The sequence below is a fragment of the Eurosta solidaginis genome, chromosome X (genome assembly GCF_040869045.1).
Source record: "Eurosta solidaginis isolate ZX-2024a chromosome X, ASM4086904v1, whole genome shotgun sequence".
Classification (NCBI taxonomy): Eukaryota; Metazoa; Arthropoda; class Insecta; order Diptera; family Tephritidae; genus Eurosta; species Eurosta solidaginis.
In genome coordinates this window covers 70,609,565-70,681,653 of record NC_090324.1, presented here as the reverse complement: position 1 = coordinate 70,681,653, position 72,089 = coordinate 70,609,565, and positions in this window count along the sequence as shown.

Below are 72,089 nucleotides of genomic sequence, written 5' to 3'. Positions count from 1 at the left end.
ATATATCCCCACAACCGATTGTTCAGATAAGAAACTTTTCGTAATTACTGCCCTATTTTAAGAGCTAGAGGCTTCAAATTTCAACGAATGCTTACGTATATAGCATATATTGTTGTCTGAAAAAATCATAAAGATCGGTGGTATATATACTATATATATGGTGGTATATATAGTATATATATATATTTTCGCAATTTTAGCCCCATTTTAACAGCTAGAAGCTTCAAATTTCACCGAATGCTTACGCATATGGCATATATTGTTGTCTGAGAAAATCATAGAGATCGGTTGTATATATAGTATATATCTCATTCAACCGATTGTTCAGATAAGAAACTTTTCGCAATTTCTACCCCATTTTAACAGCTATAAGCTTCAAATTTCACCGATTGCTTACGTATATAGTATATATTGCTGTGTCAAAAAATCATAGAGATCGGTGATATATATAATATATATATGATGGTATATATAGTATATATATATTTTTTTTGCGATTTCTGCCCCATTTTAACAGCTAGAAGCTTAAAATTTCACCAACTGCTTACGCATATAGCATATATTGTTGTCTGAAAAAATCATAGAGATCGGTGGCATATATATTATATATTTCATATAAACTGTCATTTTTGGCCCTTTTTTACGGCTAGAAGCTTCAAAATTCATCAAATTTCATCAAATAGTTACGTTTAGGTCATATATTTTTGAAATACGTGATTCGTAGTCATAGTTTTTACATACAGACCACAAAAAACGTGAAGCTTTGCATCCTCACACAAAGTACCTACCTATTTTTTATACTCAGAGCTCACAGAGTATATTAACTGTGATTGCATAACGGTTGGTTGTACAGGTATAAAGGAATCGAGATAGATATAGACTTCCATATATCAAAATCATCAGTATCGAAAAAAATTCGATTGAGCCATGTCCGTCCGTCCGTCTGTCCGTTAACACGATAACTTGAGTAAATTTTGAGGTATCTTGATGAAATTTGGTATGTAGGTTCCTTGGCACTCATCTCAGATCGCTATTTAAAATGAACGATATCGGACAATAACCACGCCCACTTTTTCGGTATCGAAAATTTCGAAAAATCGAAAAAGAGCGATAATTCATTACCAAATACGCATTAAGCGATGAAACTTGGTAGGTGAGTTGAGCTTATGACGCAGAATAGAAAACTAGTAAAATTTTGGACAATGGGCGTGGCATCGCCCACTTTTAAATGAAGGTAATTTAGAAGTTTTGCAAGCTGTAATTTAGCAGTCGTTGAAGATATCATGATGAAATTTGGCAGGAACGTTACTCTTATTACTATATGCCTGCTTAATAAAAATTAGCAAAATCGGAGAACGACCACGCCCACTTTTTAAATTTTTTTTTTTAAATTCAAATTTTAAAAGAAAAGTTAATATCTTTACAGCATATAAGTAAATTATGCCAACATTCAACTCCAGTAAGGATATAGTACAACAAAATACAAAAATAAAAGAAAATTTCAAAATGGGCGTGGCTCCGCCCTTTTTCATTTAATTTGTCTAGGATGATTAAAAGCCATAAGTCGAACAAAAACTAACCAATCCTTGTGAAATTTGGTAGAGGCTTAGCTCCTAGGACGATAACTGTTTTCTGTGAAAAAGGGCGAAATCGGTTGAAGCCACGCCCAGTTTTTATACACAGTCGACCGCCTGTCCTTCCGCTCGGCCGTTAACACGATAACTTGAGCAAAAATCGATATATCTTTACTAACCTCAGTTCACGTACTTATCTGAACTCACTTTGTATTGGTGTAAAAAATGGCCGAAATCCGACTATCACCACGCCCACTTTTTCGATATCGAAAATTACGAAAAATGAAAAAAATGCCATAATTATATACCAAATACGAAAAAAGGAATGAAACATGGTAATTGTATTGGTCTATTGACGCAAAATATAACTTTAGAAAAAAACTTGGTAAAATGGGTGTGACACCTACCATATTAAGTAGAAGAAAATGAAAAAGTTTTGCAGGGCGAAATCAAAAGCCCTTGGAATCTTGGAAGGAATACTGTACGTGATATTACACATATAAATGAATTAGCGGTACCCGACAGATGATGTTCTGGATCACCCTGGTCCACATTTTGGTAGATATCTCGAAAACGCCTTCACATATACAACTAAGGACCACTCCCTTTTAAAACCCTCATTAATACCCTCATTACGTACAAACACATTCTAGAGTCACCCCTGGTCCACTTTTATAACGATATTCCAAAATGCGTCCACCTATAGAACTTAGGCCCACTCCCTTTTAAAATACTCATTAACACCTTTCATTTGATACCCATATAGTACAAACAACTTCTAGAGTCACCCCTGGTCTACCTTTATGGAGATATCTCGAAAAGGCGTCCACCTATAGAACTAAGACCCACGCCCTTTTAAAATACTCATTAACACCTTTCATTTGATACCCATATCGTACAAACAAATTCTAGAGTAACCCCTGGTCCACCTTTATGGCGATATCTCGAAAAGGCGTCCGTCTATAGAACTAAGGCCCACACCCTTTTAAAATACTCATTAGCACCTTTCATTTGATACCCATATTGTACAAACGCATTCTAGAGTCACCCCTGGTCCACGTTTATGGCGATATCCCGAAAAGGCGTCCACCCATAGAACAAAGGCCCACTCCCTTTTAAAACACTTATTATACTTTTCGTTTGACGCCCATATTGTACAAACGCATTCTAGAGTCAACCCAGGTCCACTTTTATAACGATATTCCAAAATGCGTCCACCTATAGAACTTAGGCCCACTCCCTTTTAAAATACTCATTAACACCTTTCATTTGATACACATATAGTACAAACAAATTCTAGAGTCACCCCTGGTCAACGTTTATGGCGATATCTCGAAAAGGTGTCCACATATAGAACTAAGGCCCACGCCCTCTTAAAATACTCATTAACACCTTTCATTTGATACTCATATCGTACAAACAAATTCTAAAGTTACCCCTGGTCCATCTTTATGGCGATATCTCGAAAAGGCGTACATCTATAGAACTTAGGCCCACGCTCTTTTAAAATACTCATTAATACCTTTTATTTGATACCCATATCGTACAAAATAAATTCTAGAGTCACCCCTGGTCCACCTTTATGGCGATATCTCGAAAAGACGTTCACCTATAGAACTTAGGCCCACTCCCTTTTAAAATTATCATTAACACATTTCATTTGATACCCATATCGTACAAACAAATTCTCGAGTCAGGCCTGGTCCACCTTTATGGCGATATCCCTAAATGGCGTCCATCTATAGATCTATGGCCCACTTCCTCTTAAAATACTCTTTAATACCTTCCATTTGATACACATGTCATACAAACACATTCCAGGGTTACCCTAGGTTCCTTTTACAACATGGTAATTTCCCTTAGTTTGTCTCCACAGCTCTCAACTGAGTATGTAATGTTCGGTTACACCCGAACTTAGCCTTCCTTACTTGTTATTTTATATTTATCTTAAAAATTGTTTAGATATGTTCAAATTTCACCGAATGTTTACGTGTATAGCATATACTGTTGTCTGAAAAAATCATAGAGACCGGTGGTATATATAGTATATATCTCATAAAACCGATTGTTGAGATAAGAAACTTTGCGCAATTTCTTCCCCATTTTAACAGCTAAAAGCTTCAAATTTCACCAAATGCTTACGTCTATAGCATATATTGTTGTCTAAAAAAATCATTGAGATCGGTGGTATATATAGTATATATCTCATACAACCGATTGTTCAGATAAGAAACTTTGCGCAGTTTCTGCCCCGTTTTAGCAGCTAGAAGCTTCAAATTTCACCAAATGCTTACGTATATAGCATATATTGTTATCTGAAAAAATTATAGAGATCGGTTGTATATATATTATATACCCCATATAAACTGTATTTTTTTACCCCTTTTTTACGGTTAGAGGCTTCAAAATTCATCAAATTTCATCATATAGTTACGTTTACGTCATATATTGTTGAAATACGTAATTCGTAGTCATAGTTTTTACACGCAGACCACAAAAAACCTCAAACTTTGCATCCTCACACAAAGTACCTACCTATTTTTATAATTTTCATGAAAATGAAATGGTATATTAATTTCGTCACGAAACCCAAAATTGTAAGTCCTTAAAGGAAAATAGATAGACCTAACATTAAGTATACCGAAATAATCAGGTTGAAGAGCTGAGTTGATTTAGCCATGTCCGTCCCTCCGTCTGTCCGTCTGTCTGTTTGTATGCAAACTAGTCCCTCAATTTTTGAGATATCTTGATAAAATTTGGTGAGCGGGTGTATTTGGGTGTCCGATTAGACATTTGTCGGAACCGGCCGGATCGGACCACTATAGCATATATCCTCCATACAACCGATTTTTCCGAAAAAGAGGATTTTTGTCATATCTTACTCAATTTAACAGATTGAAGCTTCAAACTTCACCATATAATTTCGTATATTGCACATATTGTTGCCTGAAAAAATTGATGAGATCGGTCGTATATATAGTATATATCCCCCAAAACCGATTGTTCAGATAAGAAACTTTTCGTAATTACTGCCCTATTTTAAGAGCTAGAGGCTTCAACTTTCAACGAATGCTTACGTATATAGCATATATTGTTGTCTGAAAAAATCATAAAGATGGGTGGTATATATAGTAGATATATGGTGGTATATATATATATATATATAGTATATATTTTCGCAATTTTAGCCCCATTTTAACAGCTAGAAGCTTCAAATTTCACCGAATGCTTACGTATATGGCATATATTGTTGTCTGAAAAAATCATAGAGGTCGGTTGTATATATAGTATATATCTCATTCAACCGATTGTTCAGATAAGAAACTTTTCGCAATTTCTACCCCATTTTAACAGCTATAAGCTTCAAATTTCACCGATTGTTTACGTATATAGTATATATTGTTGTGTCAAAAAAAGAGTCAAAATAGAGATCGGTGATATATATAATATATATATGATGGTATATATATATATAATATGAAACTTTGCGCAATTTCCGCCCCATTTTTGCAGCTAGAAGCTTCAAATTTCACCAAATGCTTACGTATATAGCATATATTGTTGTCTGAAAAAATCATAAAGATCGGTGGTATATATAGTATATATATGGTGGTATTTATAGTATATATATATAGTATATATATATATTTTCGCAATTTTAGCCCCATTTTAACAGCTAGAAGCTTCAAATTTCACCGAATGCTTACGTATATGGCATATATTGTTGTCTTAAAAAATCATAGAGATCGGTTGTATATATAGTATATATCTCATTCAACCGATTGTTCAGATAAGAAACTTTTCGCAATTTCTACCCCATTTTAACAGCTATAAGCTTCAAATTTCACCGATTGCTTACGTATATAGTATATATTTCTGTGTCAAAAAAGCATAGAGATCGGTGATATATGTAATATATATATGATGGTATATATAGTATATATATAGTATATATAATTTTTTTTTTTGCGATTTCTGCCCCATTTTACCAGCTAGAAGCTTCAAATTTCATCAAATGCTTACGTGTATAGCATATATAGATGTCTGAAAAAATCATTGAGATCGGTGGTATACATAATATATATCTCATACAACCGATTGTTCAGATAAGAAACTTTGCGCAATTTCTGCCCCGTTTTAACAGCTAGAAGCTTCAAATTTCACCAAATTCTTACGCATATAGCATATATTGTTGTCTGAAAAAATCATAGAGATCGGTGGTATATATATTATATATTTCATATAAACTGTCATTTTTGGCCCTTTTTTACGGCTAGAAGCTTCAAAATTCATCAAATTTCATCAAATAGTTACGTTTAGGTCATATATTTTTGAAATACGTGATTCGTAGTCATAGTTTTTAAATGCAGACCACAAAAAAGTGAAGCTTTGCATCCTCATACAAAGTACCTACCTATTTTTATACCTTTCATGAAAATGAAATGGTATATTAATTTCGTCACGAAACCCAAAATTGTAAGTCCTTAAAGGAAAACAGATAGACCCACCATTAGGTATACCGAAATAATCAGGTTGAAGAGCTGAGTTGATTTAGCCATGTCCGTCTGTCCGTCTGTCTGTTTGTATGCAAACTAGTCCCTCAATTTTTGAGATATCTTGACAAAATTTGGTGAGCGGGTGTATTTGGGTGTCCGATTAGACATTTGTCTGAACCGGCTGGATCGGACCACTATAGCATATATCCTCCATACAACCGATTTTTCAGAAAAAGAGGATTTTTGTAATATCTTACTCAATTTAACAGATTGAAGCTTCAAACTTCACCCTATAGTTTCGTATATTGCACATATTGTTGCCTGAAAAAATTGATGAGATCGGTGGTATATATAATATATATCCCCCACAACCGATTGTTCAGATAAGAAACTTTTCGTAATTACTGCCCTATTTTAAGAGCTAGAGGCTTCAAATTTCAACGAATGCTTACGTATATAGCATATATTGTTGTCTGAAAAAATCATAAAGATCGGTGGTATATATAGTATATATATAGTGGTATATATAGTATATATATATAGTATATATATATATATATATATTCGCAATTTTAGCCCCATTTTAACAGATAGAAGCTTCAAATTTCACCGAATGCTTAGGTATATGGCATATATTGTTGTCTGAAAAAATCATAGAGATGGATTGTATATATAGTATATATCTCATTCAACCGATTGTTCAGATAAGAAACTTTTCGCAATTTTTACCCCATTTTAACAGCTATAAGCTTCAAATTTCACCGATTGCTTACGTATATAGTATATATTGCAGTGTCAAAAAATCATAGAGATCGGTGATATATATAATATATATATGATGGTATATATAGTATATATATAGTATATATATATTTTTTTTTGCGATTTTTGCCCCATTTTAACAGCTAGAAGCTTCAAATTTCATCAAATGCTTACGTGTATAGCATATATTGATGTCTGAAAAAATCATTGAGATCGGTGGTATACATAGTATATATCTCATACAACCGATTGTTCAGATAAGAAACTTTGCGCAATTTCTGCCCCGTTTTAACAGCTAGAAGCTTCAAATTTCACCAAATGCTTACGCATATAGCATATATTGTTGTCTGAAAAAATCATAGAGATCGGTGGTATATATATTATTTATTTCATATAAACTGTCATTTTTGGCCCTTTTTTACGGCTAGAAGCTTCAAAATTCATCAAATTTCATCAAATAGTTACGTTTAGGTCATATATTTTTGAAATACGTGATTCGTAGTCATAGTTTTTACATGCAGACCACAAAAAACTTGAAGCTTTGCATCCTCACACAAAGTACCTACCTATTTTTATACCTTTCATGAAAATGAAATGGTATATTAATTTCGTCACGAAACCCAAAATTGTAAGTCCTTAAAGGAAAACAGATAGACCCACCATTAAGTATACCGAAATAATCAGGTTGAAGAGCTGAGTTGATTTAGCCATGTCCGTCTGTCCGTCTGTCTGTTTGTATGCAAACTAGTCCCTCAATTTTTGAGATATCTTGACAAAATTTGGTGAGCGGGTGTATTTGGGTGTCCGATTAGACATTTGTCGGAACCGGCCGGATCGGACCACTATAGCATATATCCTCCATACCACCGATTTTTCAGAAAAAGAGGATTTTTGTAATATCTTACTCAATTTAACAGATTGAAGCTTCAAACTTCACCATATAATTTCGTATATTGCACATATTGTTGCCTGAAAAAATTGATGAGATCGGTCGTATATAATATATATCCCCCACAACCGATTGTTCAGATAAGAAACGTTTCGTAATTGCTGCCCTATTTTAAGAGCTAGAGGCTTCACATTTCAACGAATGCCTACGTATATAGCATATATTGTTGTCTGAAAAAATCATAGAGATCAGTTGTATATATAGTATATATCTCATACAACCGATTGTTCAGATAAGAGACTTTTCGCAATTTCTACCCCATTTTAACAGCTATAAGCTTCAAATTTCACCGATTGTTTACGTATATAGTATATATTGTTGTGTCATAAAAAGAGTCAAAATAGAGATCGGTGATATATATAATATATATATGATGGTATATATATATAATATATATATATTTTTTTTTGCGATTTCGGCCCCGTTTTAACAGCAAGAAGCTTCAAATTTCACCAAATGCTTACGTGTATAGCATATGTTGATGTCTGAAAAAATAATTGAGATCGGTGGTATACATAGTATATATCTCATACAACCGATTGTTCAGATAAGAAACTTTGCGCAATTTCTTCTCCATTTTAACAGCTAGAAGCTTCAAATTTAACCAAATGCTTATGTGTTTAGTATATATTCTTGTCTGAAAAAATCATAGAGATCTGTGGTATATATAGTATATATCTCATACAACCGATTGTTCAGATAAGAAACTTTGCGCAATTTCTGCCCCATTTTAACAGCTAGAAGCTTCAAATTTCACCAAATGCTTACGTATATAGCATATATTTTTGTCTGAAAAAATCATAGAGATCCGTGGTATATATATTATATACTTCATATAAACTGTCATTTTTGCCCCTTTTTTACGGATAGAAGCTTCAAAATTCATCAAATTTCATCAAATAGTTACGTTTACGTCATATATTTTTGAAACACGTGATTCGTAGTCATAGTTTTTACATTCAGACCACAAAAAACGTGAAGCTTTGCATCCTCACACAAAGTACCTACATATTTTTATAACTTTCATGAAAATTAAATGGTATATTAATTTCGTCACGAAACCCAAAATTGTAAGTCCTTAAAGGAAAATAGATAGACCCAACATTAAGTATACCGAAATAATCAGGTTGAAGAGCTGAGGTGATTTAGCCATGTCCGTCTGTCCGTCTGTCCGTCTGTCTGTTTGTATGCAAACTAGTCCCTCAATTTTTGAGATATCTTGATACAATTTGGTGAGCGGGTGTATTTGGGTGTCCGATTAGACATTTGTCGGAACCGGCCGGATCGGACCACTATAGCATATATCCTCCATACAACCGATTTTTCAGAAAAAGAGGATTTTTGTCATATCTTACTCAATTTAACAGATCGAAGCTTCAAACTTCACCATATAATTTGGTATATTGCACATATAAAAACGTGAAGCTTTGCATCCTCACACAAATTACCTACCTATTTTTTATACTCAGTTGAGCAGAGCTCACAGAGTATATTAACTTTGATTGCATAACGGTTGGTTGTACAGGTATAAAGGAATCGAGATAGATATAGACTTCCATATATCAAAATCATCAGTATCGAAAAAAAACTCGATTGAGCCATGTCCGTCCGTCCGTCTGTCCGTTAACACGATAACTTGAGTAAATTTTGAGGTATCTTGATGAAATTTGGTATGTAGGTTTCTGGGCACTCATCTCAGATTGCTATTTAAAATGAACGATATCGGTCAATAACCACGCCCACTTTTTCGGTATCGAAAATTTCGAAAAATCGAAAAAGTGCGATAATTCATTACCAAATACGCATTAAGCGATGAAACTTGGTAGGTGAGTTGAGCTTATGACGCAGAATAGAAAACTAGTAAAATTTTGGACAATAGGCGTGGCACCGCCCACTTTTAAATGAAGGTAATTTAGAAGTTTTGCAAGCTGTAATTTGGCAGTCGTTGAAGATATCGTGATGAAATTCGGCAGGAACGTTACTCTTATTACTTTATGTCTGCTTAATAAAAATTAGCAAAATCGGAGAACGACCACGCCCACTTTTTAAAAAATTTTTTTTTTTAATTTAAATTTTAAAAGAAAAGTTAATATCTTTACAGCATATAAGTAAATTATGCCAACATTCAACTCCAGTAAGGATATGGTGCAACAAAATACAAAAATAAAAGAACATTTCAAAATGGGCGTGGCTCCGCCCTTTTTCATTTAATTTGTCTAGGATGCTTTTAATGCCATAAGTCGAACAAAAATTAACCAATCCTTGTGAAATTTGGTAGAGGGTTAGCTCCTAGGACGGTAACTGTTTTCTGTGAAAAAGGGCGAAATCGGTTGAAGCCACGCCCAGTTTTTATACACAGTCGACCGCCTGTCCTTCCGCTTGGCCGTTAACACGATAACTTGAGCAAAAATCGATATATCTTTACTAAACTCAGTTCACGTACTTATCTGAACTCACTTTGTATTGGTGTAAAAAATGGCCGAAATCCGACTATGACCACGCCCACTTTTTCGATATCGAAAATTACGAAAAATGAAAAAAATGCCATAATTATATACCAAATACGAAAAAAGGAATGAAATATGGTAATTGTATTGGTCTATTGACGCAAAATATAACTTTAGAAAAAAACTTGGTAAAATGGGTGTGACACTCCTTTTTAAAATATTCATTAACACCTTTCATTTGATACCCATATCGTACAAAAAAATTCTAGAGTCACCCCTGGCCCACCTTTATGGCGATATCTCGAAAAGGCATCCACCTATAGAACTAAGGCCCACTCCCTTTTAAAATACTCATTAACACCTTTCATTTGATACCCATATAGTATAAACAAATTCTAGAGTCACCCCTGGTCCACCTTTATGTCGATATCTCGAAAAGGTGTCCACCTATAGAACTAAGGCCCACGCCCTTTTAAAATACTCATTAACACCTTTCATTTGATACCCATATCGTACAAACAAATTCTAGAGTCACCTCTGGTCCACCTTTATGGCGATATCTCTAAAAGGCGTCCACCTATAGAACTAAGGCCCACACCCTTTTAAAATACTCATCAACACGTTTCATTTGATACCCATATCGTACACAAAAATTCTAGAGTCACCCCTGGCCCACCTTTATGGCGATATCTCGAAAGGGCATCCACATATAGAACTAAGGCCCACTCCCTTTTAAAATACTCATTAACACCTTTCATTTGATACCCATATCGTACAAACAACTTCTAGAGTCACCCCTGGTCTACCTTTATGGAGATATCTCGAAAAGGCGTCGACCTATAGAACTAAGACCCACGCCGTTTTAAAATACTCATTACCACCTTTCATTTGATACCCATATCGTACAAACAAATTCTAGAGTAACCCCTGGTCCACCTTTATGGCGATATCTCGAAAAGGCGTCCACCTATAGAACTAAGGCCCACACCCTTTTAAAATACTCATTAGCACCTTTCATTTGATACCCATATTGTACAAACGCATTCTAGAGTCACCCCTGGTCCACGTTTATGGCGATATCCCGAAAAGGCGTCCACCCATAGAACAAAGGCCCACTCCCTTTTAAAACACTTATTACACTTTTCGTTTGACACCCATATTGTACAAACGCATTCTAGAGTCAACCCAGGTACACTTTTATAACGATATTCCGAAATGCGTCCACCTATAGAACTTAGGCCCACTTCCTTTTAAAATATTCATTAACACCTTTCATTTGATACACATATAGTACAAACAAATTCTAGAGTTACCCCTGGTCAACGTTTATGGCGATATCTCGAAAAGGCGTCAACATATAGAACTAAGGCCCACGCCCTCTTAAAATCCTCATTAACACCTTTCATTTGATACTCATATCGTACAAACAAATTCTAGAGTCACCCCTGGTCCATCTTTATGGCGATATCTCGAAAAGGCGTACATCTATAGAACTTAGCCCCACGCTCTTTTAAAATACCCATTAATACCATTTACTTGATACCCATATCGTACAAAATAAATTCTAGAGTCACCCCTGGTCCACCTTTATGGCGATATCTCGAAAAGACGTCCACCTATAGAACTTAGGCCCACTCCCTTTTAAAATTATCATTAACACATTTCATTTGATACCCATATCGTACAAACAAATTCTCGAGTCAGGCCTGGTCCACCTTTATGGCGATATCCCTAAATTGCGTCCATCTATAGATCTATGGCCCACTTCCTCTTAAAATACTCTTTACTACCTTCCATTTGATACACATGTCATACAAACACATTCCAGGGTTACCCTAGGTTCCTTTTACAACATGGTAATTTCCCTTACTTTGTCTCCACAGCTCTAAACTGAGTATGTAATGTTCGGTTACACCCGAACTTAGCCTTCCTTACTTGTTGTTTTATATTTATCTTAAGAATTGTTTAGATATGTTCAAATTTCACCAAATGTTTACGTGTATAGCATATACTGTTTGAAAAAATCATAGAGACCGGTGGTATATATAGTATATATCTCATACAACCGATTGTTGAGATAAGAAACTTTGCGCAATTTCTTCCCCATTTTAACAGCTAGAAGCTTCAAATTTCACCAAATGCTTACGTGTATAGCATATATTGTTGTCTAAAAAAATCATTGAGATCGGTGGTATATATAGTATATATCTCATACAACCGGTTGTTCAGATAAGAAACTTTGTGCAGTTTCTGCCCCATTTTAGCAGCTATAAGCTTCAAATTTCACCAAATGCTTACGTATATCGTATATATTGTTATCTGAAAAAATCATAGAGATCGGTTGTATATATATTATATACCCCATATAAACTGTATTTTTTTTTACCCCTTTTTTACGGCTAGAAGCTTCAAAATTCATCAAATTTCATCAAATAGTTACGTTTACGTCATATATTGTTGAAATACGTGATTCGTAGTCATAGTTTTTACACGCAGACCACAAAAAACTGAAACTTTGCATCCTCACACAAAGTACCTACCTATTTTTATACCTTTCATGAAAATGAAGTGGTATATTAATTTCGTCACGAAACCCAAAATTGTAAGTCCTTAAAGGAAAATAGATAGACCTAACATTAAGTATACCGAAATAATCAGGTTGAAGAGCTGAGTTGATTTAGCCATGTCCGTCTGTCTGTTTGTATGCAAACTAGTCCCTCAATTTTTGAGATATCTTGATAAAATTTGGTGAGCGGGTGTTTTTATTTATTATTTATTATTTATTTATTCATATTATAGTCTAGGACAATCAGAACCTCCTTACAGACTATTTACTAATATATCTTAACTAATAAATATATAATATTCAAATTATTTCATTCAATAGCAGTTTAAACCTAAATTTATTTAATGCAAAATTAATATCTATAGAATACAGCAAATTAAACTCCCTCATTGCCCTAGCAATTGGAGAATTGGAAGCATAAGTCGTTCTAAATCTATCTAACCAGAAAAAATCGTGACATCGAAGGGTTCGCGATGGTACATTGAACCGTATACGTTCTAAAAGATAGGGCGAGTCAACCGTCCTATTGATGATATCATATAAAAATGTCAATGAAAGCATTGATCTTCTACTCACTAAAGATTTAAGGTTAATTAAAAGACACCTAGAACTGTATGTTGGAACAGGGTCCTGAAAACGCAAAGACCGGAGGGCAAATCGCAAAAATATTTTTTGAATACGCTCAAGTCGGTCTATATGGCAGGCATGGTACGGCCTCCAAATTAAAACAGCATATTCTAGTTTAGACCGCACTAGGGTTGTAAATAAAAGTTTTAAAGTATAAGGATCACTAAAATCCATACTGAAAGGGCGAATGAACGCGAGTGTGGAATAAGACTTCGCAATGACATAATTAATCTGACTGTGAAATAGAAACTTCGCATCAAAGACCACACCAAGATCTGATATTTAATCAACAACCCTCAGCGTAGAGTCCCCAATATGATAAGAAACAGGAAGAACATTTCGAGTTTTAGCAAAGGTAATACTAAAACATTTACTTATATTTAAAAGCAGACGATTCCGTTTACACAAGTCCATTACGTTATCAAGATCAGCTTGGAGCATAGTGGACTCAGATTGAGTCGTGATTGATGCAAAAATTTTCAAGTCATCAGGAAACAATAAGAATTCAGCATAACGGAAACAATGACGTATGTCATTAATAAAGATAACAAATAATAAGGGACCCAACACACTCCCTTGGTGTACACCAGAAGTCGCAGTAAACGACCGCGAAGAAATAACATCTACCACAACAACACAGCTACGATCTGCCAAGTAAGATCTCACCCAAGATAGCATACTAGAATGGAAGCCTAAGCCAGCAAGCTTAGATATTAGTAATGAATGGTTGACTTTGTCAAAAGCCTTCGAAAAATCGGTATAGATAGTATCAACTTGTGCCCTCCTATTAAATGAAGAAATACAGTATTCAGAAAATACTGCTATATTAGTTACAGTTGATCTGGGTGTCCGATTTGACATTTGTCGGAACCGGCCGGATCGGACCACTATAGCATATATCCTCCATACAACCGATTTTTCAGAAAAAGAGGATTTTTGTCATATCTTACTCAATTTAACAGATTGAAGCTTCAAACTTCACCATATAATTTCGTATATTGCACATATTGTTGCCTGAAAAAATTGATGAGATCGGTCGTATATATAGTATATATCCCCCACAACCGATTGTTCAGATAAGAAACTTTTCGTAATTACTGCCCTATTTTAAGAGCTAGAGGCTTCAAACTTCAACGAATGCTTACGTATATAGCATATATTGTTGTCTGAAAAAATCATAAAGATCGGTGGTATATATAGTAGATATATGGTGGTATATATAATAAATATATATAGTATATATATATATATATTTTCGCAATTTGAGCCCCATTTTAACAGCTAGAAGCTTCAAATTTCACCGAATGCTTACGTATATGGCATATATTGTTGTCTGAAAAAATCATAGAGATCGGTTGTATATTTAGTATATATCTCATTCAACCGATTGTTCAGATAAGAAACTTTTCGCAATTCTACCCCATTTTAACAGCTATAAGCTTCAAATTTCACCGATTGCTTACGTATATAGTATATGTCAAAAAATCATAGAGATCGGTGATATATATAATATATATATGATGGTATATATAGTATATATATAGTATATATATATTTTTTTTTGCGATTTCTGCCCCATTTTAACAGCTAGAAGCTTCAAATTTCACCAAATGCTTACGCATATAGCATAATAGTTGTCTGAAAAAATCATAGAGATCGGTGGTATATATATTATATACTTCATATAAACTGTCATTTTTGGCCCTTTTTTACGGCTAGAAGCTTCAAAATTCATCAAATTTCATCAAATAGTTACGTTTAGGTCATATATTTTTGAAATACGTGATTCGTAGTCATAGTATTTACATGCAGACCACAAAAAACGTGAAGCTTTGCATCCTCACACAAAGTACCTACCTATTTTTATACCTTTCATGAAAATGAAATGGTAATTTAATTTCGTCACGAAACCCAAAATTGTAAGTCCTTAAAGGAAAATAGATAGACCCAACATTAAGTATACCGAAATAATCAGGTTAAAGAGCTGAGTTGATTTAGCCATGTCCGTCTGTCCGTCTTTCTGTTTGTATGCAAACTAGTCCCTCAATTTTTGAGATATCTTGATAAATAATAAGATCATCTTTTGTAACGAGAAATTCTCGTTTTCTCTTGTCTTTTTGCACATACTCCCGCTTATTGAGATCGACCCCGGTGCGCCCACCTACCTCCAGGAGCACACGCACCCCGGCCGAACATTTGGCCTGTCTCCCCGAGAGAGGAATATACAGCACCTAAATTATAGTCCACAAAATACGACCATAGCTGACCGCACAAATTTCAAATTCCTCACATAAAAAGGTACACGGAGAGTTTTTGCCACAATCAACAGCGATAACACAAACAATTTAAGAACGGCTATTATTTAACACCAGCGCCAAACACTGAGCAATCGACAGCGAGTGGAAGCCACTGCAACATCGAGTTATGTTGCCACATCATCACATCATCACCAGTATACAAGTCACCAAAAAATACCTGAGTAAGTGCAATATTTCTTGCCACATTTTTTTGGTTATTACAATAAAATAAAATCCTTGTAAAAACATAATCCATATACTGTGTGCCACACGCGTAGTGATTTCTAATTAACCGCGAAAAGTGTAAAAAATTTAGTGCCGAAAAGAAAAATAAGTGCAAACGCGTTGCATTAACGCCGTTTAACATTCCTTGTGACTATCTGGTCTGTCCCCCCACCAGCGGTAAGGCTCTCCGGACACAGCACAAGGAAGAGGCGCACATAACCTCACATTCACATTAAAATCTCACGCCATACGGCTGTGGCAATTTTCATTTTCTTTTCAAGCACTTTAATTTTCACTAATTCAATCGACACAGTTTTTACAACAGTTTTCACTGAGTTTTTACACTTTTCGTCGAGGTGTTATATCAGCGCGCGCACTTATTTATAACAAATTTGAACGTTGAAGTGGCGAGTGGCCCCCTTTAATTCTACAAAAGACGTTGTTGTTGCTCTCCCCTTCTCCCTGCTTTTCGGCACAAATAAGCTGCAAAGTCAGTGAAAAAATAAACAAATTGAAAGCGTTAAATAAAGAGTTTTTTCTATATTTTAATCATTGTTGGTTGGGTGATTCGCACAGGTTTTTTCAGTTTTACAACCCCTTTTTTAATTTGATCACAAATTTTAATCCATGAACATGGAATCATATATTAGATTGGCCAATCGAATAATCGAATTTGAGGCCGATTTTAATGACATAAATGCGGCTCTGCACACTATACACACTCTTGCAATACAGCAAAAAGAGTTGCAAGCTAAGTGGGAAAAAGCCGAGACCGCCCTCGAGGAATTGCTTGACTCTGACACGCTCGACGCTAAGAAAATTGCAGCGGTCAAGATCAAGCATAAAGCGGCATATGCCGTATTCCTGAGATGCATGTCGAACATGGCTGAAATTCAAACTAAATTGAAGGAGGAAAAAGATAGGGCAGTCAAACCTGAGGGAGAACGCGCGCGCGAACACAGTATCCGTCTGCCAGCCTGCGATACTGAGGTATTCAAGGGCGACTACCTATTTTGGCCAACGTTTCGTGACCTGTTCACGGCCATCTACAAAAACAACAGTCGCCTAAGCCCGGTAGAAAAGTTGTTCCACCTTAATCAAAAAACCCAAGGTGAAGCAAAGGACATTGTCAAGAAATGTCCTTTGACAAATGAAGGCTTCGAAACAGCCTGGAAAAAACTATGTGAGAGATACGAGAATAAGCGGATTCTCGTAAATTCACAACTACAAATTTTGTTTAATCTAAAAAGATAGATAGCGAGTGCGGCAGCTCGATAAAAACCTTACAGCGCGACATAAATAATTGTTTAGCATCCTTAAAAACACATCAGATTGATGTTTCAAATTGGGATGCGATTATTACTTATTTACGTTCGACAAAATTACCTGAGGATATGTTGGCTCTATGGGAGCAGAGCATTGACCACAAGACGGACATATCCAAGTGGGAGGATATGGACAAATTATTGTCAAATCGTTTCCAGACACTTGAAACCGTGTCTGGTTTTACAGGGAATGCCACTTCTAAAGTGCAAAAATCAAATGCGTCGCGCCAGTCGACAGAAGCCCCTACAAAAAGACTTGGTGCTTTTCAAACAAAAGTAACCAAGCAAACAACAAAATCAATATGTAAAATGTGCAAATCTACGGAGCACAGATTACGCAACTGTTCACGTTTTTGCGATTTAAACCCGGTAGAAAGAATTAAATTCGTCAAATCCACAAATGGCTGCCTGAATTGTTTATCCCCAGGACACACAGTGACGAGGTGCACCAGTTCATACACTGTTCCAAATGCCACTCTCGTCACCACACGCTCCTGCATGCGGACACACTTGAGCAACCGGCGGTGCGCAACCCTTTCAAAGATGCGGATAATACCCCATCAACTTCGGTACAGGCACGGAAAAGACAGGAATCGGGACAACCACCTTCCTCTACGTACCAGAATGTCAAATCCTGCCATGCCAATTCCAGCACAGGTGTGCTATTAGGAACTGCTCGCGTACACATTCACCATAATGGTACCGACTTCTCCGCGTGGGCATTAATTGATTCTGGGTCTGAATGTTCCTTTATAACTGAAATACTGAAACGCAGAATAAATTTGCCAGCGAGGAAAATGCATGTCCATGTTTCAGGCATCACAAATGCGGTGTCAGCTCAGGTCAAAGAAGCATCCAACATCGAATTACGTTCACCAGTGGATCCCTGCTTCAGCTTGACTACACCCGTTCTAGTTCTAGCGAAACTCACTGGGAATCTTCCATCCTGCCATATCAACGCAATGACTATGCAGGCATTCCCAGACTTGGTTTTGGCAGACAAGAGGTTCTACGTCAACGAAGATGTAGACCTTATACTTGGCTGAGACATATATCCCCAAATCATATTAAGTGGCCTTAAGAAAAACGTGCTTAACACACTTCTGGCCCAAGAGACAGTGTTCGGATGGATACTAACCGGTCGTATCGAAGCACCGAATCCAACGAAGAGCATTATGTCCTTCTACAACGAGGTTGCGTTAGACAATCAATTAACAGCTTTCTGGGAGGTAGAAAATCTACCCAAAAATAAAATATTGAATGAAGAGGAAAGGTACTGCGAACAATTATTTAAGGAAACAACGAAACGGAATGAAGATGGAAGATACACCGTATCATTACCATTCAGGCAGGATTACCCTAATAATATTAATTTAGGCCCGTCCCTGAAACGCGCATGCTCTCAATTCTTCCGGAATGAGGGGCGGCTAATAAAAAACCTAGGTTTAGGTAAAGAAGATGTTCGAGTGTTGTCAGAATATGAAACGCTCGGACATATGAAAAAATTAAAAAAGAATATCCCATCCGACGATTCGGATCATTACTTCCTGCCCCACCACGCCGTTATTAAAGCAGAAAGTACCACTACAAAGGTACGCGTAGTATTTAATGCCTCGAGCCCTACGGCCAACGGTAATAGCTTAAATGATATTCTCCTCCCAGGCCCAGTTCTACAAGCCGATTTACCCATACTAATCCTACGATGGAGACTATACCGTTTTGTCTTTAATAGCGACATCGAAAAGATGTATCGTCAAATCTGGGTGAACGAAAATCACACCAAATTTCAACGTATTGTGCATCGCACGTCCCCGAATGACCCTATTAGTCTTTATGAATTAAAGACGGTTAACTTCGGAGTGAATTGCGCTCCATATCTCGCGATAAGAACGCTCCTACAACTGGCAGACGACGTGTCAAATTCACACCCTACAGAGGCTAGCATACTGCGAGAATACATGTATGTAGATGACGTGTTAGCAGGTGGACATACGATCACATCGACCATTAAAGCCAGAGATGTAATTCGTCAAGTCCTACACTCCGCGGGCTTTCCACTTCGCAAATGGACATCCAATTCAGAGGACATTCTAAGGGACATCCCCAAAGCAGACCTGCTCAGTGAAAACTTCCAGGCCTTCGAAGATACCAGTTCAGTTAAAGCATTAGGAATTCGATGGAATGCCCTCTCCGATTTATTTTATTTTAAAGCAGGGACGCTGGACAACCCGGAAAACATTACCAGGAGAGCGATACTATCAGCAATCGCCAAACTTTTCGATCCATTAGGGTGGCTGGCACCAATGGTCATTGTGGCAAAAATACTCATGCAGAGTATTTGGTTGGAAGGCACCGCTTGGGACGAACCAGTATCTACCGGTACGCTGGAACGATGGAAAACCTTCACCGACCAATACCATGAGGTCGATAAAATAAGGATACCTAGATGGGTCAACTTTTCTCCAGGAACCGACATCGAGATCCATGGATTTTGTGACGCATCCGAGAAGGCTTACGCAGCAGCCGTTTACATGCGCGTGAAAACGTATAACGACATCTGGAAAAAACCTGCTGCTAGCAAAGACCCGAGTAGGCCCAGTGGAAACCCTGTCTCTTCCACGATTGGAACTTTGCGGAGCCGTGCTGTTAGCGGAAATCACCGAATCAATTTTCAGGAACCTTAAATTGGGACCAGTGAGAGTTCACCTTTGGACGGATTCAACGATCGTTGCCGCATGGATAAGGAAACCGCCTTGTTCCTGGTCAACCTTCGTCGCACATCGGATCACCAAGATCATCGACATGGTCGGAAATAAGGACTGCTTGCACGTAAATTCCGAATCAAACCCAGCAGATTTAGGTAGCAGAGGATTACCTGCGTCTGAATTGGTCAACAATTCGTTGTGGTGGCAGGGACCTTCTTGGCTGCAAGAAGACACTTCCCAATAACCAGCACAAGAAAGTGACTACATCACCTCCGTAGAGGAAAAGAGGGCGAAGACCTGCGCAACAACAACAATAAATACTACCGATGTTCTCCAACGCTTTTCAGACCTACCTAGGGCTTTACGGGTGCTCTCATACGTTATGAGGTTCTACCGAAGAACTTACCCCAAAACAAAAAAATCATTTCAGGTCAAGTCACCTTTAATCGCTCCTGATGAGATCAAATCAGTAACCCAACTCTTAATTAAAATCTATCAGAAACAACACTATAGTTCCGAATATAGTGATCTAAAGGCCAGAAAACCAATTGCAGGGAAAAGTGCAATACTCTCACTTAATCCCTATCTAGACCAACATGGCATCATTCGGGTAGGGGGGCGACTCGGGGCGTCAAAGGACTTAGGTTTTAATGAACGCCACCCAATCCTCCTCCCATACAACTGCCGGTTATTCCGTCTGACAGTCCTAATGTTTCATCAACAAAGTCTGCATGGGGAAAACCAACTCATGTTACGTCTGATACGCACCCAATACTGGATACCTAACATCAAAGCCATGATCAGGGCAACCATTCATAATTGCAAAGTTTGCACTATACACCGAAAGCGTGCTCAGACCCAACTTATGGGTATTCTCCCTCGCGAATGCACGACTTTCAGCCGTGCATTCCCGAATACTGGAGTCGACTTCGCCGGACCCTTCTACGTCAAAAGTTACCGCGGTAGAGTGTGTCGACTATCCAAAGGCTATGTCTGCCTTTTCGTGTGTTTTTCCACACGAGCGATTCATCTGGAGGCCACTACTGACCTCAGCACCCCATAATTTCTTGCGGCTTTTGCCCGTTTTATATCTAGACGCGGATGTCCCAAAAACGTCTACTCCGACAACGGGACAAACTTTGTCGGAGCTTCACGATCCCTACGATCGAAATTCAAAACTTTCATTTCACAAGCCCGAGACAACGCTGTCTCGAAGTACAGCCACCAATCACTCACTTGGCATTTCATCCCTGCGGGCGCTTCCCATATGGGAGGGCTGTGGGAGGCGGGAGAGAAAAGCTTCAAAAGCCATTTCAAAAAGATAGCCTAACCACAAAAATTCACCCTCGAGGAATTCCATACCCTCTTGTGCCGCATCGAGGCATGCCTGAACTCGCGGCCGCTCAGCCCGGCGTCCAATGACCCGACGGACCTAGAGCCGCTCACCCCAGGACATTTCCTCACTGGCAGCCATCTACTGGCTCCGTCAGAGCCGGATGCTAGTGAGAGCCCTGCCTCGATGATCAATCGGTGGCAGAAACTCAAAGCCCTCCATCACACTTTCTGCAAGCGATGGAAAACCGAATATCTCACCGAGATCCAGAAACGATACAAGTGGAAACATCCACAACCTAATCTAAAACCCGGAGAACTAGTTGTTATCAAAGAGGACAACCTCCAACCCAACGAGTGGAGAATGGGGAGAATCGTCAACACACGCCCAGTCTCTGATAACCGTGTGCGTGTTGTTGACGTTCATACAACCAGGGGACAAACCACTAGACCAATTACGAAATTGGTACTCCTTCCGTCCCACGACAAGGAGGACTAAATATAAGGGGCCAAAGTCCGCCTTACAAAACCCTAAAAAACAAAACTCTTTTTCCCCCAGCTACCTAAAATCAGAGGGCCACGGTTGGTGATGGCATAGAAGGCAAATTAAGGAACCCGCGTCTTCGTGTCTCTCTATCCCTAAGCCTGCGTTTCTCCCGAGCCATATATTATAATCAACCCCCCGGTCTCGTGATGGTGCGAGTCTACCGGAGGGGAATTCAAAACGTACGACGCGATGGCAATGGGGAAAGGGAGCGCGGGACATAAAGACGCATTCAACCACGCGCCGTGATGCCCCGCTATCCCTAAGCTTGTGTCTCTCCCGAGGCCCGAATTATAATCAACCCCCCGGTCTAGTGATGGTGCGAGCCTACACCTGACTACTGGTGGGCAATGGGGAAAGGGAGCGAGACGCACGAAGACGCGGGAATGCTTACCAAAAGCTCGCAAACAAAAAGCATTTTTTTTTTTCTAAGTTTTTCAACAAGACTAACCGGGGGCCCCCTGAACAGAAAACCCCAAAATTCACTCGCTCGCCCCGAACGAGGACACCAGAAACCATCCCATTCACTCATTATCCCATAACGAGGATATCATAAGAGCCTACCACAGAAGGGCAAACCGATCTGCCACAGAACCTAAAGGCTTTCAGCCCATTATCTTTCTTAATTCCCATCCAACAATTCCCACGCTCACCCCGAGCGAGGACACCAGAACCCTAACGCAGACTCACAGGCTGCCACAGAAAGCAGATGCACTCAGCCAAAGGCATGAGGCCAACAGAAGTTTTTGTTCAAGGAATAGTGACAGCCTAATGTAAATATGTATTCATATCCTTTTACAAAATCTGATAATAATAATAAACTTGTAAATGCCAACAGGTTTTGGAAGAAAGTCTTCATTTTCTGGTCAATATTTCATGAATCGATAAAGAGTCATGTGGGTTTGCACATTCTTTCCGAAGTTTTTGAAGAGTGCCGTACGTTGGAGTTATTCGCAAATACACTATTTCAAAATTTGCCTAAAATACTTCCTATCAGTGCATTTTGACAAAGGAGGGAATTAATGAGAAGCATTCTGAGATATTACGTTTTTTAGTGACTGAGATGCGGCATTCTTTGTGACAAATCCGGTACAGGCACGGAAAAGACAGGAATCGGGACAACCACCTTCCTCTACGAACCAGAATGTCAAATCCTGCCATGCCAATTCCAGCACAGGTGTGCTATTAGGAACTGCTCGCGTACACATTTACCATAATGGTACCGACTTCTCCGCGTGGGCATTAATTGATTCTGGGTCTGAATGTTCCTTTATAACTGAAATACTGAAACGCAGAATAAATTTGCCAGCGAGGAAAATGCATGTCCATGTTTCAGGCATCACAAATGCGGTGTCAGCTCAGGTCAAAGAAGCATCCAACATCGAATTACGTTCACCAGTGGATCCCTGCTTCAGCTTGACTACACCCGTTCTGGTTCTAGCGAAACTCACTGGGAATCTTCCATCCTGCCATATCAACGCAATGACTATGCAGGCATTCCCAGACTTGGTTTTGGCAGACAAGAGGTTCTACGTCAACGAAGATGTAGACCTTATACTTGGCTGAGACATATATCCCCAAATCATATTAAGTGGCCTTAAGAAAAACGTGCTTAACACACTTCTGGCCCAAGAGACAGTGTTCGGATGGATACTAACCGGTCGTATCGAAGCACCGAATCCAACGAAGAGCATCATGTCCTTCTACAACGAGGTTGCGTTAGACAATCAATTAGCAGCTTTCTGGGAGGTAGAAAATCTACCCAAAAATAAAATATTGAATGAAGAGGAAAGGTACTGCGAACAATTATTTAAGGAAACAACGAAACGGAATGAAGATGGAAGATACACCGTATCATTACCATTCAGGCAGGATTACCCTAATAATATTAATTTAGGCCCGTCTCTGAAACGCGCATGCTCTCAATTCTTCCGGAATGAGGGGCGGCTAATAAAAAACCTAGGTTTAGGTAAAGAAGATGTTCGAGTGTTGTCAGAATATGAAACGCTCGGACATATGAAAAAATTAAAAAAGAATATCCCATCCGACGATTCGGATCATTACTTCCTGCCCCACCACGCCGTTATTAAAGCAGAAAGTACCACTACAAAGGTACGCGTAGTATTTAATGCCTCGAGCCCTACGGCCAACGGTAATAGCTTAAATGATATTCTCCTCCCAGGCCCAGTTCTACAAGCTGATTTACCCATACTAATCCTACGATGGAGACTATACCGTTTTGTCTTTAATAGCGACATCGAAAAGATGTATCGTCAAATTTGGGTGAACGAAAATCACACCAAATTTCAACGTATTGTGCATCGCACGTCCCCGAATGACCCTATTAGTCTTTATGAATTAAAGACGGTTAACTTCGGAGTGAATTGCGCTCCATATCTCGCGATAAGAACGCTCCTACAACTGGCAGACGACGTGTCAAATTCACACCCTACAGAGGCTAGCATACTGCGAGAATACATGTATGTAGATGACGTGTTAGCAGGTGGACATACGATCACATCGACCATTAAAGCCAGAGATGTAATTCGTCAAGTCCTACACTCCGCGGGCTTTCCACTTCGCAAATGGACATCCAATTCAGAGGACATTCTAAGGGACATCCCCAAAGCAGACCTGCTCAGTGAAAACTTCCAGGCCTTCGAAGATACCAGTTCAGTTAAAGCATTAGGAATTCGATGGAATGCCCTCTCCGATTTATTTTGTTTTAAAGCAGGGACGCTGGACAACCCGGAAAACATTACCAGGAGAGCGATACTATCAGCAATCGCCAAACTTTTCGATCCATTAGGGTGGCTGGCATCAATGTTCATTGTGGCAAAAATACTCATGCAGAGTATTTGGTTGGAAGGCACCGCTTGGGACGAACCAGTATCTACCGGTACGCTGGAACGATGGAAAACCTTCACCGACCAATACCATGAGGTCGATAAAATAAGGATACCTAGATGGGTCAACTTTTCTCCAGGAACCGACATCGAGATCCATGGATTTTGTGACGCATCCGAGAAGGCTTACGCAGCAGCCGTTTACATGCGCGTGAAAACGTATAACGACATCTGGAAAAAACCTGCTGCTAGCAAAGACCCGAGTAGGCCCAGTGAAAACCCTGTCTCTTCCACGATTGGAACTTTGCGGAGCCGTGCTGTTAGCGGAAATCACCGAATCAATTTTCAGGAACCTTAAATTGGGACCAGTGAGAGTTCACCTTTGGACGGATTCAACGATCGTTCCCGCATGGATAAGGAAACCGCCTTGTTCCTGGTCAACCTTCGTCGCACATCGGATCACCAAGATCATCGAAATGGTCGGAAATAAGGACTGCTTGCACGTAAATTCCGAATCAAACCCAGCAGATTTAGGTAGCAGAGGATTACCTGCGTCTGAATTGGTCAACAATTCGTTGTGGTGGCAGGGACCTTCTTGGCTGCAAGAAGACACTTCCCAATAACCAGCACAAGAAAGTGACTACATGACCTCCGTAGAGGAAAAGAGGGCGAAGACCTGCGCAACAACAACAGTAAATACTACCGATGTTCTCCAACGCTTTTCAGACCTACCTAGGGCTTTACGGGTGCTCTCATACGTTATGAGGTTCTACCGAAGAACTTACCCCAAAACAAAAAAATCATTTCAGGTCAAGTCACTTTAATCGCTCCTGATGAGATCAAATCAGTAACCCAACTCTTAATTAAAATCTATCAGAAACAACACTATAGTTCCGAATATAGTGATCTAAAGGCCAGAAAACCAATTGCAGGGAAAAGTGCAATACTCTCACTTAATCCCTATCTAGACCAACATGGCATCATTCGGGTAGGGGGGCGACTCGGGGCGTCAAAGGACTTAGGTTTTAATGAACGCCAAACAAACCTCCTCCCATACAACTGCCGGTTATTCCGTCTGACAGTCCTAATGTTTCATCAACAAAGTCTGCATGGGGAAAACCAACTCATGTTACGTCTGATACGCACCCAATACTGGATACCTAACATCAAAACCATGATCAGGGCAACCATTCATAATTGCAAAGTTTGCACTATACACCGAAAGCGTGCTCAGACCGAACTTATGGGTATTCTCCCTCGCGAATGCACGACTTTCAGCCGTGCATTCCCGAATACTGGAGTCGACTTCGCCGGACCCTTCTACGTCAAAAGTTACCGCGGTAGAGTGTGTCGACTATCCAAAGGCTATGTCTGCCTTTTCGTGTGTTTTTCCACACGAGCGATTCATCTGGAGGCCACTACTGACCTCAGCATCCCATAATTTCTTGCGGCTTTTGCCCGTTTTATATCTAGACGCGGATGTCCCAAAAACGTCTACTCCGACAACGGGACAAACTTTGTCGGAGCTTCACGATCCCTACGATCGAAATTCAAAACTTTCATTTCACAAGCCCGAGACAACGCTGTCTCGAAGTACAGCCACCAATCACTCACTTGGCATTTCATCCCTGCGGGCGCTTCCCATATGGGAGGGCTGTGGGAGGCGGGAGTGAAAAGCTTCAAAAGCCATTTCAAAAAGATAGCCTCACCACACAAATTCACCCGCGAGGAATTCCATACCCTCTTGTGCCGCATCGAGGCATGCCTGAACTCGCGGCCGCTCAGCCCGGCGTCCAATGACCCGACGGACCTAGAGCCGCTCACCCCAGGACATTTCCTCACTGGCAGCCATCTACTGGCTCCGCCAGAGCCGGATGCGAGTGAGAGCCCTGCCTCGATGATCAATCGGTGGCAGAAACTCAAAGCCCTCCATCACACTTTCTGCAAGCGATGGAAAACCGAATATCTCACCGAGATCCAGAAACGATACAAGTGGAAACATCCACAACCTAATCTAAAACCCGGAGACCTAGTTGTTATCAAAGAGGACAACCTCCAACCCAACGAGTGGAGAATGGGGAGAATCGTCAACACACGCCCAGTCTCTGATAACCGTGTGCGTGTTGTTGACGTTCATACAACCAGGGGACAAACCACTAGACCAATTACGAAGTTGGTACTCCTTCCGTCCCACGACAAGGAGGACTAAATATAAGGGGCCAAAGTCCGCCTTACAAAACCCTAAAAAACAAAACTCTTTTTCCCCCAGCTACCAAAAATCAGAGGGCCACGGTTGGTGATGGCATAGAAGGCAAATTAAGGAACCCGCGTCTTCGTGTCTCTCTATCCCTAAGCCTGCGTTTCTCCCGAGCCATATATTATAATCAACCCCCCGGTCTCGTGATGGTGCGAGTCTACCGGAGGGGAATTCAAAACGTACGACGCGATGGCAATGGGGAAAGGGAGCGCGGGACATAAAGACGCGTTCAACCACGCGCCGTGATGCCCCGCTATCCCTAAGCTTGTGTCTCTCCCGAGGCCCGAATTATAATCAACCCCCCGGTCTAGTGATGGTGCGAGCCTACCGGAGGGCGATCCTACATCTTCTCTTTTTTTGTTCTCTACCCCCGGTCTCGTGATGGTGTCGAGTCTGCCGGAGGGAATCCTACACCTGACTACTGGTGGGCAATGGGGAAAGGGAGCGAGACGCACGAAGACGCGGGAATGCTTACCAAAAGCTCGCAAACAAAAAGCATTTTTTTTTCTAAGTTTTTCAACAAGACTAACCGGGGGCCCCCTGAACAGAAAACCCCAAAATTCACTCGCTCGCCCCGAACGAGGACACCAGAAACCATCCCATTCACTCATTATCCCATAACGAGGATATCATAAGAGCCTACCGCAGAAGGGCAAACCGATCTGCCACAGAACCTAAAGGCTTTCAGCCCATTATCTTTCTTAATTCCCATCCAACAATTCCCACGCTCACCCCGAGCGAGGACACCAGAACCCTAACGCAGACTCACAGGCTGCCACAGAAAGCAGATGCACTCAGCCAAAGGCATGAGGCCAACAGAAGTTTTTGTTCAAGGAATAGTGACAGCCTAATGTAAATATGTATTAATATCCTTTTACAAAATCTGATAATAATAATAAACTTGTAAATGCCAACAGGTTTTGGAAGAAAGTCTTCATTTTCTGGTCAATATTTCATGAATCGATAAAGAGTCATGTGGGTTTGCACATTCTTTCCGAAGTTTTTGAAGAGTGCCGTACGTTGGAGTTATTCGCAAATACACTATTTCAAAATTTGCCTAAAATACTTCCTATCAGTGCATTTTGACAAAGGAGGGAATTAATGAGAAGCATTCTGAGATACTACGTTTTTGAGTGACTGAGATGCGGCGTTCTTTGTGACAAATCCTGAAAGTGGAAATTCTTGAAAAATTCAAACCCAGAATCCACCCACGCCCGCAAATTAATTCACGAAAAAAAAAAAATTTCATTTTTGCACTAACTCTTTGATCACATGTTTAGTGAAGGTGTATTTTAATATGCTATACCGACATCTGGGGAAGATGCGGCTTCGAAAATGTGTTGATTAGTGCATTTGTGAATACGGTAGAGATACGTAACAATGTCATACATAAAAATTTCCTAGTTTTTACTTTGGAAAAAATTATTGAAAATATTAAATTGAATTAAACTCTTGTGCTTTGTTTACGTGGCCAGGAAGGTACCAAAGTTTTCAATGGTGCCTAAATAGGGGAACTGCATGTTTATACGATCAACAAAGCTTTATTCACGCATTATTTCTCAATATTGCATGTACTATTCAAATTTGCCTTCCACAAAATTTTAGTGTATTAACAATAATTTAATTAAAACCTAAACAAGTATCAAAAACTCGGTAGTGATCGCACTACCAGCGGGCTCGATCTTACACACCTGTTTAACAGAATTGGCAATTCCGACATCAGTTTGAATAATGTAGAAAAAGTCCGTAAACTTATCCAATATGTACGCAAACCCGTCGTTTAGTCAATACTGGGTGACATTTGCCCCGGTGTTAACTTGACGAAAACACGCTAGCAAACAAACAAGTCAATCCATACATACATATGTACGCTGCCCACTTGAAGGGGCAAATACCAAAGAAAAAGAATTGTACACATACCACATAAACGTAAACACGAATTGTCAGTACCTGAGTAATAGTAAACCGTACTGCAATTCTTAAAAAGTATGGCCGCAGGGACGCCCGAAAACTTCTTCCTTAAGAGCCTCTGCCTGTTAAATAGTGGCCAGATTAGCGCTTTTGTCGCGATGTTACAACAAACCGCAACAAATAACATCAAAAAATAAACAGTTTAGTATTCCATTGTTAAAAAACACAAAAAAAGGTCATGGTGGGTCAGAGCAATTACAATTCGCACACTGTAGACCTAAGAATCTCTTATCTGAGAGGGACGATATTCCCAGCTGTTTATTAACTGTGGTGCGCTACCAAATTACAAACTACTTACAGAATATGTGTTTTTTCTTACCCCACAATGCACTTGATCTCTTCTCTTTTCCTCTCGCGGGCGTAGAGGAGTTCTTAAAGCACGATAAGATGCAGCGAAGTACGTTGTTGCGTCGTCACAAATTCGTTTTTATACATGATCAGACACGAAATTATTGCGCACAGATATCAATGAACGATCTGGAAAAGTGGCCAAGGATTATTTAGCTGAATGTTCCTTAGACAGTTACTCGCTTACCCTTGAAACTGGAGCTGACAAGATCGAACCCAGGAAATTATTTATAGCCTCCAAATTGGTGATATTGTCGTTTAGTAGTGAGTTACAATGATTAGGCCCTGCTGTGCAAGAGTGCGCGCCTTGGAGAATCGTTCTGCATATGCATATCGACAAGGGAAGCGCACAGCGCCATTATAGAATTAAGCACAACTGGCAAAATTCGTAATATATTACGCAAACGTATTAAATCTGCGTCAACAGACTATAATGCCGGATATAGATTGGGGATATGTAGCACCGTGCTCTCGTGGCTTGTATTGCCTACCAAAGGTCCATAGCAGTATACCAAACCATTCAGTTCCTTTCGGTAAAGCGAAGCCGCAGAGAGAATTTGATTCATGTCACCTGAAACGAAAAAAAAAAAAGTACTGAGAAGAAAAGTACGGCGTCTTTTTCTTAATGAAAATTCAAATGCTTTCAAGCACCAATTTTATTATCCCTTCGCGGCAGCTAGCTTTCTTAGTGCCATTATTACCCGGCATTTCTTGTTCGGATATTTCGATTTCATGCCGACGAAATCAATTGTGTGCTCAATTAACGAGTTGGTTTTGGTTAACAAGACCACATTTTGCGTGCACGTACATCATAACCATACCCATTGTAGCGCATTGCAAAAAAAAAAAGGTATCCCCCAATGATGAATGACCAAAATCAACCAACACAACGTTATGCGGTTTTATTCTCATCTGGCAGGTCCTGCTTGTAGAAACCATGATAAAACCTGCAAAGAAAAAGAGAAAAGGAAGATCAAGCGTAATGGGCATTGCAATGGTGTGAGAACTGACAACGCTACCGACGCCGCAGTTGGAGCACCTCTTTGCGATGCCGGTTGACACAATAAAAAAAAAAAGTCGATACTCCATCCATATATATAGCTTCAACTCCCGGATCTCCATCACTAGTCACCTGAAAATAAAGAAAAATGAATTAATAATTTAAACTAAAAGAATATATCAAATGAACAAATCTTAAAACGAACTTACCATTTTCTTCCACAATTGTCCATGCGTCATGCTTCAATCGCCGTAGTAAAAAGAATTGAAAGAGCGAAAAAAAAAATCAAAAAAAAAAAAAAAACAAAAAAATTTCCTTTTGATTTTTTGATTTGTTTGCCTTCGGTACTGCTTGTTTTTTTTTGCTGGGGGGCAGGACTTGTTGTTTTTCAACAACAAACATCACAAACAGTCATTACAAGGGTCCTGTACAAAAACAATCCGGGTCCCAAAATAAAAGAATCCCGACACGACAAAATCCCGAAATGGGAAAAAGTCAACTGTTTCTACCGGCCTAGTGTGCTACTGCCCCAGTGACCTAGTTTTTTTCAAGGACAAGCAAATACATATATGTATATATATACTCGCACACCACAAATTCACCATACCAGCTGTCAGCTAACCAAGAAATACACGACAGAGTTGCATGGTATATTTAGCATAATGGTACGCGCATATAGAACGCGTCGCGGAGAACGCATCACCAATCTGCAAATTTATGTCAGGTGAACGTAAATAACGCATCTCTGCTTGGTAAAGATTGTATTTAATAATATGCTTCGCGTAAGCACTTAAGTTATCTAGCCTAACATACGCTTTGTAATAAAACACCTCCGCTTCACCCAACCAACCTCACGGCCGCTCGCCCCGGTACATCCATAAAATGCCACAGTTGCCTTGAGAGCGATACGACACGTTAGACGCTGGAACGGAGACCTCGGCCTCTTCGTCCAGCCCAGAAAAAACCTAAACAAAAAAATTCGAGTCTGGAACGGAGACCTCTGCCTCTTCGTCCAACCAAAAAAAAAAAAAATCGCAAATCTGGAACGGAGACCTCGGCCTCTCCATCCGGAACAAAAAAACAAAGAATAACAAAAAATGGCGCCATTCTGGAACGGAGACCTCGGCCTCTTCGTCCAGCCTTACTGGCCATCGAATATACATATATTACGTTCTGAATTCCTATATTTAAGAATCATGTATAATTCAATGGCAAGAAATATTCACTTATCTCTGTTCATAACCGTTACCGTTTCATCCTAGCTTAGGTGGCATGCTGAGCAAGTCGGGAAGGATTCCCGGCCACCCGCGAAGCTGGCGAACTCCTTATCTAGATTAAGTTTAGTGTGTAAGTCTTATATTCATTTTTTTCTCGTTTCAGCGGAAATCATTGGCGGAAAACGATGTTGCGTATCGCAAGGGGGGCCGTCATGGTTAGGCAGGATGCCTAACTTTTCCGTACCTGATTGCGATCCCCCCCAATACAACTCTGCAAATCGATACTCGATACTCGACTTAATTTATAACCACCCACACCATCACCCTCATGCATGTGCATGCATGGACATGCACGTGTATGTGTGCTTTTTGTCAGCACTCATGCATATACATGTCGGGGTTGATGTGTGGGTGCCTTTCCCCTCCATTTTGCGGGTCAACGGTTGTAGCTTGCTACACAACCGGCCTCTTGATTTTCAACAGCCGTACCAAACGCATCTGCCGCCAACGATCTCTGCCGTTTTATATTCAGGTAATATTGTACCCTAGCTATTTATCTTTACTGAATAAAGATCATCTTTTATAACGAGAAATTCTCGTCTTCTCTTGTCTTTTTGCACATACTCCCGCTCATTGAGGTCGACCCCGGTGCGCCCACCCCGGCCGAACACCGAATGCTTACGTATATGGCATATATTGTTGTCTGAAAAAATCATAGAGATCGGTTGTATATATAGTATATATCTCATACAACAGATTGTTCAGATAAGAAAATTTTCGCAATTTCTACCCCATTTTAACAGCTATAAGCTTCAAATTTCACCGATTGTTTACGTATATAGTATATATTGTTGTGTCAGAAAAAGAGTAAAAATAGAGATCGGTGATATATATAATATATATATGATGGTATATATATATAGTATATATATATTTTTTTTCGATTTCGGCCCAATTTAACAGCTAGAAGCTTCAAATTTCACTAAATGCTTACGTGTATAGCATATGTTGATGTCTGAAAAAATAATTGATATCGGTGGTATACATAGTATATATCTCATACAACCGATTGTTCAGATAAGAAACTTTGCGCAATTTCTTCCCCATTTTAACAGCTAGAAGCTTCAAAATTCACCAAATGCTTATGTGTATAGTATATATTATTGTCTGAAAAAATCATTGAGATCGGTGGTATATATAGTATATATCTCATACAACCGATTGTTCAGATAAGAAACTTTGCGCAATTTCTGCCCCATTTTAACAGCTAGAAGCTTCAAATTTCACCAAATGCTTACGTATATAGCATATATTTTTGTCTGAAAAAATCATAGAGATCCGTGGTATATATATTATATACTTCATATAAACTGTTATTTTTGCCCCTTTTTTACGGATAGAAGCTTCAAAATTCATCAAATTTCATCAAATAGTTACGTTTACGTCATATATTTTGAAATACGTGATTCGTAGTCATAGTTTTTACATTCACACCACAAAAAACGTGAAGCTTTGCATCCTCACACAAAGTACCTACCTATTTTTATAACTTCCATGAAAATGAAATGGTATATTAATTTCGTCACGAAACCCAAAATTGTAAGTCCTTAAAGGAAAATAGATAGACCCAACATTAAGTATACCGAAATAATCAGGTTGAAGAGCTGAGTTGATTTAGCCATGTCCGTCTGTCCGTATGTCCGTCTGTCTGTTTGTATGCAAACTAGTCCCTCAATTTTTGAGATATCTTGATACAATTTGGTGAGCGCGTGTATTTGGGTGTCCGATTAGAAATTTGTCGGAACCGACCGGATCGGACCACTATAGCATATATCCTCCATACAACCGATTTTTCAGAAAAAGAGGATTTTTGTCATATCATATTCAATTTAACAGATTGAAGCTTCAAACTTCACCATATAATTTCGTATATTGCACATATTGTTGCCTGAAAAAATTGATGAGATCGGTCGTATATATAATATATATCCCCCACAACCGATTGTTCAGATAAGAAACTTTTCGTAACTACTGCCCTATTTTAAGAGCTAGAGGCTTCAAATTTCAACGAATGCTTACGTATATAGCATATATTGTTGTCTGAAAAAATCATAAAGATCGGTGGTATATATAGTATATATATGGTGGTATATATAGTATATATATATAGTATATAAATATATTTTCGCAATTTTAGCCCCATTTTAACAGCTAGAAGCTTCAAATTTCACCGAATGCTTACGTATATGGCATATATTGTTGTCTGAAAAAATGATAGAGATCGGTTGTATATATAGTATATATCTCATTCAACCGATTGTTCAGATAAGAAACTTTTCGCAATTTCTACCCCATTTTAACAGCTATAAGCTTCAAATTTCACCGATTGCTTACGTATGTAGTATATATTGCTGTGTCAAAAAATCATAGAGATCGGTGATATATATAATATATATATGATGGTATATATAGTATATATATAGTATATTTATATTTTTTTTGTAATTTCTGCCCCATTTTAACAGCTAGAAGCTTCAAATTTCACCAAATGCTTACGCATATAGCATATATTTTTGTCTGAAAAAATCATAGAGATCCGTGGTATATATATTATATACTTCATATAAACTGTTATTTTTGCCCCTTTTTTACGGATAGAAGCTTCAAAATTCATCAAATTTCATCAAATAGTTACGTTTAGGTCATATATTTTTGAAATACGTGATTCGTAGTCATAGTTTTTACACGCAGACCACAAAAAACGTGAAGCTTTGCATCCTCACACAAAGTACCTACCTATTTTTATAACTTCCATGAAAATGAAATGGTATATTAATTTCGTCACGAAACCCAAAATTGTAAGTCCTTAAAGGAAAATAGATAGACCCAACATTAAGTATACCGAAATAATCAGGTTGAAGAGCTGAGTTGATTTAGCCATGTCCGTCTGTCCGTATGTCCGTCTGTCTGTTTGTATGCAAACTAGTCCCTCAATTTTTGAGATATCTTGATACAATTTGGTGAGCGGGTGTATTTGGGTGTCCGATTAGAAATTTGTCGGAACCGACCGGATCGGACCACTATAGCATATATCCTCCATACAACCGATTTTTCAGAAAAAGAGGATTTTTGTCATATCTTACTCAATTTAACAGATCGAAGCTTCAAACTTCACCATATAATTTGGTATATTGCACATATAAAAACGTGAAGCTTTGCATCCTCACACAAATTACCTACCTATTTTTTATACTCAGTTGAGCAGAGCTCACAGAGTATATTAACTTTGATTGCATAACGGTTGGTTGTACAGGTATAAAGGAATCGAGATAGATATAGACTTCCATATATCAAAATCATCAGTATCGAAAAAAAACTCGATTGAGCCATGTCCGTCCGTCCGTCTGTCCGTTAACACGATAACTTGAAAAAATTTTGAGGTATCTTGATGAAATTTGGTATGTAGGTTCCTGGGTACTCATCTCAGATCGCTATTTAAAATGAACGATATCGGACAATAACCACGCTCACTTTTTCGGTATCGAAAATTTCGAAAAATCGAAAAAGTGCGATGATTCATTACCAAATACGCATTAAGCGATGAAACTTGCTAGGTGAGTTGAGCTTATTACGCAGAATAGAAAACTAGTAAAATTTTGGACAATGGGCGTGGCACCGCCCACTTTTAAATGAAGCTAATTTAGAAGTTTTGCAAGCAGTAATTTGGCAGTCGTTGAAGATATCATGATGAAATTCGGCAGGAACGTTACTCTTATTACTTTATGTCTGCTTAATAAAAATTAGCAAAATCGCCCACTTTTTAAAATTTTTTTTTTAATTCAAATTTTAAAATAAAAGTAAATATCTTTACAGCATATAAGTAAATTATGCCAACATTCAACTCCAGTAAGGATATGGTGCAACAAAATACAAAAATAAAAGAACATTTCAAAATGGGCGTGGCTCCGCCCTTTTTCATTTAATTTGTCTAGGATGCTTTTAATGCCATAAGTCGAACAAAAATTAACCAATCCTTGTGAAATTTGGTAGAGGCTTAGCTCCTAGGACGATAACTGTTTTCTGTGAAAAAGGGCGAAATCGGTTGAAGCCACGCCCAGTTTTTATACACAGTCGACCGTCTGTCCTTCCGCTCGGCCGTTAATACGATAACTTGAGCAAAGATCGATATATCTTTACTAAACTCAGTTCACGTACTTATTTGAACTCACTTTGTATTGGTGTAAAAAATGGCCGAAATCCGACTATGACCACGCCCACTTTTTCGATATCGAAAATTACGAAAAATGAAAAAAATGCCATAATTATATACCAAATACGAAAAAAGGAATGAAACATGGTAATTGTATTGGTCTATTGACGCAAAATATAACTTTAGAAAAAAACTTGGTAAAATGGGTGTGACACCTACCATATTAAGTAGAAGAAAATGAAAAAGTTTTGCAAGGCGAAATGAAAAGCCTTTGGAATCTTGGAAGGAATGCTGTACGTGATATTACACATATAAATGAATTAGCGGTACGCGACAGATGATGTTCTGGATCACCCTGGTCCACATTTTGGTAGATATCTCGAAAACGCCTTCACATATACAACTAAGGGCCACTCCCTTTTAAAACCCTCATTAATACCTTTAATTTGATACCCATATCGTACAAACACATTCTAGAGTCACCCCTGGTCCACGTTTATGGCGATATCTTGAAAAGGCGTCCACATATAGAACTAAGGCCCACTCCTTTTTAAAATACTCATTAACACCTTTCATTTGATACCCATATCGTACAAACAAATTCTAGAGTCACCCCTGGTCCACCTTCATGTCGATATCTCGAAAAGGCGTCTACCTATAGAACTAAGGCCCACGCCTTTTTAAAATACTCATTAACACCATTCATTTGATACCCATATCGTACAAAAAAATTCTAGAGTCACCCCTGGCCCACCTTTATGGCGATATCTCGAAAAGGCATCCACCTATAGAACTAAGGCCCACTCCCTTTTAAAATACTCATTAACACCTTTCATTTGATACCCATATCGTATAAACAAATTCTAGAGTCACCCCTGGTCCACCTTTATGTCGATATCTCGAAAAGGCGTCCACCTATAGAACTAAGGCCCACGCCCTTTTAAAATACTCATTAACACCTTTCATTTGATAACCATATCGTACAAACAAATTCTAGAGTCACCTCTGGTCCACCTTTATGGCGATATCTCGAAAAGGCGTCCACCTATAGAACTAAGGCCCACGCCCTTTTAAAATACTCATTAACACCTTTCATTTGATACCCATATCGTACACAAAAATTCTAGAGTCACCCCTGGCCCACCTTTATAGCGATATCTCGAAAGGGCATCCACCTATAGAACTAAGGCCCACGCCCTTTTAAAATACTCATTAACACCTTTCATTTGATACCCATATCGTATAAACAAATTCTAGAGTCACCCCTGGTCCACCTTTATGTCGATATCTCGAAAAGGCGTCCACCTATAGAACTAAGGCCCACGCCCTTTTAAAATACTCATTAACACCTTTCATTTGATACCCATATCGTACAAACAAATTCTAGAGTCACCTCTGGTCCACCTTTATGGCGATATCTCGAAAAGGCGTCCACCTATAGAACTAAGGCCCACGCCCTTTTAAAATACTCATTAACACCTTTCATTTGATACCCATATCGTACACAAAAATTCTAGAGTCACCCCTGGCCCACCTTTATGGCGATATCTCGAAAGGGCATCCACCTATAGGACTAAGGCCCACTCCCTTTTAAAATACTCATTAACACCTTTCAATTGATACCCATATCGTACAAACAATTTCTAGAGTCACCCCTGGTCTACCTTTATGGAAATATCTCGAAAAGGCGTCCACCTATAGAACTAAGACCCACACCCTTTTAAAATACTCATTAACACCTTTCATTTGATACCCATATCGTACAAACAAATTCTAGAGTAACCCCTGGTCCACCTTTATGGCGATATCTCGAAAAGGCGTCCACCTACAGAACTAAGGCCCACACCCTTTTAAAATACTCATTAGCACCTTTCATTTGATACCCATATTGTACAAACGCATTCTAGAGTCACCCCTGGTCCACGTTTATGGCGATATCCCGAAAAGGCGTCCACCCATAGAACAAAGGCCCACTCTCTTTTAAAACACTTATTACACTTTTCGTTTGACACCCATATTGTACAAACGCATTCTAGAGTCAACCCAGGTCCACTTTTATAACGATATTCCGAAATGCGTCCACCTATAGAACTTAGGCCCACTCCCTTTTAAAATACTCATTAACCCCTTTCATTTGATACCCATATAGTACAAACAAATTCTAGTCACCCCTGGTCAACGTTAATGGCGATATCTCGGAAAGGCGTCCACATATAGAACGAAGGCCCACGCCCTCTTAAAATACTCATTAACACCTTTCATTTTATACTCATATCGTACAAACAAATTCTAGAGTCACCCCTGGTCCATGTTTATGGCGATATCTCGAAAAGGCGTACATCTATATAACTTAGGCCCACGCTCTTTTGAAATACTCATTAATACCTTTTATTTGATACCCATATCGTACAAAATAAATTCTAGAGTCACCCCTGGTCCACCTTTATGGCGATATCTCGAAAAGACGTCCACCTATAGAACTTAGGCCCACTCCCTTTGAAAATTATCATTAACACATTTCATTTGATACCCATATCGTACAAACAAATTCTCGAGTCAGGCCTGGTCCACCTTTATGGCGATATCCCTAAATGGCGTCCATCTATAGATCTATGGCCCACTTCCTCTTAAAATACCCTTTAATACCTTTCATTTGATACACATGTCATACAAACACTTTCCAGGTTCCTTTTACAACATGGTAATTTCCCTTACTTTGTCTCCACAGCTCTCAACTGAGTATGTAATGTTCGGTTACACCCGAACTTAGCCTTCCTTACTTGTTATTTTATATTTATCTTAAAATTTTTTTAGATATGTTCAAATTTCACCAAATGTTTACGTGTATAGCATATACTGTTGTTTGAAAAATCATAGAAACCGGTGGTATATATAGTATATATCTCATACAACCGATTGTTGAGATAAGAAACTTTGCGCAATTTCTTCCCCATTTTAACAGCTAGAAGCTTCAAATTTCACCAAATGCTTACGGGTATAGCATATATTGTTGTCTAAAAAAATCATTGAGATCGGTGGTATATATAGTATATATCTCATACAACCGATTGTTCAGATAAGAAACTTTGCGCAGTTTCTGCCCTATTTTAGCAGCTAGAAGCTTCAAATTTCACCAAATGCTTACGTATATAGCATATATTGTTATCTGAAAAAATCATAGAGATCGGTTGTATATATATTATATACCCCATATAAACTGTATTTTTTTACCCCTTTTTTACGGCTAGAAGCTTCAAAATTCATCAAATTTCATCAAATAGTTACGTTTACGTCATATATTGTTGAAATACGTGATTCGTAGTCATAGTTTTTACACGCAGACCACAAAAAAACTGAAACTTTGCATCCTCACACAAAGTACCTACCTATTTTTATACCTTTCATGAAAATGAAATGGTATATTAATTTCGTCACGAAACCCAAAATTGTAAGTCCTTAAAGGAAAATAGATAGATCCAACATTAAGTATACCGAAATAATCAGGTTGAAGAGCTGAGTTGATTTGCCATGTCCGTCTGTCCGTCTGACCGTCTGTCTGTTTGTATGCAAACTAGTCCCTCAATTTTTGAGATATCTTGATAAAATTTGGTGAGTTGGTGTATTTGGGTGTCCGATTAGACATTTGTCGGAACCGGCCAGATCGGACCACTATAGCATATATCCTCCATACAACCAATTTTTCAGAAAAAGAGGATTTTTGTCATATCTTACTCAATTTAACAGATTGAAGCTTCAAACTTCACCATATAATTTCGTATATTGCACATATTGTTGCCTGAAAAAATTGATGAGATCGGTCGTATATATAGTATATATCCCCCACAACCGATTGTTCAGATAAGAAACTTTGCGCAATTTCTGCCCCGTTTGAACAGCTTCAAATTTCACCAAATGCTTATGCATATAGCGTATATTGTTGTCTGAAAAAATCATAGAGATCGCTGGTATATATATTATATATTTCATATAAACTGTTATTTTTGGCCCTTTTTTACGGCTAGAAGCTTCAAAGTTCATCAAATTTCATCAAATAGTTACGTTTAGGTCATATATTTTTGAAATACGTGATTCGTAGTCATAGTTTTTACATGCAGACCACAAAAAACGTGAAGCTTTGCATCCTCACACAAAGTACCTACCTATTTTTATACCTTTCATGAAAATGAAATGGTATATTAATTTCGTCACGAAACCCAAAATTGTAAGTCCTTAAAGGAAAACAGATAGACCCACCATTAAGTATACCGAAATAATCAGGTTGAAGAGCTGAGTTGATTTAGCCATGTCCGTCTGTCCGTCTGTCCGTCTGTCTGTTTGTATGCAAACTAGTGCCTCAATTTTTGAGATATCTTGATAAAATTTGGTGAGCGGGTGTATTTGGGTGTCCGATTAGCCATTTGTAGGACCCGGCCGGATCGGACCACTATAGCATATATCCTCCATATAACCGATTTTTCAGAAAAAGAGGATTTTTGTCATATCTTACTCAGTTTAACAGATTGAAGGTTCAAACTTCACCATATAATTTCGTATATCGCACATATTGTTGCCTGAAAAAATTGATGAGATCGGTCGTATATATAGTATATATCCCCCACAACCGATTGTTCAGATAAGAAACTTTTCGTAATTGCTGCCCTATTTTAAAATCTAGAGGCTTCACATTTCAACGAATGCTTACGTATATAGCATATATTGTTGTCTGAAAAAATCATAGAGATCGGTGATATATATAATATATATATGATGGTATATATAGTATATATATATTTTTTTTTGCGACTTCTGCCCCATTTTAACAGCTAGAAGCTTCAAATTTCACCAAATGTTTACGTGTATAGCATATATTGATGTCTGAAAAAATCATTGAGATCGGTGGTATACATAGTATATATCTCATACAACCGATTGTTCAGATAAGAATCTTTACGCAATTTCTGCCCCGTTTTAACAGCTAGAAGCTTCAAATTTCACCAAATGCTTACGCATATAGCATATATTGTTGTCTGAAAAAATCATAGAGATCGGTGGTATATATATTATATATTTCATATATACTGTCATTTTTGGCCCTTTTTTACGGCTAGAAGCTTCAAAATTCATCAAATTTCATCAAATAGTTACGTTTAGGTCATATATTTTTGAAATACGTGATTCGTAGTCATAGTTTTTACATGCAGACCACAAAAAACGTGAAGCTTTGCATCCTCACACAAAGTACCTACCTATTTTTATACCTTTCATGAAAATGAAATGGTATATTAATTTCGTCACGAAACCCAAAATTGTAAGTCCTTAAAGGAAAACAGATAGACCCACCATTAAGTATACCGAAATAATCAGGTTGAAGAGCTGAGTTGATTTAGCCATGTCCGTCTGTCCGTCTGTCCGTCTGTCTGTTTGTATGCAAACTAGTCCCTCAATTTTTCAGATATCTTGACAAAATTTGGTGAGCGGGTGTATTTGGGTGTCCGATTAGACATTTGTCGGAACCGGCCGGATCGGACCACTATAGCATATATCCTCCATACAACCGATTTTTCAGAAAAAGAGGATTTTTGTAATATCTTACTCAATTTAACAGATTGAATCTTCAAACTTCACCATATAATTTCGTATATTGCACATATTGTTGCCTGAAAAAATTGATGAGATCGGTCGTATATATAGTATATACCCCCACAACCGATTGTTCAGATAAGAAACTTTTCGTAATTGCTGCCCTATTTTAAGATCTAGAGGCTTCACATTTCAACGAATGCTTACGTATATAGCATATATTGTTGTCTGAAAAAATCATACAGATCGGTGGTATATATAGTATATATATGGTGGTATATATAGTATATATATATAATATATATATATATTTTCCAATTTTAGCCCCATTTTAACTGCTAGGAGCTTCAAATTTCACCGAATGCTTACGTATATGGCATATATTGTTGTCTGAAAAAATCATAGAGATCGTTTGTATATATAGTATATATCTCATACAACCGATTGTTCAGATAAGAAACTTTTCGCAATTTCTACCCCATTTTAACAGCTATAAGCTTCAAATTTCACCGATTGTTTACGTATATAGTATATATTGTTGTGTCAAAAAAAGAGTCAAAATAGAGATCGGTGAAATATATAATATATATATGATTGTATATATATATAGTATATATATATATTTTTTTTGCGATTTCGGCCCCATTTTAACAGCTAGAAGCTTCAAATTTCACCAACTGCTTACGTTTATAGCATATGTTGATGTCTGAAAAAATAATTGAGATCGGTGGTATACATAGTATATATCTCATGCAACCGATTGTTCAGATAAGAAACTTTGCGCAATTTCTTCCCCATTTTAACAGCTAGAAGCTTCAAATTTCACCAAATGCTTATGTGTATAGTATATATTCTTGTCTTAAGAAATCATTGAGATCGGTGGTATATATAGTATATATCTCATACAACCGATTGTTCAGATAAGAAATTTTGCGCAATTTCTGCCCCATTTTAACAGCTAGAAGCTTCAAATTTCACCAAATGCTTACGTATATAGCATATATTTTTGTCTGAAAAAATCATAGAGATCCGTGGTATATATATTAAATACTTCATATAAACTGTCATTTTTGCCCCTTTTTTACAGATAGAAGCTTCAAAATTCATCAAATTTCATCAAATAGTTACGTTTACGTCATATATTTTTGAAATACGTGATTCGTAGTCATAGTTTTTACATTCAGACCACAAAAAACGTGAAGCTTTGCATCCTCACACAAAGTACCTACTTATTTTTATACCTTTCATGAAAATGAAATGGTATATTAATTTCGTCACGAAACCCAAAATTGTAAGTCCTTAAAGGAAAATAGATAGACCCAACATTAAGTTTACCGAAATAATCAGGCTGAAGAGCTGAGTTGATTTAGCCATGTCCGTCTGTCCGTCTGTCTGTTTGTATGCAAACTAGTCCCTCAATTTTTGAGATATCTTGATAAAATTTGGTGAGCAGGTGTATTTGGGTGTCCGATTAGACATTTGTCGGAACCGGCCGGATCGGACCACTATAGCATATATCCTCCATACAACCGATTTTTCAGAAAAAGAGGATTTTTGTCATATCTTACTCAATTTAACAGATTGAAGCTTCAAACTTCACCATATAATTTCGTATATTGCACATATTGTTGCCTGAAAAAATTGATGAGATCGGTCATATATATAGTATATATCCCCCACAACCGATTGTTCAGATAAGAAACTTTTCGTAATTACTGCCCTATTTTAAGAGCTAGAGGCTTCAAATTTCAACGAATGCTTACGTATGTAGCACATATTGTTGTCTGAAAAAATCATAAAGATCGGTGGTATATATAGTATATATATGGTGGTATATATAGTATATATATATAGTATATATATATATATATTTTCGCAATTTTAGCCCCATTTTAACAGCTAGAAGCTTCAAATTTCACCGAATGCTTACGCATATAGCATATATTGTTGTCTGAAAAAATCATAGAGATCGGTGGTATATATATTATATATTTCATATAAACTGTCATTTTTGGCCCTTTCTTACGGCTAGAAGCTTCAAAATTCATCAAATTTCATCAAATAGTTACGTTTAGATCATATATTTTTGAAATACGTGATTCGTAGTCATAGTTTTTACATGCAGACTACAAAAAACGTGAAGCTTTGCATCCACACACAAAGTACCATAGAGATCGGTGATATATATAATATATATATGATGGTATATATAGTATATATATAGTATATATATATTTTTTTGCGATTTCTGCCCCATTTTAACAGCTAGAAGCTTCAACTTTCACCAAATGCTTACGTGTAATAGCATATATTGATGTCTGAAAAAATCATTGAGATCGGTGGTATACATAGTATATATCTTATACAGCCGATTGTTCAGATAAGAAACTTTGCGCAATTTCTGCCCCATTTTAACAGCTAGAAGCTTCAAATTTCACCAAATGCTTACGCATATAGCATATATTGTTGTCTGAAAAAATCATAGAGATCGGTGGTATATATATTATATATTTCATATAAACTGTCATTTTTGGCCCTTTTTTACGGCTAGAAGCTTCAAAATTCATCAAATTTCATCAAATAGTTACGTTTAGGTCATATATTTTTGAAATACGTGATTCGTAGTCATAGTTTTTACATGCAGACCACAAAAAACGTGAAGCTTTGCATCCTCACACAAAGTACCTACCTATTTTTATAACTTTCATGAAAATGAAATGGTATATTAATTTCGTCACGAAACCCAAAATTGTAAGTCCTTAAAGAAAAATAGATAGACCCAACATTAAGTATACCGAAATAATCAGGTTGAAGAGCTGAGTTGATTTAGCCATGTCCGTCTGTCCGTCTGTCTGTTTGTATGCGAACTAGTCCCTCAATTTTTGAGATATCTTGATATAATTTGGTGAGCGGGTGTATTTGGGTGTCCGATTAGACATTTGTCGGAACCGGCCGGATCGGACCACTATAGCATATATCCTCCATACAATCGATTTTTCAGAAAAAGAGGATTTTTGTCATATCTTACTCAATTTAACAGATTGAAGCTTCAAACTTCACCATATAATTTCGTATATTGCACATATTGTTGCCTGAAAAAATTGATCACATCGGTCATATATATAGTATATATCCCCCACAACCGATTGTTCAGATAAGAAACTTTTCGTAATTACTGCCCTATTTTTAGAGCTAGAGGCTTCAAATTTCAACGAATACTTACATATATATCATATATTGTTGTCTGAAAAAATCATAAAGATCGGTGGTATATATAGTATATATATGGTGGTATATATTGTATATATATATAGTATATATATATATATATATATATTTTCGCAATTTTAGCCCCATTTTAACAGCTAGAAGCTTCAAATTTCACCGAATGCTTACGTATATGGCATATATTTTTGTCTGAAAAAATCATAGAGATCGGTTGTATATATAGTGTTATAAAGCTTTCTTTTTTGTTTATTTAATATTTTATTTTATTATTTGAAAGTTGTTTTACTTATTACCAAATATTTTCAATGAATATTTTTATACATCAAAAATGAATATTAGAGAAGAGTATATAAAAAATATTTCACATAAATTACAAACATAGTTTTTTAAAAGTTGATAATGCTCAAGTGTATATTATGGTTTACAGTATATATCTCATTCAACCGATTGTTCAGATAAGAAACTTTTCGCAATTTCTACCCCATTTTAACAGCTGTAAGCTTCAAATTTCACCGATTGCTTACGTATATAGTATATATTGCTGTGTCAAAATATCTTAGAGATCGGTGATATATATAATATATATATGATGGTATATATAGTATATATATATTTTTTTTTGCGATTTCTGCCCCATTTTAACAGCTAGAAGCTTCAAGTTTCACCAAATGCTTACGTGTATAGCATATATTGATGTCTGAAAAAATCATTCAGATCGGTGGTATACATAGTATATATCTCATACAGCCGATTGTTCAGATAAGAAACTTTGCGCAATTTCTGCCCCGTTTTAACAGCTAGAAGCTTCAAATTTCACCAAATGCTTACGCATATAGTATATATTGTTGTCTGAAAAAATCATTGAGATCGGTGGTATATATATTATATATTTCATATAAACTGTCATTTTTGGCCCTTTTTTACGGCTAGAAGCTTCAAAATTCATCAAATTTCATCAAATAGTTACGTTTAGGTCATATATTTTTGAAATACGTGATTCGTAGTCATAGTTTTTACATGCAGACCACAAAAACGTGAAGCTTTGCATCCTCACACAAAGTACCTACCTATTATTATACCTTTCATGAAAATGAAATGGTATATTAATTTCGTCACGAAACCCAAAATTGTAAGTCCTTTAAGAAAAATAGGTAGACCCAGCATTAAGTATACCGAAATAATCAGGTTGAAGAGCTGAGTTGATTTAGCCATGTCCGTCTGTCCGTCTGGTCTGTTTGTATGCAAACTAGTCCCTCAATTTTTGAGATATCTTGATAAAATTTGGTGAGCGGGTGTATCTGGGTGTCCGATTAGACATTTGTCGGAACCGGCCGGATCGGACCACTATAGCATATATCCTCCATACAACCGATTTTTCAGAAAAAGAGGATTTTTGTCATATCTTACTCAATTTAACAGATTGAAGCTTCAAACTTCACCATATAATTTCGTATATTGCACACATTGTTGCCTGAAAAAATTGATGAGATCGGTCGTATATATAGTATATATCCCCCACAACCGATTTTTCAGATAAGAAACTTTTCGTAATTACTGCCCTATTTGAAGAGCTAGAGGCTTCAAATTTCAATGAATGCTTACGTATATAGCATATATTGTTGTCTGAAAAATCAATAAGATCGGTGGTATATATAGTATATATATGGTGGTATATATAGTATATATATAGTATATATATATATATTTTCGCAATTTTAGCTAGCATTTTAACAGCTAGAAGCTTCAAATTTCACAGAATGCTTACGTATATGGCATATATTGTTGTCTGAAAAAATAATAGAGATCGGTTGTATATAGTATATATCTCATTCAACCGATTGTTCAGATAAGAAACTTTTCGTAATTACTGCCCTATTTTAAGAGCTAGAGGCTTCAAATTTCAACGAATGCTTACGTATATAGCATATATTGTTGTCTGAAAAATCATAAAGATCGGTGGTATATATAATATATATATGATGGTATATATAGTATATATATATATTTTGTTTGCGATTTCTGCCCCATTTTAACAGCTAGAAGCTTCAAATTTCACCAAATGTTTACGTGTATAGCATATATTGATGACTGAAAAAATCATTGAGATCGGTGGTATACATAGTATATATCTCATACAACCGATTGTTCAGATAAGAAACTTTACGCAATTTCTGCCCCGTTTTAACAGCTAGAAGCTTCAAATTTCACCAAATGCTTACGCATATAGCATATATTGTTGTCTGAAAAATCATAGAGATCGGTGGTATATATATTATATATTTCATATAAACTGTCATTTTTGGCCCTTTTTTACGGCTAGAAGCTTCAAAATTCATCAACTTTCATCAAATAGTTACGTTTAGGTCATATATTTTTGAAATACGTGATTCGTAGTCATAGTTTTTACATGCAGACCACAAAAAACGTGAAGCTTTGCATCCTCACACAAAGTACCTACCTATTTTTATACCTTTCATGAAAATGAAATGGTATATTAATTTCTTCACGAAACCCAAAATTGCAAGTCCTTAAAGGAAAACAGATAGACCCACCATTAAGTATACCGAAATAATCAGGTTGAAGAGCTGAGTTGATTTAGCCATATCCGTCTGTCCGTCTGTCCGTCTGTCTGTTTGTATGCAAACTAGTCCCTCAATTTTTGAGATATCTTGACGAAATTTGGTGAGCGGGTGTATTTGGGTGTCCGATTAGACATTTGTCGGAACCGGCCGGATCGGATCACTATAGCATATATCCTCCATACAACCGATTTTTCAGAAAAAGAGGATTTTTGTCATATCTTACTCAATTTAACAGATTGAAGCTTCAAACTTCACCATATAATTTCGTATATTGCACATATTGTTGCCTGAAAAAATTGATGAGATCGGTCGTATATATAGTATATATATGGTGGTATATATAATATATATATATAGTATATATATTTTTTCGCAATTTTAGCCCCATTTTAACAGCTAGAAGCTTCAAATTTCACCGAATGCTTACGTATATGGCATATATTGTTGTCTGAAAAAATCATAGAGATCGGTTGTATATATAGTATATATCTCATACAACCGATTGTTCAGATAAGAAACTTTGCGCAATTTCTGCCCCGTTTTAACAGCTAGAAGCTTCAAATTTCTCCAAATGCTTACGCATATAGCATATATTGTTGTCTGAAAAAATCATAGAGATCGGTGGTATATATATTATATATTTCATATAAACTGTCATTTTTGGCCCTTTTTTACGGCTAGAAGCTTCAAAATTCATTAAATTTCATCAAATAGTTACGTTTAGGTCATATATTTTTGAAATACGTGATTCGTAGTCATAGTTTTTACATGCAGACCACAAAAACGTGAAGCTTTGCATCCTCACACAAAGTACCTACCTATTTTTATACCTTTCATGAAAATGAAATAGTATATTAATTTCGTCACGAAACCCAAAATTGTAAGTCCTTAAAGGAAAACAGATAGACCCACCATTAAGTATACCGAAATAATCAGGTTGAAGAGCTGAGTTGATTTAGCCATGTCCGTCTGTCCGTCTGTCTGTTTGTATGCGAACTAGTCCCTCAATTTTTGAGATATCTTGATATAATTTGGTGAGCGGGTGTATTTGGGTGTCCGATTAGACATTTGTCGGAACCGGCCGGATCGGACCACTATAGCATATATCCTCCATACAATCGATTTTTCAGAAAAAGAGGATTTTTGTCATATCTTACTCAATTTAACAGATTGAAGCTTCAAACTTCACCATATAATTTCGTATATTGCACACATTGTTGCCTGAAAAAATTGATGAGATCGGTCGTATATATAGTATATATACCCCACAACCGATTGTTCAGATAAGAAACTTTTCGTAATTACTGCCCTATTTTAAGAGCTAGATGCTTCAAATTTCAACGAATGCTTACGTATGTAGCACATATTGTTGTCTGAAAAAATCATAAAGATCGGTGGTATATATAGTGTATATATGGTGGTCTATATAGTATATATATATATATATATTTTCGCAATTTTAGCCCCATTTTAACAGCTAGAAGCTTCAAATTTCACCGAATGCTTACGTATATGGCATATATTGTTGTCTGAAAAAATCATAGAGATCGGTTGTATATATAGTATATATCTCATTCAACCGATATTTCAGATAAGAAACTTTTCGCAATTTCTACCGCATTTTAACAGCTATAAGCTTCAAATTTCACCGATTGCTTACGTATATAGTATATATTGCTGTGTCAAAAAATTATAGAGATCGGTGATATATATAATATATATATGATGGTATATATAGTATATATATATATATTTTTTTTTTGCGATTTCTGCCCCATTTTAACAGCTAGAAGCTTCAAATTTCACCAAATGCTTACGTTTAATAGCATATATTGATGTCTGAAAAAATCATTGAGATCGGTGGTATACATAGTATATATCTCATACAACCGATTGTTCAGATAAGAAACTTTGCGCAATTTCTGCTCCATTTTAACAGCTAGAAGCTCCAAATTTCACCAAATGCTTACGCATATAGCATATATTGTTGTCTGAAAAAATCATTGAGATCGGTGGTATATATATTATATATTTCATATAAACTGTCATTTTTGGCCCTTTTTTACGGCTAGAAGCTTCAAAATTCATCAAATTTCATCAAATAGTTACGTTTAGGTCATATATTTTTGAAATACGTGATTCGTAGTCATAGTTTTTACATGCAGACCACAAAAACGTGAAGCTTTGCATCCTCACACAAAGTACCTACCTATTTTTATACCTTTCGTGAAAATGAAATGGTATATTAATTTCGTCACGAAACCCAAAATTGTAAGTCCTTTAAGAAAAATAGATAGACCCAACATTAAGTATACCGAAATAATCAAGTTGAAGAGCTGAGTTGATTTAGCCATGTCCGTCTGTCCGTCTGTCTGTTCGTATGCAAACTAGTCCCTCAATTTTTGAGATATCCTGATAAAATTTGGTGAGCGGGTGTATTTGGGTGTCCGATTAGACATTTGTCGGAACCGGCCGGATCGGACCACTATAGCATATATCCTCCATACAACCGATTTTTCAGAAAAAGAGGATTTTTGTCATATCTTACTCAATTTAACAGATTGAAGCTTCAAACTTCACCATATAATTTCGTATATTGCACATATTGTTGCCTGAAAAAATTGATGAGATCGGTCGTATATATAGTATATATCCCCCACAACCGATTTTTCAGATAAGAAACTTTTCGTAATTACTGCCCTATTTTAAGAGCTAGAGGCTTCAAATTTCAACGAATGCTTACGTATATAGCATATATTGTTGTCTGAAAAATCATAAAGATCGGTGGTATATATAGTATATATATGGTGGTATATATAGTATATATATATAGTATATATATATATATTTTCGCAATTTTAGCTCCATTTTAACAGCTAGAAGCTTCAAATTTCACAAAATGCTTACGTATATGGCATATATTGTTGTCTGAAAAAATAATAGAGATCGGTTGTATATATAGTATATATCTCATTCAACCGATTGTTCAGATAAGAAACTTTTCGCAATTTCTACCCCATTTTAACAGCTGTAAGCTTCAAATTTCACCGATTGCTTACGTATATAGTATATATTGCTGTGTCAAAAAATCATAGAGATCGGTGATATATATAATATATATATGATGGTATATGTAGTATATATATAGTATATATATATTTTTTTTGCGATTTCTGCCCCATTTTAACAGCTAGAAGCTTCAAATTTCACCAAATGCTTACGTGTATAGCATATATAAATCATTGAGATCGGTGGTATACATAGTATATATCTCATACAACCGATTGTTCAGATATTTGCGCAATTTCTGCCCCGTTTTAACAGCTAGAAGGTTCAAATTTCACCAAATGCTTACGCATATAGAACATATTGTTGTCTGAAAAAATCATAGAGATCGGTGGTATATATATTATATATTTCATATAAACTGTCATTTTTGGCCCTTTTTTACGGCTAGAAGCTTCAAAATTCATCAAATTTCATCAAATAGTTACGCTTAGGTCATATATTTTTGAAATACGTGATTCGTAGTCATAGTTTTTACATGCAGATCACAAAAAACGTGAAGCTTTGCATCCTCACACAAAGTACCTACCTATTTTTATACCTTTCATGAAAATGAAATAGTATATTAATTTCGTCACGAAACCCAAAATTGTAAGTCCTTAAAGGAAAACAGATAGACCCACCATTAAGTATACCGAAATAATCAGGTTGAAGAGCTGAGTTGATTTAGCCATATCCGTCTGTCCGTCTGTCTGTTTGTATGCAAACTAGTCCCTCAATTTTTGAGATATCTTGACAAAATTTGTTGAGCGGGTGTATTTGGGTGTCCGATTAGACATTTGTCGGAACCGGCCGGATCGGACCACTATAGCATATATCCTCCATACAACCGATTTTTCAGAAAAAGAGGATTTTTGTCATATCTTACTCAATTTAACAGATTGAAGCTTCAAACTTCACCATATAATTTCGTATATTGCACATATTGTTGCCTGACAAAATTGATGAGATCAGTCGGATATATAGCATATATCCCCCACAACCGATTGTTCAGATAAGAAACTTGTCGTAATTACTGCCCTATTTTAAGAGCTAGAGGCTTCAAATTTCAACGAATACTTACGTATATAGCATATATTGTTGTCTGAAAAAATCATAAAGATCGGTGGTATATATAGTATATATATGGTGGTATATATAATATATATATATATATATATATACAGCTAGAAGCTTCAAGTTTCACCAAATGCTTACGTGTATAGCATATATTGATGTCTGAAAAAATCATTGAGATCGGTGGTATACATAGTATATATCTCATACAACCGATTGTTCAGATAAGAAACTTTGCGCAATTTCTGCCCCGTTTTAACAGCTAGAAGCTTCAAATTTCACCAAATGCTTACGCATATAGCATATATTGTTGTCTGAAAAAATCATAGAGATCGGTGGTATAAATATTATATATTTCATATAAACTGTCATTTTTGGCCCTTTTTTACGGCTAGAAGCTTCAAAATTCATCAAATTTCATCAAATAGTTACGTTTAGGTCATATATTTTTGAAATACGTGATTCGTAGTCATAGTTTTTACATGCAGACCAGAAAAAACGTGAAGCTTTGCATCCTCACACAAAGTACCTACCTATTTTTATACCTTTCATGAAAATGAAATGGTATATTAATTTCGTCACGAAACCCAAAATTGTAAGTCCTTAAAGAAAAATAGATAGACCCAACATTAAGTATACCGAAATAATCAGGTTGAAGAGCTGAGTTGATTTAGCCGTGTCCGTCTGTCCGTCTGTCTGTTTGTATGCAAACTAGTCCCTCAATTTTTGAGATATCTTGATATAATTTGGTGAGCGGGTGTATTTGGGTGTCCGATTAAACATTTGTCGGAACCGGCCGGATCGGACCACTATAGCATATATCCTCCATACAACCGATTTTTCAGAAAAAGAGGATTTTTGTCATATTACTCAATTTAACAGATTGAAGCTTCAAACTTCACCATATAATTTCGTATATTGCACATATTGTTGCCTGAAAAAATTGATGACATCGGTCATATATATAGTATATATCCCCCACAACCGATTGTTCAGATAAGAAACTTTTCGTAATTACTGCCCTATTTTAAGAGCTAGAGGCTTCAAATTTCAAGGAATGCTTACTTATATAACATATATTGTTGTCTGAAAAAATCATAAAGATCGGTGGTATATATAGTATATTAATAGTGGTATATATAGTATATATATATAGTATATATATATATATATATATTTTCGCAATTTTAGCCCCATTTTAACAGCTAGAAGGTTCAAATTTCACCGAATGCTTACGTATATGGCATATATTGTTGTCTGAAAAAATCATAGAGATCGGTTGTATATATAGTATATATCTCATTCAACCGATTGTTCAGATAAGAAACTTTTCGCAATTTCTACCGCATTTTAACAGCTATAAGCTTCAAATTTCACCGATTGCTTACGTATATAGTATATATTGCTGTGTCAAAAACTCATAGAGATCGGTGATATATATAATATATATATGATGGTATATATAGTATATATATAGTATATATATATTTTTTTTTGCGATTTCTTTCCCATTTTAACAGCTAGAAGCTTCAAATTTCACCAAATGCTTACGTGTAATAGCATATATTGATGTCTGAAAAAATCATTGATATCGGTGGTATACATAGTATATATCTCATACAACCGATTGTTCAGATAAGAAACTTTGCGCAATTTCTGCCCCATTTTAACAGCTAGAAGCTTCAAATTTCACCAAATGCTTACGCACATAGCATATATTGTTGTCTAAAAAAATCAATGAGATCGGTGGTATACATAGTATATATCTCATACAGCCGATTGTTCAGATAAGAAACTTTTCGTAAATACTGCCCTATTTTAAGAGCTAGAGACTTCAAATTTCAACGAATACTTACGTATATAGCATATATTGTTGTCTGAAAAAATCATAAAGATCGGTGGTATATGTAGTATATATATGGTGGTATATATAATATATATATATAGTATATATATTTTTTCGCAATTTTAGCCCCATTTTAACAGGTAGAAGCTTCAAATTTCACCGAATGCTTACGTATATGGCATATATTGTTGTCTGAAAAAATCATTGAGATCGGTGGCATACATAGTATATATCTCATTCAACCGATTGTTCAGATAAGAAACTTTTCGCAATTTCTACCCCATTTTAACAGCTGTAAGCTTCAAATTTCACCGATTGCTTAGGTATATAGTATATATTGCTGTGCCAAAAAATCATAGAGATCGGTGATATATATAATATATATATGATGGTATATATAGTATATATATAGTATATATATATTTTTTTTTGCGATTTCTGCCCCATTTTAACAGCTAGAAGCTTCAAGTTTCACCAAATGCTTACGTGTATAGCATATATTGATGTCTGAAAAAAATCATTGAGATCGGTGGTATACATAGTATATATCTCATACAGCCGATTGTTCAGATAAGAAACTTTGCCCATTTTAGGCCCGTTTTAACAGTTAGAAGCTTCAAATTTCACCAAATGCTTACGCATATAGCATATATTGTTGTCTGAAAAAGTCATAGAGATCGGTGGTATATATATTATATATTTCATATGAACTGTCATTTTTGGTCCTTTTTTACGGCTAGAAGCTTCAAAATTCATCAAATTTCATCAAATAGTTACGTTTAGGTCATATATTTTTGAAATACGTGATTCGTAGTCATAGTTTTTACATGCAGACCACAAAAAACGTGAAGCTTTGCATCCTCACACAAAGTACCTACCTATTTTTATACCTTTAATGAAAATGAAATGGTATATTAATTTCGTCACGAAACCCAAAATTGTAAGTCCTTTAAGAAAAATAGATAGACCCAACATTAAGTATACCGAAATAATCAGGTTGAAGAGCTGAGTTGATTTAGCCATGTCCGTCTGTCCGTCTGTCTGTTTGTATGCAAACTAGTCCCTCAATTTATGAGATATCTTGATAAAATTTGGTGAGCGGGTGTATTTGGGTGTCCGATTAAACATTTTTCGGAACCGGCCGGATCGGACCACTATAGCATATATCCTCCATACAACCGATTTTTCAGAAAAAGAGGATTTTTGTCATATCTTACTCAATTTAACAGATTGAAGCTTCAAACTTCACCATATAATTTCGTATATTGCACATATTGTTGCCTGAAAAAATTGATGAGATCGGTCGTATATATAGTATATATCCCCCACAACCGATTTTTCAGATAAGAAACTTTTCGTAATTACTGCCCTATTTTAAGAGCTAGAGGCTTCAAATTTCAACGAATGCTTACGTATATAGCATATATTGTTGTCTGAAAAATCATGAAGATCGGTGGTATATATAGTACATATATGGTGGTATATATAGTATATATATATAGTATATATATATATTTTCGCAATTTTAGCTCCATTTTAACAGCTAGAAGCTTCAAATTTCACAGAATGCTTACGTATATGGCATATATTGTTGTCTGAAAAAATAATAGAGATCGGTTGTATATATAGTATATATCTCATTCAACCGATTGTTCAGATAAGAAACTTTTCGCAATTTCTACCCCATTTTAACAGCTATAAGCTTCAAATTTCACCGATTGCTTACGAATATAGTATATATTGCTGTGTCAAAAAATCATAAAGATCGGTGATATATATATTATATATTTCATATAAACTGTCATTTGTGGCCCTTTTTTACGGCTAGAAGCTTCAAAATTCATCAAATTTCATCAAATAGTTACGTATAGGTCATATATTTTTGAAATACGTGATCCGTAGTCATAGTGTTTACATGCAGACCACAAAAAACGTGAAGCTTTGCATCCTCACACAAAGTACCTACCTATTATTATACATTTCATGAAAATGAAATGGTATATTAATTTCGTCACGAAACCCAAAATTGTAAGTCCTTAAAGGAAAACAGATAGACCCACCATTAAGTATACCGAAATAATCAGATTGAAGAGCTGAGTTGATTTAGCCATGTCCGTCTGTCGGTTTGTATGCAAACTTGTCCCTCAATTTTTGAGATATCTTGACAAAATTTGGTGAGCGGGTGTATTTGGGTGTCCGATTAGACATTTGTCGGAACCGGCCGGATGGGACCACTATAGCATATATCCTCCATACAACCGATTTTTCAGAAAAAGAGGATTTTTGTCATATCTTACTCAATTTAACAGATTGAAGCTTCAAACTTCACCATATAATTTCGTATATTGCACATATTGTTGTCTGAAAAAATCACAGAGATCGGTTGTATATATAGTATATATCTCATACAACCGATTGTTCAGATAAGAAACCTTTCGAAATTTCTACCCCATTTTAACAGCTATAAGCTTCAAATTTCACCGATTGTTTACGTATATAGTATATATTGTTGTGTCAAAAAAAGAGTAAAAATAGAGATCGGTGATATATATAATATATAAAATATATATATATTTTTTTGCGATTTCTGCCCCATTTTAACAGCTAGAGGCTTCAAATTTCAACAAATGCTTACGTATATAGCATATATTGTTGTCTGAAAAAATCATAAAGATCGGTGGTATATATAGTATATATATGGTGGTATATATAGTATATATATATAGTATATATATATTTTTTCGCAATTTTAGCCCCATTTTAACAGCTAGAAGCTTCAAATTTCACCGAATGCTTACGTATATGGCATATATTGTTTTCTGAAAAAATCATAGAGATCGGTTTTATATATAGTATATATCTAATTCAACCGATTGTTCAGATAAGAAACTTTTCGCAATTTCTACCCCATTTTAACAGCTATAAGCTTCAAATTTCACCGATTGCTTACGTATATAGTACATATTGCTGTGTCAAAAAATCATAGAGATCGGTGATATATATAATATATATATGGTGGTATATATAGTATATATATTTTTTTTTTTTGCGATTTCTGTCCCATTTTAACAGCTAGAAGCTTCAAATTTCACCAAATGCTTACGTGTATAGCATATATTGATGTCTAAAAAAATCATTGAGATCGGTGGTATACATAGTATATATCTCATACAACCGATTGTTCAGATAAGAAACTTTGCTCAATCTCTGCCCCGTTTTAACAGCTAGAAGCTTCAAATTTCACCAAATGCTTACGCATATAGCATATATTGTTGTCTGAAAAAATCATAGAGATAGGTGGTATATATATTATATACTTCATATAAACTCTCATTTTTGGCCCTTTTTTACGGCTAGAAGCTTCAAAATTCATCAAATTTCATCAACTAGTTACGTTTAGGTCATATATTTTTGAAATAGGTGATTCGTAGTCATAGTTTTTACATGCAGACCACAAAAAACGTGAAGTTTTGCATCCTCACACAAAGTACGTACCTATTTTATAAGCTTTTATTTAGTTTCACTTTTGTTGTCTGTAATGGAATCTTTCAAGTTAAATTTGATACACTTCCCGATGTCCGATTGAGCTGAAATTTTGCACACATGTATAACTCCGATGACAATGCAATATTACTTTGTTAGAATTCGATAAATTAATCGATAACACAGTTATCGGTAAAGATTTGTATTTACTTTGGCATAACAGCCTAAGTCCCATACAAACTCGCCGGTACCTATCCGTGGATTGTGATATTTGGACGTGATGAATCACGCGTGTCACGCGTGGTGAATCTCAACGCTTGCGAAAAGCGGAGACACAACCCTCTGTTGTATTTCTGTGTATAACAAACATAGCTAAATTTTTAAGGCTGTTTAACTCTGTAATCTTTTCTGTAATTTATTTTGCTTTTGGAAAAATTACCTATTTGAAAAAGCTGGCTGAAAAATATTGGCATAACAGCTTAAGTTAAATCAAGAATGGAAAATCTTGGAAAATTTGAGCAGATGTGGTAATTTCACGTGTCCGTTGAACGAAATATTGACAATCTGCTGATCATCGCTAGGAAATTAGCGACATTCCATCAACTAAGCAGCACTTTAGCAATACTACTGTTATTATTTGGCCGCTCAAACACACACATATTAATTGTGCATTAAATCTAAAATATACAAATACACCATAATAATTTACACGGCCAAAGCCATAATAATTTACACGGGTCATCAATTCTTTCTCTGATTCAAAATCTGAACTACCAGCCCTACCGTCAACAGCTCAGTGTCATCATTGCCAGTAGCGCCAATAACACCAAACTCGTGCCTGACACACAAAAGTCGTTTCACTCAATAGCGCAAGTAAAATGTACTACGCACTCACTACTAAGTAGCGTCAACAATTTGCTTGGAGTCATTTCGTCAATGAGCTACCATTGAGCTGGCACCGCATTGGCGCTGGCGCCATGCAATTTACATCACTAAAATTGCGCGAATGCCCAGGCTCATGACTTTGTTAATCCAGATGGTGAAAACGAACACTCAAAGGAATGCAACCTTGCAAACAACAGCCGTCATTTTCAAAGTGTAAAAATTCTGTGATACAACGAACGCTAACGCGGTTAGGCTCTTATCGGTAAGTGTTGCATACTTTTCTGCGCACTTGATTTTGTTTTACAGATTTTTGGCGATGGAATTTTAGCTAAGCGAAAGTTGGAATATTAGCCGTGTTTTTTTATACACGCGTATAGGTTTACGTTAACGCGTGAACAAAACGCCTATCCTCGCTTACATAATGCTTAGGAGACCCATCTAGCGGCAGTGGTTAAACAACTAGTTACAGCTACAGCGTGTACTGAAAAGCGGAGACACGCCCCTCTGTTGTATGCCTGTGTATAACATATAGCCAAATCAGTTGCGATGAATTGTGGACACACATAGAATACATAGAATTAGTGTAGGGAGTGAAACAAAAACACATATTTCAGTTACATCTGCGTATAATGCGTATTGGAATTTATTAGTACACATTTTATGCGCAGCAACTTCAGAGGTGTATTTAAAGTTTGGCGCTTAGCAGTCCATATAAATTATGAGCGTATAGACGTTTACGTGTAAAAAAAAAATACGGCTATTATTTTAAAACAGATCTAACACACAGAGCAGAGATCTGCAATGAGTAGTTGTAAACTGAACACCACATAGGCCAAGTCACAATAAAATATGATTTTAAGTTAGTTAACACTGTTTGACACAATTTTATATGTGCTCTCTGTCAAAAGCCGAGTTAGGTCTTTAGCAGGTATTCGAATCGAAGAACTTGACTGTTCAGAGTTGACATCGAATAAACCCTGTAATGTTGATGCATTAAAAGAAATGGATAGAATGAGAAACGTTACAAATAACTAAGTAAAGTTTACGTAACTAATTTAAACAATATTTTACCCTACTAAAAATTAAAAAAAAAATTCATATTTAAATTAAATTTAAGAAAAAGGCTTTTCTAAGAACAAGCTTCTATTACTTGTTAATAAAACGAACTAAAAGGTAAAAAATTAAATTAAAGAAAAAAAAACTTTTTTAAAAATAAGCTTTTATTATTTTGGTTAATAAAATTAACTAAAAAGTAAACAATAAATTGACTCTAAAGAAATATAACACTTCATAAGTTCATTGTAAACTTAAACGATAATTAGGCTTTTTCGTCTGCGACAAAAAAATTCTATATCGTACATAATTATATATTTTTAACATTAAAACTTTACACCTAAATTATTAAAGCTTACAGTTTATATCACAGTCCTAATTGTTCTAATAAAAGCGTGTTACATTGCGACAGCAAGAAAATGAGATCAAATGTTCTTAATTATACCATCAAAATTTAACACGTTTTTTATTAGAAGAATTTCGACTGTGATATAAACTGTAAGATTTAATAATTTAGGTGTAAAGTTTTAATGTTAAAAATATATAATTATGTACGATATAGAATTTTTTTGTCGCAGACGAAAAAGCCTAATTATCGTTTAAGCTTACAATGAACTCATGAAGTGTTATATTTCTTTAGAGTCAATTTATTGTTTACTTTTTAGTTAATTTTATTAACCAAAATAATAAAAGCTTATTTTTAAAAAAGTTTTTTTTTCTTTAATTTTATTTATACTCAGTTGAGCAGAGTTCACAGAGTATATTAACTTTGATTGGATAACGGTTGGTTGTACAGGTATAAAGGAATCGAGATAGATATAGACTTCCATATATCAAAATCATCAGTATCGAAAAAAAATTTGATTGAGCAATGTCCGTCCGTCCGTCCGTCCATCCGTCTGCCCGTTAACACGATAACTTGAGTAAATTTTGAGGTATCTTGATTAAATTTGGTATGTAGATTCCTGGGCACTCATCTCAGATCGCTATTTAAAATGAACGATATCGGACTATAACCACGCCCACTTTTTCGATATCGAAAATTTCGAAAAACCGAAAAAATGTGATAATTCATTGCCAAAGGCGGTTAAAGCGATGAGACTTGTTAGATGGGTTGACGTTATGACGCAGACCAGAAAATTAGTAAGAATTTGGACAATGGGCGTGGCACCGCCCACTTTTACAAGAAGGTAATTTAAAAGTTTTGCAAGCTGTAATTTGGCAGTCGTTGAAGATATCATGATGAAATTTGGCAGGAACGTTACTACTATTACTATATATGTGTTAAATAAAAATTAGCAAAATTGGATGAAGAACACGCCCACTTTTTAAAAAAATTTTTTTTTAAATTCAAATTTTAACAAAGTTCAACTCCAGTAATGATATGATGCAACAAAATACAAAAATAAAAGAAAATTTCAAAATGGGCGTGGCTCCGCCCATTTTCATTTAGTTTGTCTAGAATACTTTTAATGCCATAGGATAGGATAGGATAGGTTAGGTGGTAGCTGCCCTGATAAGGATAGCTCACTTGGACAACACGAAGGTCCGTTGTGATACCACATACACCAAAAATAACGGTGACCTAGATCCAGCTACTTAGAGAATCGTTGGGTAGCAACGATAAAGCTCCGAATGATACCGATCTCAACTTTGGATATATCCTCGGGAGATCCAAGTGAGTCGCGACCGAAGTACTTTCGCCTAATTCTGGCAAAAGCTGGACAATCAAGCATAAAGTGATTTGGTGATTCCACCTCATCATCCTCCATACAGCTGCAGCAGGATGGAGTTTCCAGTATATTGAGACGTACCGCATGGATACCCATGGGACAGTGCCCTGTCAAAACCCCAATGACCATTGATAGGTGAGCCTTAGTGAACCCAATTATTTCAGCAGACCTCCTGCCATCCACTTTCGGCCAGAAAGATCTTGCTACCCTGCAAGACGTGGTATAATAAGTCAAAAAAAAATTTACCAATCCTTCTCAACTTTGGTAGGGGCATAGATTCTATGACGGTAACTGTTCTGTGTGAAAATGGGCGAAATCGGTGGAAGCCATGCCCAGTTTTTATACACAGTCCACCGTCTGTCCTTCCGCTCGGCCGTTAACACAATAACTTGAGCAAAAACCGATATATCTTTACTAAACTTAGCCCACGTACTTATATGAACTCACTTTATTTTGGTACAAAAAATGGCAGAAATCCGACCATAACCACGCCCACTTTATCGATATCGAAAATTACGAAAAATGAAAAAAATTCCATAATTCTATACCAAATACGAAAAAAGGGATGAAACATTGTAACTGGATTGGTTTATTGACGCAAAATATAACTTTGGAAAAAACTTTGTAAAATGGGTGTGACACCTACCATATTAAGTAGAAGAAAATGAAAAAGTTCTACAAGGCGAAATCAACAGCCCTTGGAATCTTGGCAGGAATACTGTTAGTGGTATTGCATATATAAATAAATTAGCAGTACCCGACAGATGATTTTCTGGATCACCTGGTCCACATTTTGGTCGATATCGCGAGAACGCCTTCACATATACATCTAAGGGCCACTCGCTTTTAAAACCCTCATTAATACCTTTAACTTGATATCCATATCGTACAAACACATTCTAGAGTCACCGCTGGCCCACCCTAATGGCGATATCTCGAAAAGGCGTCCACCTATAGACCTAATGCCCACTCCCTCTTAAAATGCTCAGTAACACCTTTCGTTTGATACCCATATCGTACAAACACATTCTAGAGTCACCCCCGGCCCACCCTAATGACGATATATCGAAAAGGCGTCCACCTATAGACCTCATGCCAACTCCCTCTTAAAATGCTCAGTAACACCTTTCGTTTGATACCCATATCGTACAAACATTCTAGAGTCACCCTTGGTCCACCTTTATGGCGATATCTCGAAAAGGCGTCCACCTATAGAACTAAGGATTACTCCCTTTTAAAATACTCATTACCACCTTTCATTTGATACCCATATCGTACAAACACATTCTAGAGTCACCCCTGGCCCACCCTAATGGCGATATTTTGAAAAGGCGTCCACCTATAGACCTAATGCCCACTCCCTCTTAAAATGCTCAGTAACACCTTTCGTTTGATACCCATATCGTACAAACATTCTAGAGTCACCCCTGGCCCACCCTAATGGCGATATCTCGAAAAGGCGTCCACCTATAGACCTAATGCCCACTCCCTCTTAAAATGCCCAGTAACACCTTTCGTTTGATACCCATATCGTACAAACACATTCTAGAGTCACCCCTGGCCCACCCTAATGACGATATCTCGAAAAGGCGTCCACCTATAGACCTCATGCCCACTCCCTCTTAAAATGCTCAGTAACACCTTTCGTTTGATACCCATATCGTACAAACATTCTAGAGTCACCCTTGGTCCACCTTTATGGCGATATCTCGAAAAGGCGTCCACCCATAGAACTAAGGATTACTCCCTTTTAAAATACTCATTACCACCTTTCATTTGATACCCATATCGTACAAACACATTCTAGAGTCACCCTGGCCCACCCTGATGGCGATATCTCGAAAAGGCGTCCACCTATAGACCTATTGCCCACTCCCTCTTAAAATGCTCAGTAACACCTTTCGTTTCATACCCATATCGTACAAACATTCTAGAGTCACCCCTGGCCCACCCTAATGGCGATATCTCGAAAAGGCGTCCACCTATAGACCTAATGCCCACTCCCTCTTAAAATGCTCAGTAACACCTTTCGTTTGATACCCATATCGTACAAACATTCTAGAGTTACCCTTGGTCCACCTTTATGGCGATATCTCGAAAAGGCGTCCACCTATAGAACTAAGGGTTACTCCCTTTTAAAATACTCATTACCACCTTTCATTTCATACCCATATCGTACAAACACATTCTAGAGTCACCCTGGCCCACCCTAATGGCGATATCTCGAAAAGGCGTTCACCTATAGACCTAATGCCCACTCCCTCTTAAAATGCTCAGTAACACCTTTCGTTTGACACCCATATCGTACAAACATTCTAGAGTCACCCTTAGTCCACCTTTATGGCGATATCTCGAAAAGGTGTCCACCTATAGAACTAAGGATTACTTCCTTTTAAAATACTCATTACCACCTTTCATTTGATACCCATATCATACAGACACATTCTAGAGTCACCCCTGGCCCATCCTAATGGCGGTATCTCGAAAAGGCGTCCACCTAAAGACCTAATGCCCACTCCCTCTTAAAATGCTCAGTAACACCTTTCGTTTGATACCCATATCGTACAAACATTCTGGAGTCACCCTTGGTCCACCTTTATGGCGATATCTCGAAAAGGCGTCCACCTATAGAACTAAGGATTACTCCCTTTTAAAATACTCATTACCACCTTTCATTTGATACCCATATCGTACAAACACATTCTAGAGTCACCCTGGCCCACCCTAATGGCGATATCTCGAAAAGGCGTCCACCTATAGACCTAATGGCCACTCCCTCTTAAAATGCTCAGTAACACCTTTCATTTGATACCCATATCGTACAAACACATTCTAGAGTAACCCTGGCCCACTCTAATGTCGATATCTCGAAAAGGCGTCCACCTATAGACCTAATGTCCACTCCCTCTTAAAATGCTCAGTAACACCTTTCGTTTGATACCCATATCGTACAAACATTCTAGAGTCACCCTTGGTCCACCTTTATGGCGACATCTCGAAAAGGCGTCCACCTATAGAACTAAGGATTACTCCCTTTTAAAATACTTATTACCACCTTTCATTTGATACCCATATCATACAGACACATTCTAGAGTCACCCCTGGCCCACCCTAATGGCGATATCTCGAAAAGGCTTCCACCTATAGACCTAATGCCCACTCCCTCTTAAAATGCTCAGTAACACCTTTCGTTTGATACCCATATCGTACAAATTTTCTAGAGTCACCCCTGGCCCACCCTAATGGCGATATCTCGAAAAGGCGTCCACCTATAGACCTAATGCCCACTCCCTCTTAAAATGCTCAGTAACACCTTTCGTTTGATACCCATATCGTACAAACATTCTAGAGTCACCCTTGGTCCACCTTTATGGCGATATCTCGAGACGGCGTCCACCTATGGAACTAAGGATCACTCCTTTTCAAAATACTCATTAACAGCTTTCATTTGATACCCATATCGTACAAACATATTCTAGAGTCACCCCTGGTCCACCTTTATGGCGATTTCTCGAAAAGGCGTTCACCTATAGAACTAAAGCCCATTCCCTTTTAAAATACTCATTACCACCTTTCATTTGATACCCATATCGTACAAACACATTCTAGAGTCACCCCTGGTCCACCTTAATGGCGATATCTCGAAAAGGCGTCCACCGATAGACCTAAGGCCCACTCCCTCTTAAAATGCTCAGTAACACCTTTCATTTGATACCCATATCGTACAAACAAATTCTATAGTCAGCCCTGGTCCACCTTTATGGCGATATCCCTAAATGGCATCCATCCATAGAAATATGGCCTACTCTCTCTTAAAATACTCTTTAATACCTTCCATTTGATACACATGTCATACAACCACATTCCAGGGTTACCCTAGGTTCATTTTCTACATGGTGATTTTCCTTATTTTGTCTCCATAGCTCTCAACTGAGTATGTAATGTTCGGTTACACCCGAACTTAGCCTTCCTTACTTGTTTATTTTATATTTATCTTAAAAATTGTTTAGATATGTTCAAATTTCACCAAATTTTTACGTGTATAGCATATACTGTTGTCTGAAAAAATCATAGAGACCGGTGGTATATATAGTATATATCTCATACAACCGATTGTTGAGATAAGAAACTTTGCGCAATTTCTTCCCCATTTTAACAGCTAGAAGCTTCAAGTTTCACCAAATGCTTACGTGTATAGCATATATTGTTGTCTAAAAAAATCATTAAGATCGGTGGTATATATAGTATATATCTATAACAACCGATTGTTCAGATAAGAAACTTTGCGCAGTTTCTGCCCCATTTTAGCAACTAGAAGCTTCAAATTTCACCAAATGCTAACGTACATAGCATATATTGTTGTCTGAAAAAATCATAGAGATCGGTTGTATATATAGTATATATCTCATTCAACCGATTGTTCAGATAAGAAACTTTTCGCAATTTCTACCCCATTTTAACAGCTATAAGCTTCAAATTTCACCGATTGCTTAGGTATATAGTATATATTGCTGTGTCAAAAAATCATAGAGATCGGTGATATATATAATATATATATGATGGTATATATAGTATATATATAGTATACTAGCCTTTACCCGCGGCCCCGTCCGCAAGGAGAAAATAAAATATATGTGCTATTCACGTTAACCTGCTTATCAACTTATCTGTTTAAAAATTATTTTTGTCTAATGTATTTTATTTTTGTAATTTAGTATAAAAAAGAACAAAGTGAGAAGATAAGCTGAAAGGCACGCTTTCATGAATAGTACAATAAAGTTTTTTTCGAATTAAAAAAATACATTTTATTTTTAAATTAAATTAACTGATATGGGAGGGGTGAAAGAATTACTACTCATAGAACAAAGGAGTGAACCTACAATTAGCTAAAACCAAAGAGAATTTTTTAGATGAAAATAGTGTTGCTTTTTCGGGTATTTAGTTGGTTAAAATATTACAAAAAGTGTAATTATAGTTATAACTGTTCGTTACACGATTCATTTAAAAAACTCAAAAATAGAACGAAAAAGCTGTATTAGATTGAAGATAAAACATACGGAATTTTAATTACGAATAATTAGCAGCAAATCTACGGCCATAAAAGCTCATAATTTAAAAAGGCATGTGTGCTGAACTACCGGTTGCGAAGAGACCTAAAATGATCCCGGAAGGGTCCCAAGAGTATACTAAAATTCCCGGACAGATCCCGAAAATCATCCAGATATTAACCAGGAAGGGTCCCAAAATGATTCAGAAATAGTCCCGAAAAGTCGTGAAATAACCCTGATGGGATCCCGAACTGATCCCAAAACCCATCCCGAAATGATGCCCATATGATCCCGTAATAATACAGAAAAAGTAACGAAGTGACCCCTGAAAGGTCCCCAAATGGTCGCTACACGATTCCGTATTAGTATCGAAAAAGTACCGAAACGACCCCAACGGGTTCCCAAACGGATGCCGGAAACCATCCAGAAATGATACCGAAAGCTCCCCAAATGATCCCGTATTAGTCCCGAAAAAGTACAGGAATATCCCCGACGGGATTCCTGACGGATCCCGAAAACCATCCAGAAATTATGCCGGAAGGGACACCAAATGATCCCGAAAAAGTCACGAAATGATCCCGACGGGATCCCGGATGGATCCCCGAAAACCACACAGAAATGATGCCGAAAGGGTCTCCAAATGAACCCGAAAAAGTCCCGAAATGACCCCGACGGTATCCCGAAAACAAACCAGAAATGATGCCGGTAACCCCAAATGATCCCGAAATAGTCCCGAAATGACCCCGACGGGATCCCGGACGGATCCCGAAAACCAACCAGAAATGATGCCGGAAGGGATCCCAAATGATCCCGAAAAAGTCCCGAAATGACCCCGATGGGATCCCGGACGGATCCCGAAAACCATCAAGAAATGATGGCGAAAGTGTCCCCAAATGATCCAGTATTAGTCGGGGAAAAGTATCGAAATGACCCCGACGGGATCCCGGACGGATCCGCAAAACCATCTTGTAATGATGCCGGAAGGTACCCCAAATGATCCCGAAAAAATCCCGAAATGACCCCGATGGGATCCCGGACGGATCCCGAAAACCATCCAGAAATGATGCCGGAAGGGACCCCAAATGATCCGGAAAAAGTCCCGAAATGACCCCGATGGGATTCCGGACGGATCCCGAAAACCCGCCAGAAATGATGGCGAAAGGGTCTCCAACTGATCCCGTATTAGTCCCGAAAAAGTCCCGAAATGACCACGACGGAATCCCGGACGGGTCCCTAAAAAATTATCCCGTATTAGTCCCGAAAAAGTCCCGAAATGACCCCGACGGGATCCCGAAAGGATCGCGAAAACTATCCAGAAATGAAGCCGGAAAGGTCCCCAAATGATCCCTTAATAGTCCCGAAATTACCCTGCTGGGATCCCGAACGGATCCCGAAAACCATACAGAAATGATGCCGAAAAGCTCCCCAAATGATCCCGTATTAGTCCCGAAAAAGTACAGGAATGTCCCCGAAGGGTTCCCAAACGAATACCGGAAACCATCCAGAAATGATACCGAAAGGGTCTCCAAATGATCCCGTATTAGTCCCGAAAAAGTCCCGAAATGACCACGACGGGATCCCGGACGGGTCCCCAAAACCATCTTGAAATGTGGCCGGAATGTCCCCCAAATGATCCCGAAAAAGTCCTGAAATGACCCCGACGGGATCCCGGACGGATCCCGAAAACCATCCAGAAATGATGGCGAAAGGGTCTCCAAATGATCCCGAAAAAGTCCTGAAATTACCCCGACGGCATCCCGGACGGATCCCGAAAACCATCCAGAAATGATGGCGAAAGGGTCTCCAAATGATCCCGTATTAGTCCCGAAAAAGTCCCGAAAAAGTCCCGAAAAAGTCCCGAAATGACCACGACGGGATCCCGGACGGGTCCCCAAAACCATCTTGAAATGTGGCCGGAGGGTACACCAAATGATCCCGAAAAAGTCCTGAAATTACCCCGACGGCATCCCGGACGGATCCCGAAAACCATCCAGAAATGATGGCGAAAGGGTCTCCAAATGATCCCGTATTAGTCCCGAAAAAGTCCCGAAATGACCACGACGGGATCCCGGACGGGTCCCCAAAACCATCTTGAAATGTGGCCGGAAGGTCCCCCAAATGATCCCGAAAAAGTCCTGAAATGACCCCGACGGGATCCCGGACGGATCCCGAAAACCATCCAGAAATGATGGCGAAAGGGTCTCCAAATGATCCCGTATTAGTCCCGAAAAAGTCCCGAAATGACCACGACGGGATCCCGGACGGGTCTCCAAAAAATTATCCCGTATTAGTCCCGAAAAAGTCCCGAAATGACCTCGACGGGATCCCGAAAGGATCGCGAAAACTATCCAGAAATGAAGCCGGAAAGGTCCCCAAATGATCCCCTAATAGTCCCGAAATTACCCTGCTGGGATCCCGAACGGATCCCGAAAACCATACAGAAATGATGCCGAAAAGCTCCCCAAATGATCCCGTATTAGTCCCGAAAAAGTACAGGAATGTCCCCGAAGGGTTCCCAAACGAATACCGAAAACCATCCAGAAATGATACCGAAAGGCTCCCCAAATGATCCCTTATTAATCCCGAAAAAGTACAGGAATAGCCCCGACGGGATTGCTGACAGATCCGGAAAACCATCCAGAAATTATGCCGGAATGGAACCAAATGATCCCGAAAAAGTCCTGAAATGGCCCCGATGGGATCCCGAACGGATCCCGAAAACCATCCAGAAATGATGCCGAAAGGCTCCCCAAATGATCCCGTGTTAGTCCCGAAAAAGTGCAGGAATAGCTCCGACGGGATTCCTGACGGATCCGTAAAACCATCCAGAAATTATGCCCGAAGGGACACCAAAAGATCCCGAAAAAGTCCCGGAATTACCCCGACGGGATCCCAGACGGATCCCAAAAACCATCCAGAAATGATGGCGAAAGGGTCTCCAAATGATACCGTATTAGTCCCGAAAAAGTCCCGAAATTACCCCGACGGGATCCCGGACGGATCCGCAAAACCATCTTGTAATGATGCCGGAAGGTACCCCAAATGATCCCGAAAAAATCCCGAAATGACCCCGATGGGATCCCGGACGGATCCCGAAAACCATCCAGAAATGATGCCGGAAGGGACCCCAAATGATTCGGAAAAAGTCCCGAAATGACCCCGATGGGATCCCGGACGGATCCCGAAAACCAGCCAGAAATGATGGCGAAAGGGTCTCCAACTGATCGCGTATTAGTCCCGAAAAAGTCTCGAAATTACCACGACGGGATCCCGAAAGGATCGCGAAAACTATCCAGAAATGAAGCCGGAAAGGTCCCCAAATGATCCCCTAATAGTCCCGAAATTACCCTGCTGGGATCCCGAACGGATCCCGAAAACCATCCAGAAATGATGCCGGAAGGCTCCCCAAATGATCCCGTATTAATCCCGAAAAAGTACAGGAATGTCCCAGAAGGGTTCCCAAACGGATACCGGAAACCATCCAGAAATGATACAGAAAGGCTCCCCAAATGATCCCGTATTAGTTCCGAAAAAGTACAGGAACAGTCCCGACGGTATTCCTGACGGATCCCGAAAACCATCCAGAAATTATGCCGGAATGGACACCAAATGATCCCGAAAAAATCCCGAAATGGCCCCGATGGGACCCCGAACGGATCCCGAAAACCATCCAGAAATGATACCGAAAGGTTCCCCAAATGATCCCGTATTAGTCCCGAAAAAGTACAGGAATAGCCCCGACGGGATTCCTGACGGATCCGGAAAACCATCCAGAAATTATGCCGTAAGGGACCCCAAGTGATCCCGAAAAGGTCCCGAAATGACCCCGGTGGGATCCCGAACGGATCCCGAAAACCATCCAGAAATGATGCCGAAAGGCTCCCAAAATGATCCCGTATTAGTCCCGAAAAAGTGCTGGAATGGCCCCGACGGGTTCCCAAACGGACACCGGAAACCATCCAGAAATGATACCGAAAGGCTCCCAAAATGATCCCGTATTAGTCCCGAAAAAGTACAGGAATAGCTCCGACGGCATTCCTGACGGATCCGGAAAACCATTCAGAAATTATGCCGGAAGGGACACCAAATGATCCCGAAAAAGTCTCGAAATGATCCCGATGGGATCCCGGACGGATCCCGAAAACCAACCAGAAATGATGCCGAAAGGGTCTCCAAATGATCCCGTATTAGTCGCGAAAAAGTCCCGAAATGACCCCGACGGAATCCCGACGGATCCCGAAAACCATCCAGAAATGATGGCGAAAGGGTCCCCAAATGATCCCGTATTAGTCGGGGAAAAGTCTCGAAACCGACGGGATCCCAGACGGAATGAAATTGGAAGAGACCCCAAATGATCCCGAAAAAGTCCCAAAATGACCCCGATGGGATCCCGGACGGATCCCGAAAACCATCCAGAAATGACGGCGAAAGGGTCTCCAAATGATCCCGTATTAGTCCCGAAATGACCCCGATGGGATCCCGAACGGATCCCGAAAACTATCCAGAAATGATTCCAGAAAGTTCATCAGAGGATCCCCTAATAGTCCCGAAATGACCCTGACGGGATCCCGGACGGATCCCGAAAACCATCCAGAAATGATGCCGAAAGGGCACCCAAATGATCCAGTATTAGACGAGAAAAATTCCCGAAATGACCCCGGCGGGATCCCGGACGGATCTCGAAAACCACACAGAAATTATGGCGGAAGATACCCCAAATGATCCCTAAATAGCCCCGAAATGGCCGTGACGGGATCCCGGACGTATCCCGAAAACCATTCAGAAATGATGCCGCAAGGGACCAACAATATACCCGAAAAAGTCCCGTAATGATCCCGGAAACCATCAAGAATTTATCTCTCAAAGTTACGCAAATGATCCCGAAAATACCCCGACGGGATGCCGGACGGATTCCGAAACCCATCCAGAAATGATGAGGGAAGGGTCCCCTAATGATCGCAAAATAGTCCCGAAATGATCCCGGAATAGTCCCGAAAATGTCCCAAAATAACCCCGACGGGATCCCGGACGGAGCCCGAAAACTTTACAGAAATTATCCCGGAAGGGTCCCAAAATGATCCTGAAATAGTCCCGAAATGACCTCGACGGGATCCCGGACGGATCCCGAAAACCATCCAGAAATGATCCCGGAAGGGCTCGATATGACCCTAATGGGATTACAAATAAGGTGAAGGTAATTATAAAACCATGTTAAAAAGGCAGCAGGAGCGTTGGAGCGAATGAAAAGTTACAAAGAAACATACAGGTAAAGCTAATAAAAGCGTGCTAATGAAAACAATTGAAGGAGGGCGGATAGCGAGAGGAGACGGAGAGCACCACCGGTCGTTTTTCCAAATTGTTTAGATCTCGATCTGTATGAGCCAGATACCAAAAATTATACATTTAGAAGAACATTTATATTGAGTTATAACAACTTATAGACTTTACACCAGAGTGGCAGATAAAGGGGGGGGGGGGCGGCGGCGGAGGGTGTCACTGCTTACTTTGTAAGCCCTCGACTTATTTGACCCCTTGAGTCTGTGATATTGGTGAAGGCCAGTATACGTAAAGTTATAATGTGTAAAAATTATTAAAAAGAAATTGCTCGAAGGGGTCGTGGGACCCCCACCCCTCTTTCCATGTTTGAAAAAAATTTCGCTAGTAGACTACTGTCTGTGTCCCAAATTTCATCAAAATCCGTGTAGCCATTCTAGCGTGATTCAGTCGCAAAGACGAAAATATATAATAATTAAATTATAACTGTTCCTAGGGGGCGGGGACCACACCCCTTTTGAAAAATATATAGCTAGTAGATCCTTTTAGACTATTGGCTATATGTGTGCAAAATTTCATCCAAATCGGTCCAGCCGTTCTTGCGTGATTGAGTCACAAAGGCAAACGTTTGGACAAACATCCAAACATCCAAACATCCAAACATCTAAACATCCAAACTTTGCCATTTATAATATACATATATTAGATTATATAGCCTTTACCCGCGGCCCCGTCCGCAAGGAGAAAATAAAATATATGTGCTATTCACGTTAGCCTGCTTTTCAACTTATCTGTTTAAAAATTATTTTTGTCTAATGTATTTTATTTTTGTAATTTAGTATAAACAAGTAAGAACGGGACTGTCTTCGGCTGTACCGAAGACTTCATACCTTTCATGAATGGGGCTGAACAATAATCTTATCCCGTTCGTAATCTCCGAATAATCGGATGTATAAGATAAGATATATATAGTGAACAGATCTACATACCTTAACGATTTTTAAGATAAATATAAAATAAAAAACAGGTAGGTAATTTGTGTGAGGATGCAAAGTTTCAGGTTTTTTGTGGCGTGCGTGTAAAAACTATGACTACGAATCACGTATTTCAACAATATATGACGTAAACGTAACTATTTGATGAAATTTGATGAATTTTGAAGCTTCTAGCCGTAAAAAGGCCGTAAAAAAAAAATATATACTATATATATATACTATATATACCATCATATATACATTATATATATCACCGATCTCTATGATTTTTTGACACAACAATACATACTATATACGTAAGCAATCGGTGAAATTTGAAGCTTATAGCTGCTAAAATGGGGTAGAAATTGCGAAAAATTTCTTATCTGAACAATCGGTTGTATGAGATATATACTATATATACAACCGATCTCTATGATTTTTTCAGACAACAATATATGCTATATACGTAAGTATTCTGTGAAATTTGAAGCTTCTAGCTGTTAAAATGGGGCTAAAATTTGCAAAAATATATATATATATATATACTATATATACGACCATATATAAACTATATATACCA